This window comes from Elgaria multicarinata, chromosome 2 (assembly GCF_023053635.1).
Source record: "Elgaria multicarinata webbii isolate HBS135686 ecotype San Diego chromosome 2, rElgMul1.1.pri, whole genome shotgun sequence".
Classification (NCBI taxonomy): domain Eukaryota; kingdom Metazoa; phylum Chordata; class Lepidosauria; order Squamata; family Anguidae; genus Elgaria; species Elgaria multicarinata.
In genome coordinates this window covers 82,488,701-82,560,789 of record NC_086172.1, presented here as the reverse complement: position 1 = coordinate 82,560,789, position 72,089 = coordinate 82,488,701, and the positions used below count along the sequence as shown (strand labels likewise).

Genomic DNA, 72,089 nt, shown 5'->3' with positions numbered 1-72,089 from the left:
CGTTACCAGGCTTAAGGAGCATCTCCTCATTCTCCCCCTCACCTGCAAAGGCCCTCCCGTGGCCAGGCAAGCCAAATGTGGAGTAGGCTATCAGTCTCTACAGTGCTTAATAAATAAATGTCCTTTATGACTGAGTACTCAATACATGTTCATGTTTAAAAATAAATAAATCCTTGGGTGCACACCCTAATGAAATGTGCTGCCCATGCCTATGGATATGCTAAGTTGTTTTAGCACCTGAGGATAACAATTTAAATCACATTGACCTTCCAAATGACATTTCAAACCGTGGCTTGCTTAGCAAACTCCAGATACTAGGTGCTCCCCACATAACAGATTACCATTTCGAACTGCCATGTGTTATCAGTGGAGGCTGCTGGCTACAACCATAGAATCATAGAATAGCAGAGTTGGAAGGGGCCTACAAGGCCATCGAGTCCAACCCCCTGCTCAATGCAAGAATCCACCCTAAAGCATCCCTGACAGATGCTTGTCCAGCTGCCTCTTGAAGGCCTTTAGTGTGGGAGAGCCCACAACCTCCCTAGGTAACTGATGGTGCTATATAAATAAATAAATAAATAAATAAATAAATAATAATAATAATAATAATTGTCACACTGCTCTAACAGTCAAGAAGTTTTTCCTGATGTCCAGCTGGAATCGGGCTTCCTTTAACTTGAGCCTGTTATTCTGTGTCCTGCACTCTGGGAGGATCGAGAAGAGATCCTGGCCCTCCTCTGTGTGACAACCTTTTAAGTATTTGAAGAGTTCTATCATGTCTCCCCTCAATCTTCTCTTCTCCAGGCTAAACATGCCCAGTTCTTTCAGCTTTGTTTCCAGACCCCTGATCATCCTGGTTGCCCTCCTCTGAACACGCTCCAGCTTGTCTGCGTCCTTCTTGAATTGTGGAGCCCAGAACTGGACGCAATACTCTAGATGAGGCCTAACCAGGGCTGAATAGAGAGGAACCAGTACCTCACGTGATTTGGAAGCTATACTTCTATTAATGCAGCCCAAAATAGCATTTGCCTTTCTTGCAGCCATATCGCACTGTTGGCTCATATTCAGCTTGCGATCTACAACAATTTCAAGATCCTTCTCGTTTGTAGTATTGCTGAGCCAAGTATCCCCCATTTTGTAACTGTGCCTGGAATAAATCACTGGAATAAAGTATAAGTGAGACATTCAATGTATCTGAAATTAAGTTCACTCATTCCTACTTCTGTAGCTTTTGCTGTACGTTGAAGCTTTTGCTATACTGTGTGCTCAGCTACACCAAGAAGGGTATTCCACTATGAAAGCGGTATATAAAAGTCAGGAGCCACACTATTACTTTATAGAGGTATTCAACTGCACTGCACGAGCTACACTACTGCTTTATAGTGGTACTGAAGAGCACTGACAACTGTTGGGGCCCATGACACATCTACACCAAGCAGGATATAACACTATGAAAGTGTTATGAAAGTGGTATATGGTATGTGTCATGGGCCCCAACAGTTGTCAGTACACTTCAATACTGCTATAAAGCAGTAGTGTGGCGCCTGGATTTTCTATACCGCTTTTTCAGAGCGGAATATCCTGCTTGGTGTAGATGACCCCTATGTGTGATACAGTCTCCCCTTCCCTCAAATATCTTTTCTGACTGCAAATCCTTCACTGGATGATCATAGTCTAACCTTTCCTAACATTTAACACTGTTTCCCCATCACCTTACTGCATACTGCTACCACTGAACAAATGAAGCAGTTGACAATTATACAACAACCAGAGCATAAACTATTAGCCTTGTTACAAGGTAGCTTCTGTGAGCAGTACTGACTCCTTTTTGAAGTCACCCATAACCCCACCTATAGACTGTGAGCATTCACAGAAGGCCTAGCTCAAGTAACCATTTCCTGATAGACGTCTTCAAATGCCTTCCCCAGAGACAAAGGTAGGGGTAAAACTAAGCAGAATATGAATGCTGGATGGCAAGAGTTTTACCTGGTCATACACATGCTAATGTTGCCCTGTTGCTGAACTCCAAGCTGCATCAAGTACAGTCATCATCCGCAAATCACCCTCTTTTGTTCCCATAGCAAGTAGACCTTTAAACAAGATCATACCAAGACACCCTAAAGGGGGAGGGGAAAGAGAGGCTAGCTGCTTCTTTTTGAGCGCTGCCATGCTTTGCCTCACTGCTTTTCTTTCCTCTTCACCTAAGACCGAGAGTTGCAATGCTCCACAGTTCTGCTCTACAAGAAAGGGCTGCAGCCCAAGGAGAGGTATTATTATTAGATTCCCTCTACTCTTTCCCCTGCTGTCTCTGTGTATGCTCTTAAGTCTCAAAAGGTCTATTTTTCAATCTTGAAACTGCTTCTAAGCCTTTACATGCTCAGCTAATTTCCCCAAAACTAGCTTGTGCCTTTGTATTTGTTTCAACCTCAATAAATGTGCCACTGTGGCGTTATCCCCTTCAGTGCTGTAAGTTTCTTGAGTTAGAATTGCCTTACTTCGCCACAGACGCTCTATGGCCAATGTCTCGGCATGTCTTTCAGATATCTCAGCTTGGTAGCTTCATCGTCGTTTGAAACTTAATATGGCAAAGACTGAATTGCTTGTTTTTCCTCCTAAACCTTCTCATCTCTCATTCTCTCTTACTGTCAATGATGTTACGCTTACTCCAGTCAAGGAAGCTCGTAGTCTTAGCTTTATATTTGATTCCTCGCTCTCCTTTATTCCTCTTATTGAGGCAGTAGCTAAATCCTGTCGATTTTTCCTGTATAATATTGCCAGGATTAGATCATTTTTGACTGTCTCTTCTGCCAAGACTCTTGTTCATGCATTGGTTATTTCTCGGTTGGACTACTGCAACCTTCTTCTCACTGGCCTTCCTTCTTCTCACATCAGTCCATTGGTTTCTGTTCACCACTCTGCTGCTAAGATCATCTTCTTGGCTCGCTGCTCTGACCATGTTACTCCATGTCTGAAATCTCTTCATTGGCTTCCAATTCATTTCAGAATCCAATATAAACTTCTCCTGTTGACCTACAAAGCTTTTCACTGTCTAGTTCCTTCCTATATCTTCTCTCTCATTTCGCACTATTGCCCCGCTCTTGCTCTTCGCTCCTCTGATGCCATGTTTCTCACCTGCCCAAGGGTCTCCACTTCCCTTGCTCGGCTTCGTCCATTTTCTTCTGCTGCCCCTTATGCCTGGAACGCTCTTCCAGAGCATTTGAGAACTACAAGTACAATGGCAGCTTTTAAAGCTCAGCTAAAAACTTTTCTTTTTCCTAAAGCTTTTAAAACTTGATCTGTTCTGACTTTTATACTGCCTGTTTGGTGCATTCTCTTCCTCTCCTTATTGTTTTATTATGATTTTATTAGAATGTAAGCCTATGCGGCATGGTCTTGCTATTTATTGTTTTACTCTGTACAGCACCATGTACATTGATGGTGCTATATAAATAATAATAATAATAATAATAATAATAATAATAATAATAATAATAATAACAATGTCAAAAGATTCCTTAGAAGTGGGTGTAAGTCTCATTAGAATGTGTGCAAGTTTGTACACGGGTCTAATGAGAGCACATCACGTAACTGATCTGGTGGAGAATGTGGGCAGACACGTGTCTGTTCATACACACATTATTATTATTATTTATTTGTTTATTTATTTATTTATATAGCACCATCAATGTACAGCATAGCGGTTCACTGTATGAATGCTTTCTTGTTTTCTGTTTCCAGTGCTGGGTAACACCAATGTGTTTGAAGTAATATTGCATGCAAAATGTTTTGCTTAGCCTAAATGTTTGCTAGAACTGTGATTTTAGAAACTGCTTTTTAGAACTGCAAAAATTAGAATTGCTAGAATTGTTTTGCAAGGCCTTGGTGTCTTGAAGGGGCTCTCCTTGTGCCTTACAAGGGACTACCCAATGTGTGTAATTTTTGTCTACTCTCTGGTGGCTGCACTTTGAGACTATTTAGAATCATAGAATAGCAGAGTTGGAAGGGGCCTACAAGGCCATCTAGTCCAACCCCCTGCTCAATGCAGGAATCCAACCTAAAGCATCCCTGACAGATGGTTGTCCAGCTGCCTCTTGAATGCCTCTCTTAATAGATTAGAGAGAAAACTAGGTTAATTTTTAAATTTAATTCAGGTTTGAGGTAGACTCTTCTTGCCGTTGGAGGCACTATTTTTGAAGTTTTTCTGGTATGAACAGGTTGCTTATCAGGAAGCAACAGCTGGTTTGCAAACACAATGTTTTCTTTACTAGACTTTGCTAACCAGCTGTTGCTTCCTGTTCATACCAGAAAAACTTCAAAAATAGAGCCTCCAACGGCAAGAAGAGTCTACCTCAAACCTGAATTAAATTTAAAAATTAACCTAGTTTTCTCTCTAATCTATTAAATAGTCTCAAAGTGCAGCCACCAGAGAGTAGACAAAAATTACACGCATTGGGTAGACCCTTGTAAGGCACAAGGAGAGCCCCTTCAAGACACCAAGACAGAGCATAGCATTTGCCTAACTAAAGCTGAGAGTGTCCTTAGCTTGCAGTCCAAAGAATGGAAAGTAAAGCCCCCTGAATATAAGCCTTTTTCAATTGCAATTACTCAGTCAAGCTTTGCACAAAGAGCACCAGTAACTTTCAGAGTAATTGCTTTAGTTTTCTTTATTCTAGCCAGCCATGCAAGTATGTTTAAAGAATTGGTTATTCTTTAACCATGCATTGGTTATTTCTCAGCAAATAACCATACATTGGTTATTTCTCGGTTGGACTACTGCAACCTTCTTCTCACTGGCCTTCCTTCTTCTCACATCAGTCCATTGGTTTCTGTTCACCACTCTGCTGCTAAGATCATCTTCTTGGCTCACCGCTCTGACCATGTTACTCCACTTCTGAAATCTCTTCATTGGCTTCCAATTCACTTCAGAATCCAATATAAACTTCTCCTGTGAACCTACAAAGCTTTTCACTGTCTAGCTCCTTCCTATCTTTCCTCTCTCATTTCACACTATTGCCACACTTGTGCTCTTCCCTCCTCTGATGCCATGTTTCTCACCTGCCCAAGGGTCTTTCCTTCCTTTGCTCGGCTTCGTCCATTTTCTTCTGCTGCCCCTTACGCCTGGAACGCTCTTCCAGAACATTTGAGAACTACAAGTTCAATGGCAGCTTTTAAAGCTCAGCTAAAAACGTTTCTTTTTTCTAAAGCTTTTAAAACTTGATTTTGTTCTGACTTTTATACTGCCTGTTTGGTGCATTCTCTTCCCCTCCTTATTGTTTTATTATGATTTTATTAGAATGTAAGCCTATGCGGCAGGGTCTTGCTATTTATTGTTTTACTCTGTACAGCACCATGTACATTGATGGTGCTATATAAATAAATAATAATAATAATAACAATGTCAAAAGATTCCTTAGAAGTGGGTGTAAGTCTCATTAGAATGTGTGCAAGTTTGTACACGGGTCTAATGAGAGCACATCACGTAACAGATCTGGTGGAGAATGTGGGCAGACACGTGCCTGTTCATACACACATTATTATTATTATTTATTTGTTTATTTATTTATTTATATAGCACCATCAATGTACAGCATAGCGGTTCACTGTATGAATGCTTTCTTGTTTTCTGTTTCCAGTGCTGGGTAACACCAATGTGTTTGAAGTAATATTGCATGCAAAATGTTTTGCTTAGCCTAAATGTTTGCTAGAACTGTGATTTTAGAAACTGCTTTTTAGAACTGCAAAAATTAGAATTGCTAGAATTGTTTTGCAAGGCCTTGGTGTCTTGAAGGGGCTCTCCTTGTGCCTTACAAGGGACTACCCAATGTGTGTAATTTTTGTCTACTCTCTGGTGGCTGCACTTTGAGACTATTTAGAATCATAGAATAGCAGAGTTGGAAGGGGCCTACAAGGCCATCTAGTCCAACCCCCTGCTCAATGCAGGAATCCAACCTAAAGCATCCCTGACAGATGGTTGTCCAGCTGCCTCTTGAATGCCTCTCTTAATAGATTAGAGAGAAAACTAGGTTAATTTTTAAATTTAATTCAGGTTTGAGGTAGACTCTTCTTGCCGTTGGAGGCTCTATTTTTGAAGTTTTTCTGGTATGAACAGGTTGCTTATCAGGAAGCAACAGCTGGTTTGCAAACACAATGTTTTCTTTACTAGACTTTGCTAACCAGCTGTTGCTTCCTGATAAGCAACCTGTTCATACCAGAAAAACTTCAAAAATAGAGCCTCCAACGGCAAGAAGAGTCTACCTCAAACCTGAATTAAATTTAAAAATTAACCTAGTTTTCTCTCTAATCTATTAAATAGTCTCAAAGTGCAGCCACCAGAGAGTAGACAAAAATTACACGCATTGGGTAGACCCTTGTAAGGCACAAGGAGAGCCCCTTCAAGACACCAAGACAGAGCATAGCATTTGCCTAACTAAAGCTGAGAGTGTCCTTAGCTTGCAGTCCAAAGAATGGAAAGTAAAGCCCCCTGAATATAAGCCTTTTTCAATTGCAATTACTCAGTCAAGCTTTGCACAAAGAGCACCAGTAACTTTCAGAGTAATTGCTTTAGTTTTCTTTATTCTAGCCAGCTATGCAAGTATGTTTAAAGAATTGGTTATTCTTTAACCATGCATTGGTTATTCTCGGTTGGACTACTGCAACCTTCTCCTCACTGGCCTTCCTTCTTCTCACATCAGTCCATTGGTTTCTGTTCACCACTCTGCTGCTCTGACCATGTTACTCCACTTCTGAAATCTCTTCATTGGCTTCCAATTCACTTCAGAATCCAATATAAACTTCTCCTGTTGACCTACAAAGCTTTTCACTGTCTAGCTCCTTCCTATCTTTCCTCTCTCATCTCACACTATTGCCCCACTCGTGCTCTTCGCTCCTCTGATGCCATGTCTCTCACCTGCCCAAGGGTCTCTCCTTCCCTTGCTCGGCTTTGTCCATTTTCTTCGGCTGCCCCTGACGCCTGGAACGCTCTTCCAGAACATTTGAGAACTACAAGTTCAATGGCAGCTTTTAAAGCTCAGCTAAAAACGTTTCTTTTTCCTAAAGCTTTTAAAACTTGATTTTGTTCTGACTTTTATACTGCCTGTTTGGTGCATTCTCTTCCCCTCCTTATTGTTTTATTATGACTTTATTAGAATGTAAGCCTATGCGGCAGGGTCTTGCTATTTATTGTTTTACTCTGTACAGCACCATGTACATTGATGGTGCTATATAAATAAATAAATAAATAATAATAATAATAACAAGAAATGCTGCCACCCCCAAAGCCCCCTGATTGAAAGTTTCACTCAGCTTTAACTAGCCCTTGGCAGCCTAGCCAACAGCATGTGCAGAGTAAAAACTTAGCCTCTAAATCTTAAGGAGAAAAAAAAAAAGATGCACAGATTCATGTACATAGTTATTGTTTTGTTAATTGCTCTTCATCCAGCGATCCACGCCTCTTTGTAGTTAATTTCCTATGCAGGTTTTTGCCAACACCATCATAACCCTAAAGAGATGCAAGAAGTCTTCTCAGAAAAGTAATAATGAAAGATGGAACCCAGATGAACTGCAGTACAGAAGACCAGAGTCCAGATGACACCAGTTGCAGTAGTCTTCCAGCATCCAAAGACTACAAGAGCCCCAAAACAAGCAGCTACTCAATAATTCCATATAGACTATTTGCTCGTCAGTGAGAAGACCCACAATAGACTGTATGCAGCATTCCAGATAACTTAGGCCCTTGCTAGACAAGGCCTTAGCGCGCTGCGAGGCCCGGTTTCCCTGCTGTGCGTGCAGATGATGCACAGGGGAATCCGGGCCCAGGCCGCGCCGAGACCTGGTTAAAGGCGCCATAAGCAAAGTCGCTTATGGCGCGCCCTTTCTGCAGTCCCTGCCTGAGGCCGAGACTGCGGAAGGTCTAGCAGCATCCACGGCTTTTTGTGGCTACTCGCTTGCTCGCGAGTAGCCGGGAAAAGCCGCGGAGGGAACAGCGTGCCGGGAGGGGATCCGGGGGGGGGGGAGGCCAGACCGGCAGGAGAGGGGGACAGGGAGGGCGGCGGAGATGGACAGGCGGCACAAACACACACACGGGAGGATGACTGGGAGGGTGGTGCGGACATCGGGGCTGGGGAGGGAGGGTGGGGAAAGAGTGGGCAGGGGGGCTGGGGGGGAATCAGGAGCAGGATAGGGGTTTAATTTTAAAAAAAAACCCTTACCTGCTTCGGAGTCTTTGGGGCGCACGTTGCCCCTTTAAAACAAAACAAAAAATGGCAGACGCTGCAGGGATAGCGTCTTCCCTGCGGCTTCCGCTTCTGCAGCCAGGGCGACGCACGTTGCAAGAAAACTTGCTTTTGAAGAAGCTCTAGAAATTTCAGTCCCATCATTTATTCTCAGCTGAATAAAAATAGAACTTTGAGTGTAATTGTTTTACTCCTGTATAAAGAAAGATGTGCTCTCTTTCAATTGTTGTTTTCCTAAAACATTTATAGTGTTACTATTGTGAAGTTTACCCCATGCTTCCCTCCTTAATAGCAAGTTTCTTTGTCTATCCTTGTACATTCAACTCTTCTTCCATTCCCTCTACCAGCTAATCACCATACATAGGCAGTCACACATAAGCAATAAGCAAGAATGAAAGAATCATATAAATGTGTTCCCCCACCTCAGAAAGAATATGTTTAAGTGCCAGTTTTAATACTGTCAGTAGTATTGTGTATTGCCAGATCATCACTTTTGTGTTTTCAGCATGAACATGTTTTTGCAATACTGTATCCTGTTTTAAGGATAAATTCTAATTGGCTATAAAGTCTAATTAGAAAGAGTAGTTACTATGATTCTAGACCAGTGAAATAAGTCTCCAGTTCCAACCTGTATAATTGTTGTGATGACGCCACCAATAAGATTGGTTTGTCATCAATGGGGGGAGTTGTTACAAGGTAGCTTCTGTGAGCAGTACTGACTTTTTTGTACACGGGTCTAATGAGAACGCATCACGTAACAGCCTGCAAATGTTAGCCATGGAACAAAATGGATTAAAGCTTGTCTTAGCTTGTTTCAACTTCAACCAGACATAACAGTCAAAAACAACCAAGAAAAACACACCGACATTGAAATTGCAATACCTAATGACAAAAATGTTGCAGAAAAGAAAAATATACATCACTGGATATGGAAGTTAAAGAACTATGGCACCAGGAAAAACTTACAATTATTTGTTACTCACATCAGTCACCAGCATGACATCGTCTACCGAAATACATGCATGCCAACATCCAGAAAGTAGTTATACTTAAAATATGTTCAATAGTCTGGACATTTCTGAATCAGTAAAAGACAACATGACTTGGCAAAGCCCATCATGTTCATCTAGAAAAACCACAAGAAAGAAAAGAGAAAGATAATGATAATGATGATAATAGCAACCCTGTTAATTTTTTAGAAGTTTCTTTAAGAAGGATGAACAATTGTCAGCCACTGTTACAAAACATACGTCATGCCAATTATAGTAAACAAATTGGAAAGGAAGGTCTATGGGTCTAAAATGCATTATTTAATAGGAACTTCACTTCCAAATCATCCCAACTCACAGAAAACTCCCACTGCCAGCACACGTGTGCATGCACACACACACTCAGCATCACTCAATCAAAAAACATGCATGCACTCAAAGACCTCATGCACCCACACATTCTCACACACAAACAGACACAAACTTCAGTCTTGCCTCCTGTTGCTGTTGCTGTTGCTGCTGCTGCTGCTGCTACTGCTTCTGCACTGCGGGGGGGGGGGCTGGAGGCTGCGTTGCTAGAAGTTCCTGCACGCAGCCCCCAACCAGTCACCCCACTCTCACTACCCACCCCTTGCAGTGTCCATCTTGAATCTCACCCAAACTCACGCGAGATCTCGGCTGTTGGCTGGGTCTCGCAGAGTTCCCAGCCAGCTGCCGAGATCTCGCGTGATTTCGGGTGAGATTCAAGATGGCCACCGCCACCACTCACTAAATCACCACTCATTTAGGCCTGGTAAGTTTATTAAGGCCCCGGCTTCCATTGGGGCCGGACAAAAGGGGGAGGGAAGGTATTTCCAGCCGGACGCAGATCCCCTCCCCCATTTTCCGGGCGTGTCCGGCCGAAACCGGACGTTTGGTCACCCTGAGCAGAGGCATCCCTTGTTCTTTTGTGTTCAAAAGCCATAAAGTGTCGTGTGGCACCTTGAAGACTCACAAACTATGTTCAACTTGTGTGTGACTGACAACTTGCTCCACAACTGCAGAAACCTCCCCCTCTTAACAACTTCTCCCCTTCTCTGTCAATGATCCTATTTTGTGTTTCTAATTATCTTTATGTTAACACTTTGGGATTGCAGGCCCTATTGCAGCCAATGGGATTTCTGAGTAGACATGTATAACGTTGCATTTTTCAGCTTGCTTAAGTTATATCACCAACAGCAATAAAATACTAATGGCCCAGTAAACACCTTCATTTAAGGCTGCAACCCTATATTAATTTATCTGGGAGTAAACTTGATTGAGATCAATGGGACTTATTTCTGAGGTTCCTTTGGGCAGTTTTCTTTGGGTCCCTGATCGGGATTTCTGTTCTCTGCACACCGGGGTAGTGTAAATTCAGGAGATATTTGGATAAAAGGAGGCAAAGATCCTTGCCTAGCATTGTGATAATGGGCATCTGTTCAGATACATTGAATGTCTCACTTGTTCTTTATTTCAGTGATTTTAACATTAAGATGTTATGTAGAACAGGTTTGTCTTAATTGTGTGCTGTGAAATCAGACATGTGACCAAGGCCATGTTTGGGTGGGCATGCCCCCTTGGGGTCTGGACATGTTGGTGGGCATGCCCCCTTGGGGCACCACATTGTCCTCCTTTTTGGTTTCCAAAATATGGTCACCCTAATTAAAGTGAATTCAGCCAGGGGCCCATGGCAAGCGAAACATGATGGGAAGTCAGTGATTTGCTTATTCACCATCAGTGAGGGAGCCTGTCATAGTACTGCATGTTTGCTTTCTGAGGCAGGTGCTACCACAGGCTACCAAATTCCCACAGGCTGCCAAATTAACAGGCTGCAGTGCTGCCTGGTTAGGCCTGCCAGAAAGCTGGCCTCCCACACATCCCTGTCCAGGCCCACGTTCTACCATTTCAATTGCAGCCACTCAACTGAGCTCAATGGAATCCCACCCCACCCATCCCCAACCCCAGGTGTTAATTTACTGACCTCCCCTGCCTGGCCCTTGCCCGCTTGTGTTGCTTGCAGGAACTGGAGAGAAAGTTGCTGTTGCCACTCTCAGAAAGGAGTTACTTTAGTATGGAGGAGCCTGGTTGTATTGCTGCCTGCTACTATCTCTTTGCCTTAGGCAGAGGCACCCCCATGACACTGGTTAAATTTGAAGCCATCTCCCATCCCATATTTAATTTACTATCTGTCCTGTCCTGAGCCTTGCTCGTTTGGCAGGAAATTGAAAGGAGAGATAGCCATCACAATGAGTGGCTCATCTTCATGACATCCCATAAATCATTTTTTCCAGTAATTCAACCAGCATAAAAGAAAAGATCTAGTACACATAGTCCCTAATATAAACATTACCCAATCACAGCCTGTACACATGTGTGGATGTATCTAATGTAGCTATTGGTTAATAACTGCAAAACAAATTACGCCAGATTTCACACATCTTGTCTTAGGACCATGAAAAACTACTATTCCAAATGTAGGAACTACTAGAGCTGTGCACGGACCTCCCGATCCTCTTCGCGGCCCGATCCGCAACTTCCGAATCAGGCCAATCCGCCCCGACACGATCTGCCTGCGGCCCGGTCCGCTTCGTTATGGAGTTCCGGATCCAAATTGGAGCTCCATTTACCCCCCACCTATAGACTTACTTGGCTGCGCCACCATCGCCACACAAACTGCGGTGGCAGGGCCAGGTAAGCCCCCCCTCACACACACTACTTACCTGGTCCATCGTGGCCCGTCACCGGCTTCACTTCAGCCCATGGCTCAACCCGGAACTTCTGGGTTGAGCTGCGGGCTGAAGTGAAGCCGGCGATGGGCCGCGACGGACTAGGTAAGATCCCCACACACCCTCCTGCCCCCTTACCTGGCTCTGCCACCATTGCTGCATGGGTGGCGGCAGGACCAGGTAAACCCCTTCTTGTGCAGCCTTCCCTTCCCATTCCTTTTCTTCCTTTTTGGTATAATTAATTAAACAACATCAATTCCGATTTTGCCCAATTTATTCTTAACCCCGTAACTTCTTCAAATTCTTTCAACTGCTGTTTAATGCTTTCCATTTTACCTATAGGATCTCTAATGGTCATCAATGTGTCATCTGCAAACATATTCAACTTTATTTTATTACTGCTACCTATCCCCTCTATCTCCCCATCTTGTCTTATTGCATTTGCCAATAATTCCATCACCAATACAAACAGGACTGGCGAGAGTGGGCATCCTTGTCTTGTCCCTCTGGCTAATCGTATCTTATCCGTTATTCCATCATTTACTACCACTACAGCTGTGTTTTTGGAATATAACTGCTCTATTATTGCTCTAAATTTAATACCAAATCCCATTTTATTTAACACCAACTTTAAAGTTTGCCAACTCATACAATCAAAAGCCTTGAAAATATCTAACGCTAAAATACCCGCCTTATTCTTTGACTTTTTTATCCCCTGTATTACATTCAAAACTCTACCTATTAATGTGTGCATCTGTCTACCTGCTATGAAACCACATTGGTCTTCCCCTACATATTTAGCTATAAATTTATTTAACCTTTTAGCCAAAATAGTTGAGAAAATTTTAGCATCTTGATTTATTAACGAAATTGGTCTATATGAATCAGGGAGAGTCAAGTCCTTATCCGGTTTCGGAATTAAAATTATTATAGAATGCTCCCATGACTCTGGAATCTTCTCCCCTTCCATTATTGCATTATATAATTTCAACAACTTTGGCACTATTAATGTTTTAAATTTTTTATAAAACTCTGGTCCTAGACCATCTACCCCCGGTGATTTCCCTGCTTTAAGCTGGTCTATAACCTCCTCTATTTCACTTTGCAGTATCTTATTGTCCATTATTTCCTTTTGCTCTTTTTCTAATCCTTTCTTCAAAAATTTACCCACATACTCTTCCATCTTCTTCGTTTGGGTATCTCTCTCCTTATATAAATCTTCAAAAAATTCCTGATTTTTTTTTATTTTATCCTTCATCATGTGGCAATAATTACCCTGCTTATTTTTTACTAGCCCTATCCCATTTTTAGCTTTTTCCTTTTGTGTGAGCTTGGCAAGCATCTTCGAATTCCTGTTACTATTTTGGAAGTATTCCCTTTTCATATAAATTAAATTCCTCTGGACCTCTTCTAAATTAATATTTTCTAATTCCCTTTTTTTTTTGCCTGTAATTCTATTAATTTATATTTTTTCTTAGTTTGCCAATATTCTTTTCCCAACTTTATTATCTCTTTCTCTAAAATAACCTGCCTTGCCTCCAGTTCTCTTTTGTTGAGTAATGTTTCACCCCCTCTCATTTTTTCTATTGCCCCAAACACAAAGGATTCTGGCTCATGTTTTTTATCCACAAAATGTTTTACCAATGGTGCCCGTTTTTTGATGTCTTAAATTGTATAAATGTTCACCTACTGTATCCTAACCTTCAGTGGTCTTGATGTCTTTCCTTCATAAATCTTATTGCAGGGACAGTTGATAATATAAATGACCCCTGCAGTGTTGCAGCTCATAAAATCTACAGATGGGATGAGTGAATGAGGGCACCTTTTTGGTCAATTTACTAGGGGTGTGCACGGACCCCCCACTCCGCTTCACTTTAAGATCCACCATTTTCTGATCGGCCCGCTCCGCCCCGCCCCCACTCCGCCTGTGCCCACTCTGCTCCGCTCGGAGCTCCGGATCCGGATCGGAGCTCCGGTCCCCCCCCCCATAGGGGGGGTTACCGGACCCTGCCGCCATCGCCGCCCATGCGGCGACGGCGGCAGAGCCCGGTAAGGAGGAGGGGGGCCTTACCTGCGTCTGTCCGTGGTCCGTCGCCGTCTTCAATTGAGCCCGTGGTTCCACCAGAAAGTCTGGGCCGCAAGTGTGGCCCAGACTTCCTGCTGGAACCACGGGCTCAATTGAAGACGCTGACGGACCGCGGATGGAGGCAGGTAAGGGAGAGGAGGGCGGGGGGGTTACCGGGCCCTGCCGCCATCGCCGCCCATGCGGCGACGGCGGCAGAGCCCGGTAAGGGACCAAGGGGGAGGGGGCCTTACCTGCCTCCGTCCGCGGTCCGTCGCCGTCTTCAATCTGATGAACTGCCCACTATTTTACAGAAAGGCTAACATTCTTATAGGGCCAGTTTCCTTAGAAACAAGGCAGAACTTCACTGTGCAATACACCAATCATAAAACAATAACAGGTAAGTCTCACAACTAATTAGAAGCAAGAATTTCACGCATGTGCAGAGTGCAATATTTTCAAGAACGGAAAAAACAACAACCCATAAATGAGAAACTTGACCATCTGTTCCTTTTGCGGTTAGCTGTTTCTAAAATAGGCCACCACACTCTTCAACTATCCTAGTTGTAGGCTCACAACCTTGTGACTAGTATTTCAACACTTTTCAGTTAGTTAGAGCAAGTGGGTGCGTTCTTAATATATTTTTTCAGTTACTGATAAAGCACAGATGCTTTGATTAAGAGAACGGGCTCAAAGCAATTAAATTAGCACAGGGTGGGCACAGATGAATCCCACATACCTTGGATTCCTCAACAATGCCCGTCCATCATCATCTGAAATGAAGCTCCAAGTTTGAATATGGAGATCTGCCTGCTCAGAATTCCTGTGCAATATTCAACCAGGCTACAACATTGCATCAGGCAGGCCTTTTCCTTCCATCATTTCTTAATGAGTTGCACACTTTTATTTTAAGGAGGTTCAGTTTCTGTTTTTGTTTCTTCATCTTGCACAACCCAACAGTTGTCTCTGCTATTGTCTTCTTCTACAGAAAAACTCCCTTCTTATCTGACAAATCACCCGGCTGCTTTAACGACTGCTGGGCCTCGTTCATATGAAGGGGGTGGGGAGAGAGAGAATTTTATTTGTTAAGCTATAAGCCATTGCACATCTGGCTCTCAGTTTCCTGGATACCAATGCAAATATAGAATAATACATTGTAACATAATTATCCTTGTCTATTAACAAAAAATGGGCAAATTCAGTTGGTTTCACAAAATGTTTCTTGTGACCAAACTGAGTCTGAGACCGATTTCCCCCCCCCCAAAGTGTCAATATATAGGGGTAACATAATGAACTGTGTTCTCTATAGCCATTTTACAAACCACATAGAGATACTATTTCAATGGTAATTTCTTAAATTGTGTGGCATACTGACTAAAGTGTTGGACTGGGAGTCGGAAGATCCGGGTTCTAGTCCCCACTCGGCCTTGGAAATCCACTGGGTGACTTTGGGCCAGTTACAGACTCTCAGCCCAACCTACCTCACAGGGTTGTTGTTGTGAGGATAAAGTGGAGAGGAGGAGGATTATGTACGCTGCCTTGGGTCCCTTGGAGGAAAAAAGATGGGATATAAATGCAATAATAAACAATAATTTAAAAAATGACCATACAGAAAGGCAGAAAGCATAACATTAACCCTTAGTTCTGTAAAGGCAATTCTTTGTGTTGCTAAGGTAATTGTCCCCAAATAATTAGCTTTCTGCTGGTCTCTCTTAATACATGGATACTGTCTAGAAAATCTCAATGAATGAATAGTTAGCAAATCAGTCAAAGAAGCTTTTCTATACATAAGGAGCATTAACTGCAGTTTAGACATTGACTGAATTGAAATCAGCTCTCTGTAGAGACTCTAGGGCATGCACATGAAGTAACAACTCACTTTTATGAGGTTAATAGCAAGGCATAGACTATAGAAACCAAAGGAGAAGATGGCAAAGTTGACATTCTATTATGAAAATTTAAGAGCCAAGCTTGTATTCTTGCCTGGGCGGTACGCTAACCGACTTCTGCACGAACATATGCAACAGGCGCATCCTGATTCATATGCCTACCAGCCTGGGATGGTCTTTACATGGTGGTGGTAGGTATTTGTTTTTTAAAAAAGACACTACTTATCTACTACTTCCATCATGTAACCATGTAGGGATGTGCTCCGCTTCTAATCGGACTGGAGAAGCAGTAGCGGAGCGGGGGGCTTCACCTGCCCTTAAGGCGGAGGCGAAGAGGATTGGGGGGCCGGCGGAGCGTGGCGAAGAGGATCGAGGTGAAGGTGGATCCTTCGCCTCGATCCGGAGCTCCGCCGGAAAGATAAGTGGGGTTTACCGGGCCCTGCCGCTGTCGCTGTCGCCCATGCGGCGACAGCAGCAGGGCCCGGTAACGCCACCCGCCCTCCTCTCCCTTACCTGTCTCCATCCGCGGTCTGTCAGCGTCTTCAATTGAGCCCGTGGTTCCACCAGGAAGTCTGGGTTCCACCAGGATGCGCCTGTTGCATATGTTCGTGCAGAAGTCGGTGGAATAACGGATAAGATACGATTAGCCAGAGGGACAAGACAAGGATGCCCACTCTCGCCAGTCCTGTTTGTATTGGTGATGGAATTATTGGCAAATGCAATAAGACAAGATGGGGAGATAGAGGGGATAGGTAGCAGTAATAAAATAAAGTTGAATATGCTTGCAGATGACACATTGATGACTATTAGAGATCCTATAGGTAAAATGGAAAGCATTAAACAGCAGTTGAAAGAATTTGAAGAAGTTACGGGGTTAAGAATAAATTGGGCAAAATCGGAATTGATGTTGTTTAATTATACCAAAAAGGAAGAAAAGGAATGGGAAGGGAAGGCTTCAGTTCTGAAAAGTAAAGAAAAAATTAAATATTTGGGTATTAAGGTTACTAAAAATTTAGAAGATTTGGAAAGTGAGAATTTAAATGGATTGAAAAAAGAGATAGTAGAAAAGTTAAAGAACTATAAGAAACTGAATCTTTCTTGGTTTGGAAGAATAGCTTTAATAAAGATGAAAATTTTACCTAAGATTAATTTTTTTTTTAGGATGCTACCAATAATAATTTCAGATTTAGAGTTAAAAAGTTGGCAGAATCTTATAAATAATTACTGTAATGCTGAGAAGAAATCAAGGATTAATAAAAGTAAATAGTATTTAACCCAAAAGAAGGGTGGATTGGGTCTCCCAAACCTTGAGTACTATTATATAGCAAACAGGTTAAGACATATTGTCGAAGCAATTTTAGGGGTAGGGGACTTAGAATGGATGGAGGAAAATACATTAAGTAATATTGAGTTAAAATTGCAGAATGTATTTTTTAAGGAAAAAGGGAAGGGTAAATGGCTTAATGATTTAGATAATCACTTTTTGAAGTTCCATTGGGAACTTTGGAATAAATATAAAAAGGAGATGCTTTCAAGTAATTCCTCCTTAACACCGGTGATAATGCGAAAGAATTTTCCTGAAAATTTAAAGAATAGACTAAGTAAAGTTTTAAAAGAAAAAAATAAAATGAAGTTAAAAGAATGGTTAAGGGGGATGAATACAAGAGAGAGGTTGGAAGAAGTTTTAAAAGATTTGAAATTAACGTGGTTAAACTATGGGCAATTGGAACAATGGACGAAAAATTGGGTAAGAGAAAATGGAGAGTGTGGAGAGAGGACGAAATTTGAGGAATTAATCGAGAAAAAAGAGATGGACAAGGGACAAAATATAGGGACAAAAGGGTTAATGAGTCAACTATATAATATATTAGCTGAGAAAGGAGTGTTGGATAGTGTCGGGAAAGTGGTTTGGGAGACCGATTTGAAGATACAAATAGGACAGCAGAGATGGGAAGGACTATGGAGACAGAGAGTGTTGAGAAATATGTCAGTAAGAATAAAGGAGAATTAAACTTGTATGGAGGTGGTACTTAACTCCGGTCAGATTAAATAAGATTAATAAGCAGCTTTCAGCAGATTGTTGGAGGGGTTGTGGTGAAAAAGGAACGTATTTACATATGTGGTGGGATTGTAAACATGTGCAACAATTGTGGAAGATGGTGTTCTTTGAGATTGAGCAGATTGTGGGATTTAAAGTAGAGGTTACACCAAGGATTGCATTACTCTCACTGCATTAAATGTAATAAAGAAGCGAAAGAACTGATAACTAACCTGCTGACGGCTGCGAGGTTGATTGTAGCTAGGAACTGGAAGATTCAAGGAGATTATTGTATTGAAGAATGGTATAAAGAAGTGTGGGACATTGCTATAAATGATAAATTGACATGTAATATTAAAATGAAAAGAGGCATAGTAAAAACGAACGATTTTGAGGGTATATGGAAAAAGTTCCTAGAGTTTGTGTTCTTTAAAGGAAGTGGGAAACCACCAACAGATGAAACTATGAGTTTTTGGAAACAGGAATGAGATCCCGTGGTGGGGGGAGCACTGTTATGTTTAGTATAAATATGTTTAATAGGTTAAATTTGAATATACGATATTAAGGCAATTTTATGTTTATGTGTTAAGTGATTTTATTTGTTGTTTTTGTGTTTGTTGTATATTGTTTAATAATAAAAATTTAAAAAAGTTAAAAAAACAAAAAAACAAAAAAAAGAGAGAACTGTTCTGGATTCTTTTCTTTAAAAGCCTGGAACCCAGGGAACATAACAATTCTTTGAATTTGACTTCATATAAACAATAACAGAATCTAAAATAAGTTTCCAGCATTAGAAGCAGTAGATCAGTCCTTAAAAAAAAAACCCACCAAAAATTCATATGAAAATATAGTGAAAATAATATAAAACAACATTTCAAATGATAATGACGTGTGGCTATAACTAAGCGTTGACAGGATCGACCAGAGATAAGACAATTAAGGCTGCTGGCCATTTTTGGATTAACTTAAATTGCTCCCAACTGACCTTGGCTACCGAGGAGGAGGAGAGTTTTGAGATACCACAGAGCTCGGTAGAACTGTTTTCTTTCCCATTTAGGTTTCATTGTTTTAATATTCTGCTAAGGTTTGCGAAATCACAGCTAAGTGCACTTTTCCTCTAGTTAGTTCATTCATCGTGGTTTCAGGTGAAGGAGTAAATGTTTAGTTATAGTGTTTGATGTAAGCAAAGGATTTTAAAAAGGTTGTTCATTATCTGATATGAGTGTTGTTTAGGATTTAATCTTAAGCTTTTAAATATATTTTTAAGGTTTTGCTTGTCTAATTTGTAGTCATACTTGGTTTTTATAAAGCTCCTGAAGAAGGATGTACTTCCAAAACGAATAGAGCAGATCGAAGAAATCATTAAAGAATAAAGAAAATTATTGTTTCATAGCACCAGAGCTTGGCTCTCTTTTTTTCCCTTTGGTTCCGTGGTGCTCTTTTCCCTCTTTTTTGTACTTGCTTAACCCTCAACAATCCAGTGGGCCAGGTTTGGACATCATGAGTAGCAACCCAGAAATGGGGCAGTGAATGGGCAGAAGGCAACTCACTTGTGCATAGCCCCAACAATCCATGGGTTAAACAACTCGGGTTATCATTACGTGTCTTTTCGATGCCAGACGACTATTGTCATGTGGAAACAGAGTCTGCGACTGAACTTCCCAGCTCACAGCTAACTGCTATTACACTTGACTCATCAGAAAATATGAGGGCTGTACAAGGAAAAACACATTTTGGGGTTGCATTCATTTTCATTCTTTAAAGTTTCATTCATTTTTGTTTTCCTATTGATTTCAATGAGAGAACCAATTTCCTGTTGCCTGTCAATTTGGTGTTTTCCATCCAAATTGTATATAATTTGCAAGCATTCTTCTACCCCCAACCACAGGGATCACAGTTGCCAAGATCAGTATATTATAAGGATCACTATTATAAGATATTAAAAAGGGTCATATCCTATAAGCTTCCCATTGTTTTCAATGGGAGTCCAAGCCAGTATTCTCTTGCCCATATAGCTTTTGTTTCTTACATCCTATTGGCACAAATATTTCAAGCTTTCTGCTATTCCCAGGGTTTCCAATCTGTCAGTTTCACTGTTCTTCCTCCTTCCCTGTGACAAACTTGTTTCCCTGTTTAAAACTTGATGTTGTGCAGACTTCTACTGTTACTTTCTACTGTTAGTTTTACCCTACCCTGTGCCTGCTTACCCTACCCTGTACCTGTTTGCATTCTCTTCCCCTCCTTATTGTTTTACTATGATTTTATTAGATTGTAAGCCTATGCGGCAGGGTCTTGCTATTTACTGTTTTACTCTGTACAGCACCATGTACACTGATGGTGCTATATAAATAAATAAATAAATAAATAAATAAATAAATAAATAATAATAATGACACCAAGCAGGACACTTTGAAAACGGTCTATGGCATGTGCCCTGGGCCCCAGCAGTTGTCACTACTGTAATAAACCGTTTTAAAGCAGTAGTGTAGACACCGCCACAGTCTGGGACAGTTTAGCTTTGAAACAAAAGAAGGTAAGGGGAGACCATTTACTTATGCATCGCTTAAATAAACTTGATGTTTATTTAACCAGGTGAAGAAAGGCTCCAAACGTAGCTGGCCTCAGGGCTTCTTTTAAAAAACAAAGGGACTGTAAGACATAGAGGGAAATGATAAGCAGACAGGAGCAAACCGGATAATGCAAGAGAAGCAAAACGTATATTAAAGTGTGATAAAATTAACATCCCTTATGCTTTGAGAGTGGAGGAAAGTTGTGGGGATTACCCAAGCTCCATGCTAATACATTTACAGATTATGGACGTCTTCTAGTTCTTGCTTGTTATTGCCCAATCAGTTGACCTCCATCGAGGGACACAAATGCATGGTCCCTGATTCTGGTGGAGGCTGGCGGCTCCGATTTCGGTGGGGCTGTGCATCCATTCTGGATTTCAGTCAGGACCAGCCAGAGCTGTAAAAGAGCTATCCAAGGTGCTGAAGCCTAGCCCAAAATGGGTTCAGTGCCTTGGATAGCTCCCTTAGAGTTCTGGATGGTTCTGACTGAAACCCAGAATGGATTTCCAGTCCCACCGAAATCAGGGGGCTGACAAAAGTGTAGAGTAGTCGCACCGCCCGCGAGCAGGAGCAATCAACCCTCCGCCCTTCCTCGGAAAGCAGCACAGCGTGGAACCTGCCCCCTGGGAGGGAGGGAGGGAGGGCGGAGGGCATCCCTCTAGTCAGCTGTCTCAGCCAAGGGAGGGCCGAGAAGGCGTTGCCCGTTGGGACTTTGGTGTGAAAAGGACAGGGGCAACTCGGTCGCTCGCTCAGTCTGCAAGGGAGATGCCTTGGCCGCGTGGAACCGCGGAAAGAAGGAGGGGGGCTGATCCTGGTGGTGCTGAGTCCTCCTCCTCCCCCCCACTGCGATGGCTCACCTGGGAAGAGATCGGGCTCCGCACTGGCCATGGAGACCCACAGCGGGAGCGATGGCTGGTGATCGACAGGAAGGTCTACGACATTAGCCGCTTCCACAAGAGGCACCCGGGCGGCTCCCGTGTTATCTGCAGCTACGCGGGCCAAGACGCCACGGTGAGAAGGGGGCTGGCAGGCGGTGGAGTGTGAGCTCAGCTGTTAGTCCCTTATCTGCAACGGGGAAGGCGCCCTCTTGCAAGTCAGCACTGAAAGAGGCGTTTCCGTGTTTCTTCGTAGAGTTTGAAATGTCTGAGAGGGAGATCCGCTGTCTATGAAGGTAGATTGGTCCAGGGATGCTTGCAACAAATTTCTTTCTTTCAGTCACAGTCAAGACATCAGACAGTTGTTTTTCCTTTCTTCCAAATCAGCCCACTTCATCTGTTGGTGATGCTCCATATCACTATGAATACACAATTCAAAACTGTGATTTGTTCATACATACCAGATTTTATTACAATTTTTTTTTGGGGGGGGGGGGAGATAGACCTTTTGAATTTAAATTTGTCATGTCTATTTAAAAATAAAAATAAAAAACTCATATAACAGAAAGTCTGGATCAGACATAGACACATATTCCAATAATTTTAAATACATGAATAAATCTTTTGCAGGTGATATTTAACTATTCCAGGATTTACTAAAAGCAACCCATTATTTTACAAATAGTTTGGTTTTCTGTTCGTTTTCTTTCATTTGTACATAGCAGCTATGTTTAGTCACACTGGCAGAGTCAAACAATCCTTGTTACATTTTTTTCAGATTTGTGGGGTTATATCAGTTTTTGCTTATAATATTCATGCTACAGTCACCATGTAAGAGTTTAATTATTCATTTGATATTTACTTAAGCAATTACTTATATCCCACACTTTTCATCCTGAATGAGACCTTCAGGATAGTTCCCTGTCCTTTACCTTTTACACAACGGTCTGAAGCGCAGCCGTTCTCATGGAATGGAGATAAATCTCAGTTGTGTAACAGTTAATTTGTCATCTGATTCCTGTCCAGTAAGTAATTGCAGGAGATAAGAATATGTTCAAGCCCCATGGTGTCGATGCTTAATATATTAAAACTGCAGAAACTTCTGAAGCTTAGGGGACATTGGATAATGGGGAGTCGATGAAAGTGAGAGCTGAAGCAATTGTGAGAAATCAAAGGCAGTGGAAGCTGGTGTCTCTGCTATCAGCGGGGTGGGGAATCCACTCCTAGAACCAATCAGAACACTAAAGGAGCTACCCAAGGTCTGAATCAATCACCCCACTGACAAAAAGGAGGAACCTGGGAACTACAGACCTGTCAGTCTGACATCCATCCCTGGGAAAATTCTGGAGCAGATTATAAAGAAGTCAATTTGTAAACACCTTGAAATCAATGCGGTGATCACTAGAAGCCAACATGGATTTGTCAGGAACAAGTCCTGTCAGACTAATTTGATCTCATTTTTTGATAAGGTAACCTCCCTTGTGGACCGTGGGAACGCTGTGGACATCATGACTTCAGCAAAGCTTTTGACAAAGTACCACATGACATTCTGATTAACAAACTAGCTAAAAGTGGTCTAGATGGAACAACTATTAGGTGGATTCACAGTTGGCTACAGAATCGGACTCAAAGAGTACTTATCAATGGAACCTTCTCAAACTGGGGAGAGGCAACGAGTGGGGTGCCGCAGGGCTCAGTCCTGGGCCCAGTGCTCTTCAACATTTTTATTAATGATTTGGACGAGGAGGTGCAGGGAACGCTGATCAAATTTGCAGATGACACAAAATTGGGTGGGATAGCTAATACCCTGGAAGACAGAAACAAACTTCAAAGTGATCTTGATAGGCTGGAGTGCTGGGCTGAAAACAACAGAATGAAATTTAATAGGGATAAATGCCAAGTTCTACATTTAGGAAATAGAAACCAAAGGCACAGTTACAAGATGGGGGATACTTGGCTCAGCAATACTACAAACGAGAAGGATCTTGGAATTATTGTAGATCACAAGCTGAATATGAGCCAACAGTGCGATATGGCTGCAAGAAAGGCAAATGCTATTTTGGGCTGCATTAATAGAAGTATAGCTTCCAAATCACGTGAGGTACTGGTTCCTCTCTATTCAGCCCTGGTTAGGCCTCATCTAGAGTATTGCGTCCAGTTCTGGGCTCCACAATTCAAGAAGGACGCAGACAAGCTGGAGCGTGTTCAGAGGAGGGCAACCAGGATGATCAGGGGTCTGGAAACAAAGCTGAAAGAACTGGGCATGTTTAGCCTGGAGAAGAGAAGATTGAGGGGAGACATGATAGAACTCTTCAAATACTTAAAAGGTTGTCACACAGAGGAGGGCCAGGATCTCTTCTCGATCCTCCCAGAGTGCAGGACACAGAATAACAGGCTCAAGTTAAAGGAAGCCCGATTCCAGCTGGACATCAGGAAAAACTTCTTGACTGTTAGAGCAGTGTGACAATTATTATTATTATTATTATTTATTTATTTATTTATTTATTTATTTATATAGCACCATCAGTTACCTAGGGAGGTTGTGGGCTCTCCCACACTAAAGGCCTTCAAGAGGCAGCTGGACAAGCATCTGTCAGGGATGCTTTAGGGTGGATTCTTGCATTGAGCAGGGGGTTGGACTCGATGGCCTTGTAGGCCCCTTCCAACTCTGCTATTCTATGATTCTATGGTTGTAGCCAGCAGCCTCCACTGATAACACATGGCAGTTCGAAATGGTAATCTGTTATGTGGGGAGCACCTAGTATCTGGAGTTTGCTAAGCAAGCCACGGTTTGAAATGTCATTTGGAAGGTCAATGTGATTTAAATTGTTATCCTCAGGTGCTAAAACAACTTAGCATATCCATAGGCATGGGCAGCACATTTCATTAGGGTGTGCACCCAAGGATTTATTTATTTTTAAACATGAACATGTATTGAGTACTCAGTCATAAAGGACATTTATTTATTAAGCACTGTAGAGACTGATAGCCTACTCCACATTTGGCTTGCCTGGCCACGGGAGGGCCTTTGCAGGTGAGGGGGAGAATGAGGAGATGCTCCTTAAGCCTGGTAACGCTTTGTAGTGACACTGGCTGGAGGAAGAGCTTATGAGGCGATATTAGCCTTTGTGTCCCCTCCTCCTGGCCTCTTTGAAGCATGGCTCCTAGCAAAGAGGTTCCCAGCAGAGTGTTTCCTTTCCACTCCTGCTGCCCAGAGCAACAGCGCTGTCAGGGACAGTGGCAGCGGAGCAGCTAGAGGGCCGTTCCTGCCGCATGGCTGACGTTTTGACATGGTGTGCACCTGGTATCATTTACATGCATCTCCGTTGGTGCGAGGTTGGTTGGTGCAGCTGCTCCAGCAGAGGCCTAGTGGCCAAGGGAGCGCAGCTCCTGGCAGAGAGCTTGCAGCAGGGCGATTCCTTTTCACTCCTGCTGCCGGGAGCAATGGTGCTCTCTCATAGGCAGCAGTTTTTTAGCATGGTGGTGGTGAAGCTGGAGGGCACCTGTAGGACCGTTCCTGCTGCCCCTGGATCCCCCTATGGATCCCTACTCAATGACCCCCTCCATTCAGCACTTATTGCTTGAGGCATTAGGGTGTCCCTGGGCACATCTGGCACACCCCTTGTGCATGCCTATATCTTTCCATTTGTATTTCCTTATTGGGCCGAGCATGGTGCATGCACATGCCAGCTATACAATGTGGTTCAGAGCTGCACGCATGTTCTGGGATCTGGGAGTCTGGCTCCTACTATGAGTCTGGGCTAAAACTGGAAAGGGTTGTCCAGAGAGAACTGGTTTGCTTACTTCCTTTAAACCATGTAGCTTGGTGGTGACCCATGGCCACAGTTGACTTTCCTCTCTAAGCCAGTTCAAACAAAACAAGGCTTTGATTAGGGTGACCACATGAAAAGCATGACTGGGCTCCTGTACCTTTAACAGTTGCACAGAAAAGGGCATTTCAGCAGGTGTTATTTGTATGCATGCAGCACCTGGTGAAATTCCCTCTTCATCTTTTACATGTTTTAATAGATGGTTAAATTATATTTTTAACTTTTGTGTGTTTCTATTTATATGTTTTAACTGTGTATATGTTTTAATTTTGTAAAGCCACCTTGAGTTCCAGTATTGGGGGGAAAGCTGGGATACAAAATAAATATAACAATAATTTATTTATTTATTTATTTATTACATTTTTATACCGCCCAATAGCTGAAGCTCTCTGGACTATAAGAATATAGTCCAATACACCTGGAGGGTACCAGGTTGGGAACAGCTGGTTTAATGTAAAGCACTAATTAATAATAATCTTCCTTCTTTGAAAGCACACCAATTAGTTCAGTCAAGTAAGCTGAGAGTCAGTCAAAGTACCTAGGACTAGCAGGTACGTGGAAAAGATCAGCCCTTAATGTTATTCATATTCATTCACTCTAAGCCAACATTTGGTTATGGCCTGAGAAAACAGTTCCATTCTCCGCTTCAGCTTGCTAAGACCCAGAATGTTTAGTTTCATTTCTGATCCTAAATGGATTTACTTGGAAGTTAGTCCTATTGACTTCAATAGCTGAAGCTAAGCACTTCTGGTATTGGGTGGAAGATCTCTTGAGACATACAAGTTATATTGAAGGAAGGCAAGATATAAATGTAATAATCTCTTCCATTTCTCTAACAGATGATAATAATAATAATAATAATAATAATAATAATAATAATAATAATAATTTCTGCTATTACATTATTTTTTGCTTTAGGATCCTTTCAGAGCATTTCATGTTGACAAAACTTTGGTAAGGAAGCACATGAAATCACTTCTGATTGGGGAACTGGCACCTGATCAACCCAGCTTTGAACCCACCAAAAATGTAAGTTTGTCTTAAAATCCACAAATCAAAGCAGGCTTGTATAGTAGCACAGGGCAAAAGATAAACTTAGATTTTCATTTAATTATAGCATTGCAGAATCTCCCATCCATGGACTTCCATTAATGTCACAATAACCTACATCAAAACTTCAGCAGTCCTACACAGGAGGGGTTGGGAAGGTGTTATTCTTCTGGTAAAAGCTGTCATCTGAATTTTCAACTTTATTTCAGAATTTTAAAAATCATGTCAAAAAAGGCCCTGCCCACAGCTATGAAGACTAGCGGGAGGAAGCAATTCCTTCCTTCTCCCGCAACACACACACACACACACACACACTCACACACACACACACACAATCTTCTCTGGAGGAGTGGAAGACATTTAGAACAGATTCAGGGGGCATGGGGTCTAAAGGGGAGAAGAAGATAGGGAAGTCCCATGGCAAGAGTGGACTTACTTTGCCCCATGCTTGTATACTGCTTTTCAACCATCATGATCCTCGAAGTGGTTGACAATGATATCATCAGATTTATCCTCACAATAACAGATCCAATAATACCTGATGCTGCTAATAATATTGTGTGGTTTCTGGCTGTGTTCCCCTGAAAGATGACGGCAACAAAGTGGGGGCGGGGGGAGGCAGCAGATGATATTTTAAGACCTCTATCCAGTTCATCATGGGTTCTTGCTGCTACTATGGCTGCTGTAAGACAACCATGTTGTATCATTAGAGCAAACAGAGCTGCAATGACGGATCTTTTCACAGAAATTGCTAGTAGAAGATTTCCGGGACCTGCGGTCCACTGTGGAAAAACTGGGACTCTTCAAGCCAAACCAATTCTTCTTCCTTCTGATGCTTCTGCACATCCTACTGATGGAGGCTGCTGGCTGGTTTGTCTTGTGGTACTTTGGGACATCTGTAACGACTTTCCTTATTGCCACAACGCTGCTTACCATTGTTCAGGTAGTTTTTCATCGATCTTCTGTCTATGCACAGATTTCATTAGGCACAGTTACATATCCCTATTGCTGTATCCTATTGATAGTCTTCCTGTAGCAAACTATCTTTCAGCCAGAATAACAGAACAGACTTTCTGCACCATGAACATAACAATTTGGCCCACAGATTCAGCTTCCATGGGCCACAAGGAAGCAACTGTGCTTCCTGAAGGAACCATGGATTGCTGAAAAGCCACAAATACCCTATTTCTTCGATTCTAAGACGCACTTTTCCCCCCATATAAACATCTCTAAAAATGGGTGCATCTTAGAATCGCAGGCGTGTCTTAGGGTGTTTTTTTTTTCTGTTGGTGGTACTGAAATTAGTGTGCGTCTTACAATCAATGGTGTCTTACAATCGAAGAAATACAGTAGCTAGGGACAACTCAACAGCAAAATGACAAATCTTGCAGTAGGAACATTAGATAAGCGGACCAGAAGTCTCTCTTTTGTATAGCTGGTTGCTCCCCAGAAAATGTAGAAAAGAAGGGTTTTGGGTCCCATGTCTCATTTACCTCCCATCCTTTTTTAAAAAATAACTGCTAGGCAATGGAACAGAAGTAATGCATTAAGTAACATCCATGTAATTTCACCTGTAATATCTCCCAGAATGTCAGATAAATTCATAGGGAATAGATCTATCATTGCCCAAAAAAAGCTATCTTCAGTGGTAGTATGTTTTTGATTACCTGAGATGCTGAGGGGAAACAATTCACCCTGACAATTCTTATATTCATACAACCATTGGGTGTACTGAAAATATCTAAACTTAAAAGTCCTGCTGTCCTAACAAAGATGGGCGGGAAAGATCCTGGCTGCATTTTGATGCAGCTGAACCATAAGACAAAGGCCTTCTTTTCTGAGTTACCATTTCTTCTTCTTTTTTAGTCCCAGGCATTTTGGCTACAGCATGACTTGGGGCACCTTTCAGTCTTCAGCAATCCAAAATGGAACCACGTTCTTCATGAGTTTGTGATGTGCCATCTCAAGGTAAGTGTATTATTATTAGTGTGTTCTATAAAACAGGAGTGAACAAAAGTGGATCTCCAGTTGTTTGGGACTTCAACTTCCAGTATTCCTGATCATTGGCGATACTGGCAGCAATGTCTCAGAGTTGAAGTCCCACCATCTGGAGTTCTACCTTTTGCCCAGCCCTGTTCAATGGCACTGGCCGGAATGGAGTTTGGAATATGGTAGTATGCTTGAAAAGGGCTGAGCAAATTTCAAATATGCAAGTTCATTTCTAGCAGCAAATGGCAAATGTGATATGGGCTCTGTGTTTCTTTAAGAAAATGAGAAGCTGCTTTATACTAGGCCAAACTATTTGTCCATCTAGCCCAGTGCTAGCTAGATGCCAGAGATTGAACCTAAGGTGTTCAGCATGCAAAGTATGCACTCTACCACTAAGCTATGGTCCCTCCCCAAGTTGAAGAGTGTTGTAGCCTAAATTCTCTGCTCTCTTCTTTCTCTCCAGGGTCTTTCAGCCAACTGGTGGTCTTTTCACCATGCTCAACATCATGCCAAACCCAACTGTTTCCGGAAGGACCCAGACCTTGTAATGCATCCCATCATGTTTTCTTTAGGGAAACCTCTCTCTTTAGAGGTGAGAAGCAATGGCAGCTCCAAAACTGCTTGAATCAGATGGGTTTTTTGAACACATACCAATCAAGGTTCAGAACAGGGTTCAGAACAGAAACTGCTTTGGTTGGACAGAAGGCATGTGATTCTTCTCGACTGCTCAGTTGCGTTTGCTACAATCGATCACCAAGTCCTTCTGGAGGACCTGAGACAGTTGGGAGTACTGCTTGGCAGTGGTTCTGTTGCTATATCAAATGGGTCAGTATCAGAGGATAGTGCCAGGTGACCTCTGTCCTGCCTCACAGTAGGACAGTATCTTGTGGCATACTGCAAGATTCTTTCTTGTCCACAGAGTACTTTCAGATAAGCAAGCAACCAGAAGGAGGAACTTGCAGAGCAGTTTGGAGAGTGGTGCCTTCTCCCCTACCAACCTGCCCGGTCACTGAGGTCATCCGAGGGCATGCTCCTAGTGGTTCCACATAGACCCATCCTTCGATTGTAGTCCACCAGGGGAAGAGCCTTCAGTGTGGTGGCCCCCTTCCTATGGAATTCACTGCCTCTAGAGGTCAGGCAGGCACCAACTTTGTATTCCTTTTGGCGCCTCCTGAAAACGTCATTGTTCCAGGAAGCCTTTCATAATGAGCAGCCACGGTTCACTTTGCTTCTTTTAAAATCTATTTTAAAGTGTTTTATTCTGTTTTTATTTTAGTTTATCTTGTACACCGCTCTGGAATTTTGAATGGGGAGCGGTATATAACTATTGTAAATAAATAATCAAACAAACAAACCCCTGGAGCAGTAGCACAACATCTGAATGAATTCCTGAACATGGGTATGGCCAGGATGGGGGCTAGCAGGTCAAAGTTTAATCCAGATAAGACAGAGTTTATGACAGGGAGCTATTTAGGGCTGTAGGGCTGTCCCTGGGTTAGGGACCATGAACCTTTTTCAGCTGAGGGCTGAATTACATTTTGGAGAGTTCTCCAGAGATCGGCAGGACTGGATTTGGCCCCCGAGCCTGAGGTTCTGTACCCCTGATCTAAAATAGTTCATATATAGGGTAAAGATCAACATAAGTCCTATTTAGAGAAAACCCACTGAAATGAAAGGAATTTAAGTTAGACATAACTAACTTAAGCCCCATTCATTTCAGTACGTCTACTTTAAGTAGGATTTATGTTGGATTTTACCCATTGTCTGGTGAATTTGCACAACTATGCATACTGGCCAGGCAATGTCCAACATTCTCTATGAAGCTGTTGATTTGTGCACATTCTCCAGGCCTCCTTTGTTCAATCAGTAGCTGGGGGAAAGGAGTGGGGCTAGGGGAAAGAGGGCGTGTCTATCTGGGAAACTCTGGAGGGTAGATGGGGACCCCAGGAGGGACAGCTTTGGCTGCCAAGCCTGAGGTTAAGCATCTGTGACTGTTTGCCTCAGACAAAATATTGCCCATGCTCCTTCACAGTGGAAAACTCTTATACTGACTATTGCAACATGCTGTCTGTGAAACTGCCTTTGAACAGGGTTTGGAAACTTCGGTTAATCTGGCCATAGGGATAAATATATTTTAGTTAAATCTAAACTGGACTACTGCAATGAGCTCTCCATGTAGATGCCTCCAGAATCCTCCATTGATACAAAATGTGTTAGAAAGGATGTAGGTGTAATGATAGAGTTTGTACTTTATTGATACTCCCTTAGTATTAAGGAGTTGGTAATTTGAGGTCTTGCCCTTAAGTCACATGTCCTTCGTGGTCCCAGAGGCCTGTAGGTTGTAGTAGCTGTTGCTAGCTATGGATAGGGTGACCATATGAAAAGGAGGACAGGGCTCCTGTATCTTTAACAGTTGTATTGAAAAGGGAATTTCATCAGGTGTCGTTTATATATATGGAGAACCTGGAGAAATTTCCTCTTCATCACAACAGTTAAAGCTGCAGGTGCCCTGCCCTCTTTTAAATCTGGTCACAGTATAACTGCAGTATAACTGTTGTGATGAAGAGGAAATTTCACCAGGTTCTTCATATATACAAACGACACCTGCTGAAATTCCCTTTTCTATGCAACTGTTAAAGATACAGGAGCCCTCTCCTCCTTTTCATATGGTCACCCTAGTTAAAGTGCAGGAGCTATACTAGAGTGACCAGATTTAAAAGAGGGTGGGGCACCTGCAGCTTTTAAGTGTTGTGATGAAGAGGAAATTTCACCAGGTTCCCCATATATACAAATGACACCTGCTGAAATTCCCTTTTCAATACAACTGTTAAAGATACAGGAGCCTTGTCCTCCTTTTCATATGGTCACTCTAGCTATGGATCAGTTTTGTATAGTTAACCTTGATTAACAATGCACTCCTAAGCGGATGGGGGAGCAAAATGGGGGATCATTCACCACTCCAAAAGCCCTGCCAGCTCATGCCAGCCAAGGAGGGGAAGGTGGGGGGCTGACTTTTCCAGGTTTGTTAGATCTTTTTCATTTCCTACCGGGGGTGGGGGGATTACCTATACTGGTTCTAGGCTGATGTCAGCTGAGGTCCATAATCCTGGGTCCTTGTGGGAAAAATGAAACATGGTAGCTCTTGATCCAGCAGATCCAAAACAACCATGTCCTTCACTCATCCCGAGAATCACATGTTTGGGGGGCTACCACTGTCGGAATACACTGCTGGTGGTAGTTCTACAGCTACAGAGTTTTCCACTGGTGTTACTGGTATCTGCAAGACAGCCGCCCACCACCACCACCACCCTGGGAGTGCCGACTCTAGGTTTTGGAGGGCCCTTGGGTGGGATATATTCCCTCCATGAGCCTACCCTCTTAACACTCCTCCCCCTTTTTCTCATCATTGCTACCACTTGCTTTCCAGTAAGCCAGTATGCAGTGGCATCTACTGCTCTTCAGTCTCACCACCACCATCAGTCCAGGCCAGAGCGAGGAGCAAGTGAACAAGCATGTTGCAATGGTGAAGAGGAGGAGCATGTCTGGGGACACTTGTTCATGATCCCCTGCTGGGGCGTGGGCCCGTGCCAACCATGTCTACCCTTGACACCGGCCCTTCAAGCTGCTGAAGTTCCTCTCAGCCAGCAGAGAAATGCCCACCCTATCCTAACCCCCTCAAGCCAGCTGATCTGGATTTAGCCTCAACAGAGCTGAGGGTTTAGAATTGCTCTACCTTTCTCACATCTTTATATTTTGACATAATGTTCCAAAACTAGTTCCCTTCCCATTTCTCGTGTGTGTGTTTAAAGAAAGCAAAACAGCAGCAGTCTGTGTACAGGTTTTCCTGATTCCCCATCCCCCTTATCCAAAGTATTTATTTCATGGGGAGACCAGCTGAAGGGTATTTATAGAATTATGTTTCTAAGAAAGCACAATTACTTAGTAATGGATTAGTTATATACTTTTCATGACTTTCCATGAAAGTCCCCTTTTTCTTTTACAGCTAGGGATGCAAAAGAAGAAGCACATGCCATACAATTATCAGCACATGTATTTTTCCATCTGTGAGTATTTTGGCTTTTCTCACATATCCCTTTGGGCATCACTACTTTAAGAAAGAAAGAAAGAAAAATGCACCCTTACCAGGTCTTGGAACTTTTCACATTCACAACAGGCTCTTTCAGACAGCGAGCAACAAAGGCCACATGATTTTGAATTGAAAAGGGAATGCTATTGCAGCCTATTCATATCAATCTAGTGGTGGAATTAATTCCATCATAAATTAGATTATCTCTGTATTTTTAAAATTACTGGGGAAAACTGCCAGAGAGGTCCTGGCTGTTGACAGTGTCATATAATTGACCCACAAACTTCTGTGAGTAGGCAATCATGAGCATGCTATAAATTGCTCATTTAGAGAAAGCCTTTGACCTATTTCCATCAGCAACTGCCATTTCTACTGCTTGAAATCATTTATTTATTTATTACATTTATATACCACCCCATAGCTGAAGCTCTCTGGGCGGTTTACAAAAGTTAAAAACAGTGCACATTAAAAAAAAATACAAAATTTAAAACCATCAAAAAATTTAAAAACAACGGTATAAAACAGTATCATTTTAAACAACAAAATTTCTGGGGTCCATTAAAAACAAACAAACTTAGCATATGTTGTTAAATGCTGTTAAATGCCTGGGAAAAGAGAAAGGTCTTGACCTGGTGCTGAAAAGATATCAATGTTGGTGCCAGGCGAGCCTCATCGGGGAGATCATTCCATAATTGGGGAGCCACCACTGAAAAGGCCCTCTCATCTCCTCCATCTTGTTTAACAGCTGTTCATAAGTGACCCCCATACTTCAAAATCTTCTCTGCTGCTGTCTTATCTCATTCTGACTTAACATAGGTGTTGTTCCTCAATCAGGGATTTAAAGGCCCGCTTCCCCAGCATGTTAATAGCCAATCAAACACGTGAGGCTGGAGAATACACTTAATCAATCCATTTACTTCTGATACTGCAGTATGGGGGCACTCTCCGTTTCCACAAGATGGAGGCGCCCAGAACAAACGAATCTCACAGTATATATAGGCCCTGACTACAAGAGGGTGTTAGTCTCTTTCTAACCCTTCTATTGGTCAGTTCTGGATTAGCAAGTTAAGTTCCATTCAATTTTCAAGTTAAGGTGCACAATCTCAATGAGTCATAGGTTACATTCGATGCTCTATTGGTCGAAAGTTTTCCACTTTGTCTGCTAGCACATGATGTCCACCATTAAGGAATGCAAATCTGGCATGTAGCCACCTGTAGCCACCCTTTGGCAGGGAAGCCAACTTTTAACCCTTGACACATTACATTCATTAGAGAGAAGAAACCTCTCCCTGGGGCCATCATAGGTACTTCCACACCAACTTTATGTCTGAACATGACAAAGCGTTGTATTATTAGACTCCGACTAGGCAATCCATTGCGCGCCAGCTGTTTTGGGCTAGAACTTCCATCAGCCTAAGCCAGCATAGCTCAAACCAGGGGGCTATTGAAATTAGGCTGAAGGCCACGTGAAAGGATAAAGGCCCTGGGGCCAAATGTTGCCCATGCTGTTCTAGTACTTGACATAGACCAGTGTGACATCACACACTGAAATTACACTTGTACTGGCACAAGTATTTTCGGACAGCAGTGTAAGAGGTCAACTTGCTTGTAAGAAGAAGATAACAGAACATTCTCAGTTGCTTATTGTTTTCCAAGTAATTACCTTGGTGTTAATTGATGTGCTCTTCTTGTCTCCTTCTACAGTGTTTCCCCCAATTACAGTACCTACATTTCAGGCTTACTCATTGTATTACATGTTCAAACGCAAACTGTGGAGGGTGAGTATGCCTTGAATTACCACAGCCCTTTCCAGACTTTAAGATGCTGGGGTTGTCCTTCCCCACAATGAAGTGTTTTCTAGGGTTAGAATTTCACCCATCCAAGATGATATGAAAAATGATAGCACATTTTCAGGAGCGTGTGCCTTCTGTCATAGTGGCACAAGCCAGCTTGTGACAGAGATGGTGAGAATAACAAGAGATGGAATCCCATGGGATTTTGTATAGTAGTGGAATTTATGCTGATTAACAAACTAGCTAAAAGTGGGCTAGACGGAACAACTATTAGGTGGATTCACAGTTGGCTACAGAATCGGACTCAAAGAGTGCTTATCAACGGAACCTTCTCAAACTGGGGGGAGGTAACGATTGGGGTACTGCAGGGCTCAGTCCTGGGCCCAGTGCTCTTCAACATTTTTATTAATGATTTGGACAAGGAGGTGCAGGGAATGCTTATTAAATTTGCAGATGACACAAAATTGGGTGGGATAGCTAATATCCAGCTGGACATCAGGAAAAACTTCCTGACTGTTAGAGCAGTACGACAATGGAACCAGTTACCTAGGGAGGTTGTGGGCTCTCCCACACTAGAGGCATTCAAGAGGCAGCTGGACAACCATCTGTCAGGGATGCTGTAGGGTGGATTCCTGCACTGAGCAGGGGGTTGGACTCGATGGCCTTTTAGGCCCCTTCCAACTCTACTATTCTATGATTCTATGAAACAGTGCAAGACGGAATAGAAGAAGCAGTATATCCTCCATCAAGGCCTCATACTACAGGGTATATGTACTGATGGTGCCTGCACAATTTATGACCTTCCAAGCTGAACACAACCACCAGGCTTTTTTGCACTCTGCCATCATATTTATTTATTTATTTATTATGCAGTTCAGGCACAAACAGGAGTTTGATCACACTACTGGTTGGTTACCATACATGGCTGGAGGGTTGCATTCACTTTGGTGGATCACACCTCCTGAAGACTAATCTAGGTGAGAGCCACTGTGGAGTACTGGACTGGGAATTGGAAAACTCAATTTCTAGTCACCACCAGGAAGCTCTTTGGGAGACTATGGAACAGTCACTGACTCTCAGCCTAAACCTACCTCACAAGGTTGTTGTGAGGATAAAATGGAGAGGAACAGGATCATGTACACTTCTTTGCATTCCTTACCAAAAGGGGAAAAGCACGGTATAAATGTAAGAAACAAACCAATGGGTGATGCCCTTGGAGTAGAATTTTGTCCATGTCACCAGCTGGGCAGGTGAAATTCACAAGGCTCTATGGCTTTAATGTTAGAGGAGATGTGTGCTATGGCATGTCAGAAAGGGGAAGTGTGCATTCGCTAAAACATCTTTTAAAGAAAAAGGGGAAAGGTCTGTAATGGAGGGTACAGTACTACAGGGCGTAGCTTTGCTGGTCTTTGCTATTTATTTATTAGTTCACTTTTGTCTAAAGTGCTAGATCAGCCTATAGGCTAGGAACCTAGGTCCCCTAGTCCCAATAGCCATCTACCCCAGCCAGCATCTGGAGGGCACCATGTTGGGGAAAAGCTGTGCTGGGTAAGCACTTTGGCCACTTTCCAGATTCTGCAGGGAAGTGCTCAGCCTCAAAAGATATTAAAACCTTAAGGAAAAAAAGACTAAAACGCTTTAATGGGACACCAAAAATATTGCCATGGGAGTGGAGCTATTGTTAGTGATGCCTTTAGTGACTTGTCACCAGAAGTCACATACCTCTACCCAGTCCTGTGACACTCAACCATCATCCAGGTAACACTGATCTCAGTGGATGTGCGAGCTGAACAGAAAGGGGCAGATAGGGAGTTACATTTTCCCATGCAATAAAATATTTTGGCTTAATGTTGAGAGAAGTATATAATTTGTCAGCAATGTAAATGCTCCTTTGAGGAAAGATATGTGAAGCAGATCCCCCGCAACGACACAAATTTGTGTTTTAAAGTGATGAGCAGGAAAAAGCCCTGAAAGCCACTTTAGATTACTCAGTTTTCTGGGAGCGGATCTACACTGCGTACTGAAGGTGCTTGCGTGCACCTGCAGTGCGCCCCCCAAGTGATTGTGTAGATCCTGGAAGGAAGAGGCGGAGGAAGAGGCTGCTGGGGAATCCGGCCGCGTCCTTGCCGCCGCCGCCGCCCACCTCCCCGCCGGCCTCCTGCTGCTGGCGAAGGAGCCACTCGGCGGAAGAAGGCAGGGCGGAGAGCGGAAGAAGCTCTCCGACCCGGGTGGCTCTTTCGCCGGCAGCAGGAGGCCGGTGGGGAGGTGGGCAGCGGTGGCGGCAAGGACGCGGCCGGATTCCCCAGCCACCTCCTCCTCCGCCTCTTCCTGCGTCTCTTCCTTCCAGGATCTACACAATCGCTTTGGGGGCGCACTGCAGGTGCACGCAAGCGCCTTCAGTACGCAGTGTAGATCCGCTCTGGGTGTATTTTCAGGTCCATATTGACAGATGAATTAATATTTTTATTTATATGATGACAACAATAAACTAATTTTAAAAAGCCCCGCCCCCCGCAAAGCCCAAAGAACTTCGTACCATAAACATATCCATATACAGTAGTCATTAGCTGTAAGGAAAAGGTGATGGGGAAAAGACAAGACAAGGAGAGGGAGAAAAAGAATTAACATTAACATTTCAAATACGTATGTTAACATAAGTAGTCCATAGAGCTAAAAAAGCATCCATACGACTTTGATGGTTATAGGAAATACATCCACATGTAGCAAGAGCTGTAAAACCTTCAGTCCATCAAGTGATAGCTCGTGGGTATTTTTTTTCCTTCTAAGCTTGAAGTATAAGCAACTGTAACGGCTCTCCGTATCCACTTTTGCTGTCCATCTGTTAATCCCCACATCACAGGGGATCACAGCATGTAATTTAGAAGTACATGTATGTCCGCTAGTATTACAGATTTTTTGAGAACACAATTTTTACAAGCAATGACCTCCAACCAAAAAGAAGCTACTATGGACACGCCCACGTCATATGCCTCAATAAGGCATTGTCCTCATTACATCTCCAACATCTGGCAGAGCTAGCCAGCTTCCTCTTAAACAAGCTGCTGTGGTGTCCTTTATACATGAAACATTGATTTTTGTTCAATCAATCTCAATTTGAATCTCAACTTTCCATGGATTAAACTGTATAGAGCAGCCTTCCTCAACCTGGGGCGCTCCAGATGTGTTGGACTGCATCTCCCAGAATGCCCCAGCCAGCTGGCTGGGGCATTCTGGGAGTTGTAGTCCAACACATCTGGAGCACCCCAGGTTGAGGAAGGCTGGTATAGAGCATTCCACTTATTCCTAACTTGCCTATGGCCAAAAGGCCTTTTTTCACAAGCACATATCACTGGCAATTTTATGATGCCCAAGGGAGTGTTTTTACACACAGTTCCTCACAGGTTCACTAACTATATGAACTTCTAGACCAACCTTCCCCAACATGATGTCTTCCAGATGTGTTGGACTACAACTCCCATAATCCTTGGCCAGCATTGCCCCTTTCTGAGCTGGCTGCTCATGGTGGGAGTTGCAATCCAACATGTCTGAAGGGTGCCAGATTGGGAAAGGCTGCTCTGGATCGAGAACTGATCTGAGGAAATGGTCATCATGCACAACGTGGCTTGATAGTTTCCATGACCCACTTTGAAAACAAAATGGGTTTGCTCAGGTGGCATGAACAGGGCATCTGTGTAGTTAAGGAGCTGCACAAAACCTCTTAGGCTTTGGGTCTGAACCCTAAGCTGGGCTTGTGGGAACAAATCTTCCACTCGGAAATGGGTAGGTAGAAGTTATGGCCCAGTGGAAGCTGGAAACTCCAAGCCATGGGGCAGTGAATCCATTCTTGGTTTCGTTCAGAACTCTAAAAGGGCTAACCAAGATGTGAATCCTATCCCCAAAATAGGATAGCTCCCTTAGAGTACTGACTGGTTCTGACTGAAACCCAGAGTGGAACCACCGCCCCACGACTCAGAGCGACCAACCTCCACTGTTATCAGCCACAATGTTGTGCCAACACTGGTCTTACTGGGAATACAGATGATGCTTCCTGCAGTGCAGATGGACCAATGCAGAGGCTGGGTGGTTTTCAAAAGTACAGCATGCCCAGTCTACCCTGTACATGATAAGATGTGTGAGCATTGTGTTCACCCTCTTTGGAAATATGTGTTTACTTGGCTCAAGAGATGGTGATAATATAACTGATCCATTCCTGTATTTCTCTTTCGTAGGAAGTAATATGGACCGTGATGCATTTTGTCCGATTTTTTATTGCCTCCGTGCCAGTATTGGGAGTGAAGGGCACCTTGGGATTCCTCTTGCTACTCAAGTACTGTTCATTACTCAAGTATTGTTCATTGGATTTCCCTGCTCTTTTTGCCTGGTCTCTTCACTTATCACCTGGTCACAAATTATTCCTTTCCTATCTCCTGAAATTACTTTTAGGACACCCTCCTCATTTGCTCTCCTATTGAGGGCTGATACATCCCTATTCATCCTTTGATGATTGTAGCACCAAGTGACGACTTCCATGTCTGAATAAGCCATCATAGATCCAACACCACAGGCAGAAGAGATCAGAGGGACAGACCCTGTCCCTCTGTGTGTGACCCTGCCCTCAGTAACTATTTCTTCTTTGAAATCATACCTTCTTGCTTTCTCTTCCTTGTCTTTATCTTTGTATTGAACCTGAGTAGACTCTTCACAATTTTTTTTAATGAAGGCAATGGGTTGGATCCAGGCTAATTTAAGGGAGCAATTATATGGTCCCTGGGAGACAGTCTAAGGGTCCATAGGCTTTGTCAGATTTCTCTCTCTAAGAGGCTGGAAAGAGAGAGGTCTACCCTTTCAGAGGGAGATCTGACCTAGTAAGCTTCCTCCTTGAGGCTACAGCCTGTACTACTCTGAGGTTGGAACTCCTGTATAGTTCATTTCTCTCCCATGAGCACCAATGAGAAGGAAACTGTTCAACAAAGAACATAATAACATGGGAAGCTGCCTTATGCCGAGTCAGACCATGGGTCCATCTAGCCGTGTATTGTCGACACTGACTGGCATCAATGGCTTTCTGGGATTTTAGGCAGGATTCTTTCCTTGCCCTACCTGAAGAAGATGGGGATTGAACCTGAGACCTTCTTCAGGGCAAGCATGTGCTCTGTCACACTGAGCTATGTCCCCCTGCTAGTATAACCAAGAGATAGCACACCCCACACCTCCCCACCAATGGAAAGAGGAAGGGGCTCCCCTTAGCCCCAGTCAGAAAAGTCAGAACCAAGAAAGAAAGCGGGGAGAGAAACAAAATTTAGGAGTCATCTCTCCCTTCCACCCAGGGCTTTGCATTTGTTGGAGCTTCCGGTATCAGCGCTCCCAACTCTGATCATTAGGATTATTCTTAGGTTAGTCACACTTCAGTCCCATTGATTTAAATTCTGTTAGCCACCAGTAACTTGTCCCATTCATTTGAATGGGACTAAAGTTGACTAACTTAGTCTGGGTCCAACCTCATGTGTGTCCTTGCTCAGCTGGACAGCTACCGGTTTGACAAGAAGGCATTAATACGGTGGGCCTGACTGCCCCTTGAAACCTAGCAAATAAAGAGTGGGTCAGAGAATTGACACTTGTGAGAGAATTGACACTTCAGCTTGTGAGAGGGGTGGCTTTTTCAGCCCTGACTTTTTGTCCTTTCTGTCTCTCAGCATTCTGGAGGGTATCATATTTACATGGATATCGCAAATGAACCATATTCCTATGCACATTGATTATGATAGTAACATGGACTGGGTCTCTACCCAGGTAAGAAATAATTGTTTTCATTTTCATTCTCCCACCTCCAAAATGATGGGCATAGGGGATTACATTTCTTGCCAGAGGCTGTGTGTGTGTTGTATGTCCACGTATGTGTGAGCTGGTTCACACATATATAATTAACTGATTCACATCAAACTGCAATATACCTGTGTGAAAGTTGTGTTAACTTATAGGTTTTTTTTATTTGAAATCTATTGGGTTATGATTGTTTCTCTGTTTTTTATAATCCATCCTTTGAAAGTAAGCAAATATCTGATAAAGAGCTTCTAAGGAGAAACTTGCCTGAACACATGTAGTTTGATACGGCTTTATTGTCCTTGATTTTTTCTAGATTTATTTATTTTATTTGTTTGTTACATTTCTATTAGATGCTATAAAAAAAACAACCCTCCAATCCACATCAGATGGGCAGAGCAGTAATCTTTTGATCTCATTTCAGGACAGTAGCATTCACAACATGAACCTGGCCAAGGCAGAAATTAATTATCTTGTTTCCCAGCATTCCTTTTCCACCAAACGATCAAGCCATCCTTTTTTCTTTCTCCCCCCCCACCTTTTTTTTTTTTTTTTAAGGAAGAGAGGCCTGTCATTCCCAACATTCTTGGTGATCTGGTGCAGTCTGAAATAAGAAGGCTAAGAGTTTGGAATCAAAGCTGAAAAGAAACTTTACACAAATTGAAAAGATTAAGCATCTTTTCTGAATCCAGTTTGGGCTTCCTGAATTTTGAATTCACCATAATGCTACTTTTCAAATTTGACTTTGATAGATTGGTTTTCCATCTTTTTTTTTCTCCTTTTTTTTTGGGGGGGGGGGACCGTTTAGGCCAGGAATGGGATCCTGTGGCCCAAGACGTTGTTGTACACAGGCAGCATGGACAATAGTCAGGGATGATAAGAGCTGTAGTCCAACAACAGTGTCCAATGGAGACTGCCCGTGAGCAGCAAGCCCCATCAGTTCCCTTCTGCTTCAGAGGCACCCACTGCTTGTGGAATAGAGATTAAGCACTTCCAGAGGCATTCAGAATGAGGAATTCTAGAACGGCCAGCAGAACTTGCATAGGGGACTTGTGCCAACCTCCCCTTTTCCAGGAACTAGCATTTCCACTCATTTCGGGACTTGCCCCTGGAAACATTAAATTTCGTTACACCCGTGGTGGGTGCTGCTTGCAGAAGGGAATTGGCAGGGCTGGCTGCTCATGGAATGGAAGCAGTAGAGGCCCCCACTGGTGGACACTGCCCATGCAGGACCGGAAGTCCCCCTGGTTTAGGCAATACTGTTAAAACCTTCTGAAATTGGAACACAACTCACGCACCTCATGGCACAATCTGTCTAGAAGAGAATTGAAAGCCTGGCTTCCCTGGCTGGTAATTCCAACATTATTATTATTAAACCAGCTGACAAGGGTAGAGCCATAGTACTTCTGAACAAAGGAGTTTATTGCCAAGAAGTACAACATCAATTAGGTGATTGTAATAATTATCCTACTGCTAATATCCAACTCATTATCCAGAGGCATTAGCGTTAAGCTACATAGATACAAGTACTGATACATTTCTCAAGAAATAACTTCCCAAAATAAAGTGTTTTATATTCTTCCTAAAAGCCTTAAAGAAGGTTTTCTACCTCCAGGCAGTGCTGGAGAGAGAGAAATAAAAGAGGTGAATCTAAATTAGAATTCTGAATTAGAAAAATTTGCTTGAGAATTTCCTCCCGCAATTCATTCCAACTGTCTTGGTTTGATGGAGCATCCATGCACCCACCACCCTCATATTTCTCTCTTCTTTTTTCATCAGATTCAGGCAACATGCAATGTGAACCAATCTTTTTTCAATGACTGGGTGACAGGGCACCTGAATTTCCAAATTGAGCACCAGTGAGTACAAATGTAAACGCACCATTGAGAAATTGCCCTATATGGGATGGGTAGCTGCTCCAGTAGGCCCACAGGCCCTGCGAGAAGAAAGGGGGCCTAATATCACCACCTTGCCTTTTCTTTCCCACCCCCCTCTCTCTTAGCCTTTTCCCGACAATGCCTCGACACAATTTCTGGAAGGTGGCCCCTTTGGTTAAATCCCTGTGTGCCAAGCATGGCATTGACTATCAAAGCAAGCCCCTGCTCAATGGCTTTGCGGACATTTTGCAGTAAGTATCCAATCGCAAGTTATATCAAGGTAGGAAGATGTGTTGAGAAATGGGGATGGGGAAAGCATCTGGGACTGGGGGATGCACACGGATCTAAAAGTCAACAGAAGACTAAATAGAATTCACCATTCACCCATTTATGCCATGAAGGGTAAAAGAGAGAGGGAATCGGTGAGATGACACTCCCTGATGGACACACATTTGTGGGCATGCAAATTGCATCTGATCAGAACTAAGCAACTGTGGGTAAAGACCTCAGAAGGGGCCTTGTGCAATCATATAAGGAAACATGATGATTCATGTTGACAAGGTAAAGAAAGGGGGTTTAAATGCAGGCTGTTTTAGGAAATGTTCAAGTCTAGTCTCAGAACATAACATTCTCCTGGGTTGAGCATTAGTGTACAGATCTCTGTTGATTAAGTCTAACTCTTGGTAGTATTCAACCTATGGCTACCTCTCTGATTCATGGTAAGTTTACAAATTCACACAAATGGATATTCCATTTATTTGAGAGTTGTTTTTTTATTTATGGTTATCTATTCTGCATTCAGTCTGTAATTCTAAACCCACTCAATGGAACTCATTTCTGAGTAGACATATATAAGAAGAAGACTTGCTTCTAAGTAGACATGTATAAGACATACACATTGTAAGTTAACAGCCCCCTAAACAGTCCCTATGAAATCACAAGTCACAAAACATGTCACACATTTCCCCAGGATTTTTTTTTTTCATATGCTGTCTCTAGCACATCGATGCTGATGCTGATGATGACAACGACGACAGAAAAAGGAAAAGGGATAGAAGTCACAATCTTGTTAGCTCAGATTAAGGATCTACCTTGATCTCTTGCACCTGTGTCATTACTATTATGACTTGTTCTTTGAAAGAATGGCCCTATCTAAAGCAGGAAATGTGATAGAGGACGGCCCTGCATCCGTACTTCTTATGGTACAACGCAAACATGGGGATGTATCCAATGTCAGTCCTACACTACTTATAGTAGACCCACTGAAATTAATGAGACATAAGTTAGAGTAACTTTGGATACAAACCACTGATAAGTAAAATTGGTAGCAATTGGGTCGTGCTTCCAATGAACAAGAGTTTTGCAGATTTGTAGAGATACCCCGGGAGTTGTTGCCTTGCCAGAATAATGTTTGTTCTCGACCAACATCGCTATGAAGACTTTGGGTTTATTTTGCACGTGGCTGGTGAGCTGTGTTTGGCTTGATGAGTCCCAAATGTTGACTGCTGCGTTAAAAGGAAGCACTGAGGAAGACTGGAGAATGCCAAAACACTTGCTATTGTAGCTGTGTTTACATAGGTCTCTTGCAATCTGCCTGTTGTATCTGGACACAATGTAAAGAGCACCATCTAGTGTTACACTGGGAAATGCAGTATTACTTGTTGGCTGGCAGGTTCGTAACATTTGTGCAGTTATTCACAAAAACAAACTTCCCGATCACACATCTTAGCACACTACTGATAGAAACTAGCAATTGTATGCAATTTTGAACAGCTTGTTAACGTTGGCAAAAGCACTTGGAATAACTGAAAGATTCCGAATGTTTGGGATTTACTTGACAGCAACACAATTAAAGTCAATGGGCCTGCTTCAAAGGAGGCAAGTTGTGGATTGTGGCCACTCCACAACTGTTTGGAAAGCAAGTGAAGAAAAAGAATGAGAGAACCACATAAATCAATGAGTTCCATCACCTCCTATACACCCACTGTCCAGTCTCTGCTTGAAGACCTGCAATGAGGGTGAGCCCACTACCCTTCCAGGCAAATGGCTCCATTAGGATGACCACATGAAAAGGGGGTCAGGGCTCCTGTATCTTTAACAGTTGTATTGAAAAGGGAATTTCAGCAGGTGTCATTTGTATGCATGCAGTACCTGGTGAAATTCCTTCTTCATCACAACAGTTAAAGTTGCAGGATCCATGCCCTCTTTTGTATCTAATCAGGAGGGCAGGCCATATGGTCCATTGTTGAACTGCTCTTATGTTTTGTCCAAGGACAATATGTAAAGATGTATCAAAAAGCCCAGTTTCCTTCACTGAAACCATTGCTACTCAGCCTGCTACAACTTGCCACAAGGGGACATTAATTCAAACATTTGCACCCACACCTCAGTGCCATTGGCTGTTTCACCTGAAAGCTCTGACACTATATATATATATATTCATACAAAGCTTCCTATACTGAATCTGACCATTGGCCAGACCATTGGTCCATAAACAATGCTGGGCAACATCCCTCAACATTGGTTATACTGTCTAGGATAGATGGGAATTGTAAGCCAAAAGATCTGAAGGGTCACAAGTTGCCCACCTTGTTCTTTTCCCATACAGAGTGGGATTTCAACTGGTAGCAGCCTTCCAAGTTCTCTGAGATCCTTCTTTAATTGGAAGTGCCAGTGACAACTGGAGACCTGTCTAGCATGTGCGCCTTCGCTGGGCAGGGCTTCTCTCTCTTAAAATCACTGAAACATGACTTATCATCAGAGAGAGGTAGAGCCTGCCTTTCCCCACCAAATTTGGTTGCGCTGACAACATGGCATCATTAACTATGGCACTGTTGGTCAACAAAACAGTAATGCTATCAGAAAACAGTAATGCTATCAGAAAACAACAAGGTATGGAATACCTGGGAGGAGAAGCAGTACGTAGAAGAAATTGACATTGACAAGCTGTCTGCTGCTCTCTGTTCGAAATTAACTGCTTGAAATCTCCCCTTTTCTTGAATCAAATGTACGTACTTTCTATGACTTCTGTCTCACAGCAATGAACCAGGCTCTTTATTTTCCTCTTCTTTGTAGTTCCTTGAAGGATGCAGGCAAGATCTGGCTCAAAGCATATAATGGATAAGAAGCATGCTCTCCTCACATGCATCACCATATAAAGCACACTAGCTGCACCCATTGCATTTTTTTCAAATGTTTGTGTAACTTAAGACTTTGTAACATTAAGAAAATTAGAAAGAATTAAATATCAGTTGAGGGAATTTGAGGAAATTACAGGGTTAAAAATAAATTGGTCTAAATCAGAGATGATGTTGTTTAATTATACTAAGAAGGAAGAAAAGGATTGGGAACATAAGGGAATAGAAATGAAAGTTAAGGAGGAGATTAAATATTTGGGAATTAAAATTACAAAAAATCTAGAGAATCTTGAAAGGGAAAATTTAACGAGGTTAAAGAAGGAGGTATTAGAGAAATTGGAGAAATATAAAAGATTAAATTTATCTTGGTTTGGAAGAATAGCTTTAATAAAAATGAAGATATTAGCTAAAATTAATTTTGTGTTTAGGATGTTACCAATAAAAATATCAGAAACTGAGATAAAAAGTTGGCAAAATATTATTAATAAATATTGTAACGGAGAAAAGAGAGCAAGAGTGAATAAAAATAATTGGTATCTAAGCCAAAAAAAGGGTGGATTGGGTCTCCCAAATATAAAATTATACTACGTAGCAAATAGATTAAGACATATCGTAGAAGCAATTATAGGAGTAGGAGATTTATATTGGATGGAGGAAAAAACTATAAGTAACGTAGAGATGAACTTGGACAATGTCTTTTTTAAAGATGGAGGGAGAAAGTGGGTTGGAAGTATAGATAATCCACTCCTGAGGACTCAATGGGAAATTTGGAGTAAATTTAAAGGGAAGCTGCTTCCGAGCAACTCTCCCTTAGCACCGATAATAATGTTAAAGAATTTCCCAGAGGATCTGAAGGGTAGATTATGTAAAATATTAAAAGAGAAAAGTAAAATGAAATTAAAGGATTGGTTAAGAGATATAAAAACAAGAGAAGATATGGAAAAATTGTTAAAGGAGAAAAAATTATCTTGGTTAGAATATGGGCAATTAGAGCAATGGAATAAAAAGTGGATTAAAGATAATAAAGTTTGTAGAAAGATGACGAAGTTTGAAGAGTTAATAGTAAATAAGGAAAAAGGGAAAGGAGGTAGTATAGTTTTAAAAGGGTTAATGAGTGAAATATATAAATTACTGTTAGAGAAGGAGTTTAGAGAGAACCCAGAGAAAATGGTATGGGAATCAGATTTGAAGGTACAAATAGGGCGACAGAGCTGGGAGGGACTATGGAAACAAAGAGTGTTGAGAAGTTTATCAGTGAGAATAAAGGAGAACTATTTTAAAATTTTATGGAGGTGGTACCTAACCCCGATTAGATTGAATAAGATAAATGATCAGCATTCAGCAAATTGTTGGAGAGGTTGTGGGGAAAAAGGAACGTATTTACATATGTGGTGGCAATGCAAATATGTACAAAGATTATGGAAGATGGTGTTTTCAGAAATTGAAGAAATAGTGGGAATGAAAATAGAACAAACACCAAAGATTGCACTGCGGTCACTATTTGAAGATATAAAGTGTGGAAAAGAAACTATAGAGCTGATATCGAGTTTGCTGGTTGCAGCGCGATTGATGGTAGCTAGGAACTGGAAGATTCAAGGGGAATATTCTATTGAAGAATGGTATAAAGAAGTATGGGATATAGCCATTAATGATAAATTGACATGTAATATTAAGTGGAGAAAAGGCGTAACTAAAATAAATGAGTTTGAGGGAATCTGGAAACAGTTCCTAATATTTGTGTTTACTAAGGGAAGTGGGAAACCGCCAGCAGAAGGAACGATTAGATTTTGGACTCAGGAATGATCCCGAGGTGGGGGGTGCACTTTTATGTTAAGAATGATGTTGTTGTAGTATGATAAGGTATAGGTATTATTATTATTATTATTATTATTATTATTATTATTATTATTTATTTATTTATTTATTTATTTATATAGCACCATCAATGTACATGGTGCTGTACAGAGTAAAACAGTAAATAGCAAGACTCTGCCGCATAGGCTTACAATCTAATAAAATCATAGTAAAACAATAAGGAGGGGAAGAGAATGCAAACAGGCACAGGGTAGGGTAAAACTAACAGTATAAAGTCTGCACAACATCAAGTTTTAAAAGCTTTAGGAAAAAGAAAAGTTTTTAGTTGAGCTTTAAAAGCTGCGATTGAAGTTGTAGTTCTCAAATGTTCTGGAAGAGCGTTCCAGGCGTAAGGGGCAGCAGAAGAAAATGGACGGAGCCGAGCAAGGGAAGTAGAGGCCCTTGGGCAGGCGAGAAACATGGCATCAGAGGAGCGAAGAGCACGAGCGGGGCAATAGTGTGAGATGAGAGAGGAGAGATAGGAAGGAGCTAGACCGTGAAAAGCTTTGAAGGTTAACAGGAGAAGTTTATATTGGATTCTGAAGTGAATTGGAAGCCAATGAAGAGATTTCAGAAGTGGAGTAACATGGTCAGAGCGGCGAGCCAAGAAGATGATCTTTGCGGCAGAGTGGTGAACAGAAACCAACGGACTGATGTGAGAAGAAGGAAGGCCAGAGAGAAGAAGGTTGCAGTAGTCCAACCGTGAAATAACCAGTGCATGAACAAGCGTCTTGGCGGAAGGGACAGTTATTCAACATATATGTAACATATATGTTATTCAACATATATGTACTCAACATTTATTCAATATGTATGTAGCAGTTGTTTGATGTTTTTCTTTTTGTTATTATTATTATTATTGTAATGTTTTATGTATGTTTATATAGTGTAGAAAACAAATAAAAATTATATATAAAAAAAAGACTTTGTAACATGGTTAATCAGCTGTTTTACCCAATTTTGAGTTTACACATTTTTTTTAATTAAATTTGTATAAACACTGTTAGAGATAAACTGGTACAGTACGTAAGGAAGTTTTTCAGTTTTGAAAGCTTTTTCAAAATAAAAAATAACCTGAAATCACTATGACCTACAGTTTTGGCGTTAATAGGAAAATGTACTTTAACTAGACACATGTATGGATGAAATTAGCCCAAAATGTGATTTTCAGTATTTTTCATTGAATCTGTGTGGTAAAGGCTTTCTTTAAAAAAAAAAAAAGCAAACTGGCTGAGTTGAATTCAAGGTATTGATTTCTAAAGAAATTGTTTCATATTTCAATATATATCACATGGTAATATGTCCATGAGTTTCAAGCCTGCAATACCCTAGTTGGTCAGTAGGTGGCAAATGTCTCATAGTTTTTCAGTCCATACAGTTTGAGGCTGGAGGAACTGAAAGCTCCATCACACCTACACTTTTGCCCTCCTGGTATTATCCTCCTTCGTTTCCATAGTGAGTGTGCACTTACATCTGTGTGCTTTTAGGGTTCATGCATCTTTACACCTCTCCTCCCCTGCAAATCTGTGAATTAGCTATTGCATCTGCCAGCGGATCTCCTTTGTACCTCCCCCTACATTTTATTGAGTGGTGGTGGTTGGAGAACTCCCCGCACCCCCTGCACTGACTGTGATGGACATGGGGCTACTAGGGTGTTGCTCTGCTTTTTCCTCGGCAGTAGCTTCTCTTGTTGCTGAACAGATTTGGGAAAAACAAGGACTTCTCCCCCCTTAAGTAACACTCCCCCTTCTTTTTTTATCCCTACTTTGTACTGTTTTATATAATGGTGTATCTTCTTGTTTTATATTGGTCTGTTGACTGTAAATAAAGAAATACAAGTAGTTTCGTGGAAATCCCCTGTGAGTCATTAAGCGCCCTCCTACACATCTTTACTCAGAAGTAAGTCCCGGTTAGGCGCACTGAACACTGCCTGGGATCTGGCTGGTAGAAAGAAAGGAAAGGGGGTGAGTGCGTGTGTACATACGTAGAGAGAGAGAGAGAATCCCACATCGGTAAAGTGCCAACCAGGATGGAAAGAGACATGGAGCTCTCACTTCCCTGCCACTTGACTAAAGGTTGCCTCTCTGCCTCCCCTTGATGCAAAACAGAGCCCCACCACCACCTGGAATAAGAAAAGAAGCCGCCGCTGCAACCCTCCCAGGATTGGTATCCTCAGCCAACCGTGGAGACACCTGGTGTCCAAGCCTTGTGGAAAGGGCACCAGGCAAACCCAGTTCCCCTTGCCCCCTTCCTCTCCCTGCCTCGCATGGTGCATCTCTCATACACACTCCAGCTGTCAAACGCTCACACATACGCATGAGCCCTCTGTGGCTCTCTAGAACTAGAATATGTGTTTACTCAGAAGTAAGACTCTCTCTGTTCAATGGGGTTTACTCAAAGCTAAGCCTCCATATGAAGTTAGCAGTTGAAATCAATGGGATTTGCTTTTGAGTAAGGGAACCAGCAGATATGTAGTTTATGAAATTGAAGATGCATAGCTTTGCATGATCAAAGCAATGGAAAATCGATCCTATGATCCTTCTCACTGTTGCAAAACAGAGGAAAAGAATTTAAGGGGGAATTTAAAAATCATAAAAAAATCAAGGGATGACTCAATCTGATTCAAATTTGGTATGCTGAAAGCCCTCCTTAAGACCTATCACTGTGCTGATTTGGATCTCCTTATCTTTAAAACCTATGCAGATGTAAGCATTTGTTTAATTTCCATTTAAAAAAAACCTTAAAATCAAGGAATGATCCAATCGGATTTAAATTGGGCATGCTGAAAGCCCTATTTGGATCTCTTTATCTTTAAAAATGAGGGCACTGCTGGCAAGGAGGGTGCATTTTCCACATTTCTTTTAAGGTGGAAATGCCTACTCAGGAGTAGGAACATAGAGTTCAATGGAACCTCTTCTTGCTCCAGAGGGACTGCTTATAACTCACATACAAATTTAATCCATAGATTAATTGATTAATCAACATGGGGCCTTGCTAGACCAGGCGTTAGCGCGGTGTGAGGCCCGGTTTCCCTCCTGTGCATCCAGATGACGCACAGGGGAATCCAGGGTCAGGCCGCGCTGAAGCCTGCCTTAAGCTGGCATAAGCGAAGTCGCTTATGGCCCAGCTTTTCCACAGCTCTGGCCTCAGGCCGTGGCTGCGGAACGTCTAGCAGGGTACGTGGCTTTTTGTGGCTACTCGCTTACTCGCGAATAGCTGGGAAAAGCCACAGACTGGGCACAGCGCTCATACGAGCGCTATGCCTATCAGGCCGGGGGGGGATCCCGGAGGGGAGAGAGGGGCAGGGGGAAGGCTGGACCCGCCAGGAGAGGGGGAAAAGCCAGACATCGGCAATGGCAAGGGGGAGGAAAGACAGGGATCAGGCCTGGCACAGGGGGGGGAACGACGGGGATCAGGCCTGGCACGGGGGGGGGGAAGATGGGGATCGGGCCTGGCACGGGGGGGAAGATGGGGATCGAGCCTGGCACAGGGGGGAAAGATGGGGATCAGGCCTGGCACGGGGGGGAAAGATGGGGATTGGGCCTGGCATGGGGGGGAAGACGGGGATCAGGCCTGGCACGGGGAGGAGACGGGGATTGGGCCTGGCACGGGGGGAAAGACGGGGATCAGGCCTGGCACGGGGGGGAAAGACGGGGATTGAGCCTGGCATGGGGGGGGAAGACGGGGATCAGGCCTGGCACGGGGGGGGGGAAGACGGGGATCAGGCCTGGCACGGGGGGGAAGACAGGAATTGGGCCTGGCACGGGGGGGGAAGACGGGGATCAGGCCTGGCACGGGGGGGAAGACGGGGATCGGGCCTGGCATGGGGGGAGGATGGGGATCGGGTCTGGCACGGGGGGAGATCGGGGATCAGGCCTGGCACGGGGAGGAAGATCGGGGACGGGATCGGGGATGGCGGATGGGGGGAGAACGAGCTAGCAGGCAGGGGGGGCAGGGAGAGCGGGGGGGCTTTATTTTTTAAAAAAAACTTCTTACCTTCTCCGGCGGGGATCTGGCGCACATGGCTCCTTTAAAAATAAAAAAAATGGCCGATGCTACGGGGCTTCCCGTTGCCCCGTCGCGTCGTGCATGTAGAAGCCGGCGACGGCGTGCGCTACCTCTAGCGTGCCGTCACCCCTCCTCCCTGCCGGCTTATCTGGCATGTCTAGCAAGGCCCTAAAACTCCCTTTTATTGAAAAGGAGAGAGGGAAAGGGGAGGGGAGAGAAGCTACACAGCCCACTGGAGAAAAGGCACGCCCCTCTCTTTCGTCAGCAATATCTCCCTTTGAAAACATGCCCACAGAGCATCAGATTGAAAATGATGGATGAAAATACATGTTGAAGTTTCAGCAGTGTGCTTTCGCATTACCAGGCTAGTCACCAGTACACCTAGGGGTGACCAAATTACACCAGTTTTAAAATCTCTTCACTGGCTGCCAATTAGTTTCTTGGTGAAGTATAAAGTGTTGGCTATCACCTTTAAATCCCTACATGGTTTGGGTCCAGGCTACCTGCGGGATCGCCTTCTCCCGTACAATCCGCCCCACACACTCAGGTCCTCTGGGAAGAATTTACTCCAGCCAACGAAAACAAAGCTGACAACTATTACCCAGAGGACCTTTTCTTCTGCCACTCCCAGTTTGTGGAATGGCTTGTCGGGAGAGATTTTTCAACTTAACCGTCTTCCGGAATTTAAGAAAGCCATAAAAACTGATCTCTTCTGCCAGGCCTACCCAGTTGAATTTTAAGATGCCTTTTTGCTAATGTGCTGCTTTTAATAATGTATTAGTTTAAAATGTTTTCATCACTAATATGCATTCTGTGGTGTTTGCATTTGTGTTGTGCCCGCCTTGATCCAGAGGGAGAGGCGGGTAACAAATAAATAACTATTATTATTATTATTATTATTATTATTATTATTATTACCAGAAGAACCAGACTTTCTGCGTGCCAAAATACGTTGCTAAGAAGTGGGGAAGAACCGCAATCACAGCAGGACATGGTTAGCGTCATCTGAGTCCTTTGCATGAAATTCACTGCGACAGCAGGCTATAACACTGGTGTGATGGAGCTTTGAGTTATATGCCTGCCCCATTCCCTTTGTTCAGGGACTGGAGTAGACAGAGCCCTCCTTTGGGGTTATAGAACTGTACCATGGCAGGGCCTGTACCTAGGGGTGCCAGCAGGCATGGCTTCACTTGGATAGGGTGGGCACAATGTGTCCAACTCTAACAACTGCATAGGTAGTTTGAAGTCTTTATGATATGAATCTAAGGGAAATTCCCATTTCCCCCCCTCTCCTCTAATTTTTTGTTAAAACAATAAAACTAAGGGCTATTCAAACACTTGCAAAGCCATGTCCATTTGCTAGTATATAATAAAAGAGTTCATCAATATGAGAATTTGAATTTTAAATGGCAAGGAGATTTTGGCAGGCTCCACATGCATATTTGAGCCGGTTGTAAGGTGATGTACAAAAGAAGATGGGCTTCTGCACATTTAATAGTTGTGTAGAAATGGAAACATCAGCAGTGTATCCAATTCTAGCAAAAGTGGATCCATTTAAAAAATGACTCTTTGGTTCCGAAGAACCAATGTCACATTTCTGAAAGCTGTTTTTTTTAAAAAAGAACTTTTAAAAGAAACTCTTTTTTTTTTAATGAACTTCTGAAATGAGGTCTATTTTTGGATTGACTGATAAAATGCTTCCTTCAAAAAAAAATGCAAGTCTTGCTCAAGTGAGGAAAATAAAAGGGAGCTAGATGGACCCTTGGTCTGATCCAGCATGGCATTTCTTTTGTTCTTATGTTAATCCAGCATTAGCAATTTACTTCTTAAAAAATAAGGCATCAGTTCTATACAAGGAGCACAAGAGAGCAGCAAAGAACCCCATGATTACTGTATTTTCATTTTGTGTATGCTGTACACCTGCTGGCCAGGGTATTCTAACAGCTGTCATCCAACACATCTGGTGAGCACCAGGCTGAGGAACGCAGATATATATTGTGCATATGTGTGTGCGTTTTTTCAGTCTATAAACCTATGTCTGACTTTACTGGATCATAGACAGAGCTTGACATTTTCCAGGGGGGTACTTGGTGTTTGTTCGATACAAAACAGCAAAGAGGCATCTTGGTGACTAACAAACATTCTTGCAACATTTTGCTTGGTCCTATTGCCCAACTGGGCATTTAAGAGAACCGGGGATCTCATGGACCAGAACAGCTAACTTTAGGCTTGTTGGCTGGTTGGTTTTAATATAAATTTATTTGTTTATTTATTACATTTTTACATTGCCCAATAGCCAAGGCTCTCAATTAAAACTATAAAATACAACCGATCAAAACATATAAAAGTTTGAAAATACCACATGAAATTAAAATAACACAGCAACAGTTACAGCCTAGGGAAAGCCATGTGAAAAGATGTGTTTTCAGGAGGCATTTAAAGGATGTTACATTTACCGCCTCTAAATGTGTTAGTCATTAATGTGCCAGTAGATTCTTCATTGTTTTAACATTAGTTCAATGTTCCCCAAACTATTTGAATTTAGTTCCTACCTCACTTCACTTCCCAGGACTCCCTGACAACCACCCATTCAGATTCTGCCATGCTGAGGTTTTTGAGCGCAGGACTGTATGATAAAGGGACGTCTGCCTGTGTGGGGTGGGTGGGGTGTGAAACACAGATGATTTCTAAAAGCTCCTGCCCAGCTGTTTAACAATGCCCGATGTCTGACCTCTGACCTTTCTATTCCAATTGATCAGATTGATCTCATGTCAAAATATGCTTATAGCCATCACACTACCTTTCATTGTCATTTCATCTGAACTGCCACACACACACAAACACATACACACACACACACATACCCCTAACAACACTGACAATATAGAATGTAGAAAACCCTGTTTAAAAATATAATTTTTTTAAAGAATTTAAGTCAAAATTACTGAAATATTAAAATATTGAATAACCACATGCTTAATCAGATTTTGCGAGGTGCCAACCTACAACAGCTGCAAGCAAGCAAATTGAAAAACAAATCACAAGTTGAAGTAGAAATCCTACACAAAAAACAAAACGTGGACTACTGCAAAATTGCCGGTTGGCAAAAAGGCTGCGATCTAGTTCTTAAAGCCAAGCAGGTGCAGAAGGAGAGGTACAGTGATACAAGGCTAAGGCTCGTCGCCAAAGGCTATTCCCAAAAATATGATGAAGACTATGGCCATAGCTAGATGGGGCGAAATCCTGGGGTGATCCCCGGGATCGTCCCTGTGCATTCACATGATGCACAGGGGATCCTGGGATCAGGGAAGGATGAACCCTCCCTTGTCCCAGGATCTCGCCCTACCCTTTAGGCCCGGTTTTTCCGCTGAGCCCAAGACCGTAGAACGTGTGGCCGGGCGCTGCGGTTTGTCCCGGATCCTCATGGTTCCTCGTGAGGAGCCAGGAACTGCGCACGGGATGCAGAGCTCCTCGGGAGCATGGCGCCCATTGAGGGTGGGGTGGGGAGCAGGGAAAGTAATTATTTAAAAAAAAAAAAAAAAACCTTACCTTTTGCGCACGAGCATTCATGTGCATCTTCCCCTTTAAGAAAAATTTTTAAATAGCGGGTGTGACGCCTCCCCCTCTGAGGTCATTGCACGTCGCATGTAAATAGAGGGGGGATCTCACGATAAAACCATCACGAGATCTTCACCCCTCCATCATGGATTAACAGGTAGGTCTAGCTAAGGCCTACGATGAGACTTTTGCACAGTTCTGAAACATGCTACAAAGAAGCATCTGTCAGGGATGCTTTAGGGTGGATTTCTGCATTGAGCAGGGGGTTGGACTCGAAGGCCTTGTAGGCCCCTTCCAACTCTGCTATTCTATGATTCTATGAAGAGCCTAGCATTCACATAGAATACCTTGACATCAAGGCTGCATTTTGCATGGAAAATTAGCAAGCTGTAGCACAAACATTGAGTGCTATTTCAGAAGCCTTTCAAGGGATGTTTCATTTACTGTCTCTAAGGTAAAAAAAAACCCCACAACAAACAAGCAAGGAGGAATAGCGGTCCTCCACACACCAAAGTTTAAGAACCACCAATGAGGAAATACAGCAATAACAGAGTAACCGCAGTTCAGCACATTTCTCTTTTTCGCTTAGCTCGCAGCTACATGTAATGTGGATCATTCCAGGTTCAATGACTGGTTCACCGGGCACCTGAACTTCCAAACAAGCAAAATTTTATTGGGCAGAGTGTCTTCTGGCAAACTTACATTGTGCAGAGTGTCTGTCGGCAAACACAGGTTTGAAAGGCATGTAGACAACTGGTGGTGGTGGTGTTTGTGTGTGTGCTGTGGAAGGGAGATTCACTGATTTCAGGGGCGGGATCTACACTACTGCTTTAAAGCGCTTTAAAGTGCTTTATAACAGTTTTGACAACTGTTGAGGCCCAGGACACACTCCATATACCATTTTTCAAATCTGTTATAAAGAGCTTTAAAGCGTTGGGGTAGTGATAATGACATACAAAATAATCAAGTGGTCATAGATGGGTGGTTTTCAGGTGCACAAAAGTAAGACTTGTCTCATTCCTGCTTAACAAAGAAAGGTGGTGGACTTTACAAGCATCATGGAAAAGCCACTTCAAATCTCAGGGCTGTATAGCCAGTCAACAGGCACTACAGTATGGCTTTGAGTAGATTAGGCACAGAGGCAGGTTGGGCATCCACAATTTCAGGAGGTCCCATATCAGTGTATAGCTGGATGGTGGAGACAACTTGGGACCAGGATACCAGACACAGCGTCTTCTCCCCTATTAACCTGCCTGGTCACCGAGGTCATCCAAGGGCATGCTCCTGGTAGTTCCACATGAACCTACTGTCTGATTGGAATCTACCAGAGGAAGAGCCTTCATTGTAGTCACCTAACGCTGTCGAATGAGCTACAAGTATGTTTCAGTGACGAACAGTTTACCTAGAAGCCATCTGAGCTGTGTGTTGTAGATAAGAAAAACACAATTGCACTGACATTTGGTTAAGGAAAATTGAGTTTCCAGTGTATATTGGCATTGTTAAACAAATACCGGGGGGGGGGGGGACAAGTATATAACAAAATTCTAATTAGATCAAACAAAAAATCACCCTCAATAACTTCAAGAAAAAAACAGATCTCCTTCTACCACTCCCCTTCTAAATCATAAAGAGTTTCTCGATTTCAGGGATTCTGCCCAAGGCTGTGCACAGCCCTATTATTTTTCCACTCACAACTGGCGCCTGTATACCACACATTCTAATGTTGATAGCATTGTTAAGCATTATGGGAGGTGAACATTTATCCTTCCAACGTAATAATACCAGTCTTTTAGTTGTCGCAAGGGCTCAGAAAATCCATTTGCACTTACCATGCAACTTTCAAGAAACCAGTAGGTAGTTTAAGAAGACATACACATCGTTCCATGTTAAAGACTATTTCAATACAAAATTTATCCTTATTATGACCTCCTCCCAAAAGTAGACAACTATTGGGCATTGCCAAAACATATGAATAAAAGAAGCATTAGGTGTGTTACATCAACAATTATGCAAATTAGACAAAACCTTATTAAACAGGCATTTTGGAGCCCAATAAACCTGAAACAAGATTTTTTGCTAAATAAGACGTAGCCTAAGATCCATAGAAGCTTCAGGTACAGTCTCTAAGGCAACAATCCATTGATAAGGCAAAATAGGATGCTCCAATTCTCTATTCCATCCCTGTCTTAGAGCCTGGATATCGTATTTATTTACTGATATTAAGTATTTTTATACATATGGATCGTGGGTCGATATGCCTGTTCAGCTGCTATAAGTGTTTCCAACAGTAATGGAGGCTCTGAAGCTGAAAAAATGGCCAGACCAAACCTAGATTCCAGTAAGTGTTGCAATTGAAAGTATTGCCATTCAGCCATCTATATATATATAAAATGCTTAGGTATGTTTCTGTATAGGCTTCAGCTGATACAGGTTGCTAAGCAACAGTAACAACATGTAACATCAGCTGATACAGGTTGCTAAGCTCTTCGCCCGACTCCTCCGGGCTTTCCAAGGTAATCTACCCCCCTTTTTGCCTCTTTGCTCCCCCCACAAAGGGGGCACTGCCATGGTCCGGAGCATGAGCAAGGCATGGCCGGGGCCCTTGGTGGCCAGGTGGGAGGCCGCTCGCCTGCTGCAAGCCAAGGCCCTGGCCTATTCTCATGCGAGCTGGGCGGGTGGCCCAAGGCTGACAGGAACCCTGGGGAAAGGGTCCGGATCATGAGCAAGGCACAGCCAGGGCCCTTGGAGGCCAGGTGGGAGGCCGCTCGCCTGCTGCGAGCCCAGGCCCTGACCTAATCTCATGCGAGCTGGGCGGGCAGCCCAAGGCTGACAGGAACCCCAGGGAGAGGGGGACACCTGCTCCCCCTCCCCCCAACCTCCTTGCCCCCCAGATCTGCCAGACGGCACTGTATCGACAGCCTCCAAGCAGCCCGCACCTCCGCGATGATATTTAATTAATAAACTTTAAGATATGCTACAACAACATATGTTACGCCGGGTACAGCTAGTAGTAGATAATTTATATTTAGTATGTAAATCAGAAAATGAAAGAAATGCATCATCTAGAGCCAGTAATTGATCCAAAGTAAAATTATTATTATTATTATTATTATTATTATTATTATTATTATTATTATTAATTTGTATCCTGCCTTTTGCCCAATACTGGGCCTCAAGGCAGCCTTACAAAATTTAAAAACATATACCATCATCATCTTTATTTGCAGTCAATTGACCAGAAAGAGAAAAATACAAATCATTTCAACAGGGAATCAATACATTGAATTGATTACAGAAAACATACCATTAAAACATATATGGAAATAATACATAGGGATCAAATGTGGAAGGGAGCAGAATCAAATGAAGGATACATAAATTAACGTTAGGTCTTGAGCTGAATATATTCAAACAATTATACAATCATGCGGGATCTGGTAAGGATGGCCAGGTTCAAAAACTTGGGGACCTGTATGGTAATTGTTTTATTTTGGCCCTGGAGGAGACTAATCATCAGGGTCTCTGGGGATCGGCCGGGCAGAGCCTGTGTGATAGGACGTATCAACTCCTTTCTAATGTCATCATAAAAATTGCAAAAGAGCAGGACATGAGTAATGTTCTCTACTTCAGTTTTATTGCAAGGGCAGCATCTTTGACATAAAGGGATTTTTTTTATATCTACCTTCCATCAACTTGGAAGGGAGGGCATTAAATCTAGCCAGGGTAAATGCCCTCCTATACTTGGGGACAGTCAGCCAACGTAAGTATGGAGGGCCACCTTTATCAAGGTGACTAGTTAAGCCCAGTGAGTAGGGAGAGCATGAGCCACAGGCAGCTCCCTGTAGTTCCTGGCAATCTATATCCATTAGTCACTGTCTAACAGTCAATTTAGCCTTTACTAGATCCATTGATAGCAAATGGGAAGGCGAGAGCCCTATAGTGCAGATTTTTGCTTCAATCATTTTTGCCCAGTGAGATTTACCAGTATCTAGCAGGGTCAATGACACTAAAGAGTTAGAGGTGGTAGCTAAATGACAGCTCATAATATAATCTAGGTAATCGGGGATCGTTGTTCTCTCGATATGAACGGTAACCCCCCTGGATTTCTCTTCTTAGATGGACACATTCTCTGTCAAACCACTTTTTAGACTGGTCTCTTGTACCATTTAGTTTGATGGCATTTCTATAAAGTATAGGGTACAGCGTTTGAGACAGCTCCTCATAAGCAAGCATACCACTTTCAGGGGATGTAGCTTCAATAATATGATTAAAGATGTTTAGAGTAGATGGAGCGGAGGTAATGGTCTTAAACTGGTGTTCAGAGTCTTTTGACCATCTTATTCTTTTAATAGTTGGCACAGAGTTCATATTAGAAAGAAAAGGATATTGCACTGTTGTCTTTATATTCCCTGGCAAGGTAAGTTAGAGCTCCAAGGGCAAATGATCGCTATCGAGTCGCTCAGCTATTTTAAGATTGCAACCCAATAATTTATTTATTTATTTATTTATTTTATTTATTTATTTAAGGATTTTTATGCCGCCATTCAGCCAAAAAAGGCTCTCACGGCGGCTTACAAAAGTATTTCTTGACAGTCCCTGCCCACAGGCTTACAATCTAAAAGACATGACACAAAAGGAAAAGGGATTGGGAGGGAGGAGGAGGGGGAAAAGGAAAGTTCCTTTTGGATTAATTCCAGTTCCTTATGGATTAAAAAATAGTCAATCACACTGGATCCTTTGGAGGAAACGTAGGTAAACTCTCCTTGTCCATCAACAATACCATGGCCATTTAAAATTAATAAAATTAAAATTACTACAATTTGCAGCAAATTGTGGTGAGCATAGCCCAGCAGGGTTAATATAGGAATCCTTTGAAATTCGAGAGTTAACTCTTAGGTTTGTTTTGAGTGCAATCAAACTATTACCGCAGGTAGCTGGAACTACCAGGTAGCTGCCTGTCCTAGCATTTAAGTCACCTGCGATAATTGGATATGCATTCGGATATTTTGTTGTCCAGCCGGAATAGAGACAATCAAATTTAAGCCATGTTGCCAAAATTTCTTCTTTGCGCGCTAGTGGGATAATATAAATGTTTATCAATAATATAGATATCCTACAAGCCTTCAGTTCCAGAGTCAGGGCCTGTATAAATGAATCTCTGCAGGGGAGATTAGTGATCTTAAAATCAAGAGCGGTAGAAATCAATATGCAAAGTCCCTGGCTGGCTCCGCCTTTTGCGCTAATGGGGTATGCAGGGAGGCAGATGGAAGTATATCCATTTAAATAAATGTCATCCCAGCACCAAGTTTCCTGGAGCAGAATGATATCGGCATCAGCTAGATAGTTGAGGAAATCCTCTTTCCTGCATTTAGTATTCCATCCAGCAATGTTCCAAGAGGTGATTTTTAGGGGGTTCAGGGCTTCCTTTTTCTTGAGTCAATCGAGCTCAGTTATTATGTCCAAATGATCTTTCATATTTTCCTGGATTCAACCATTAGAAGATTTAGGCTGTAGGCTCGTTTGGGCCCTACATGGGCGCTGATCGTTGTTAAACTTTGGAGTTGCGCTTATCAATGACTCTGGGTGTTGTGTATAAAGTTGATTAGATTTAAAGGATGCTTGAAGTTTGCTTCTATATACAGTATCAGCGCCTTTGTTAGAGTCTGCCGTTTGGTCCAATTTGGTCGAGCTAGTTATCAGTTCCTTTGTAGATGGTTGGCCAGATTTTGAAACCAGGATTTTAGGACTCAATACTGGACCTCCTTTTACTGGTTGGTAGTGCCATTCTCCATCTAAAGGCTGCTCTGTCGACTGTAATTCAATAACCTCATTTGGGGCTGTGTTTACATGGTAAAGGGGTTCAAAGAGCGTTGGAGGGTTTAACGCTGGGATTTTATTGTTCAATTGTGATTTAAGCAGGAGTAGCTCTTTCAGTGAAGAAAGTCTTAGTAAAATTTTAAGTTGTTCCTGGGTTGGCATAGCATCATAACTGTTAATTAAATTGATTTCATCTATCGATAGGTCCTCATAAAAATTAGGGGCACTACCATATTTATTGTTCACATTATACTCAGATATTTTATGGGTTTCTTTGTTCTTACTGTGTTTGAATGGTGATCAATTCTTTATGTCTTGCTCCTCAGTTGATGTCAAATCAATCAAGTCCATTAGTGAGGGCTCCTTACTAAGAGGTCTGTTTTAAGATGATGGTCCGATAGGGTACGCTGGAGACATGTTCTTAAAGTATCTATGTATCTGTGTGCCATATCTATTAAATGCCTCCTTAGCTCAAAAGATTTTGGAAGCTATATTGGAGGAGGCAAATGTAACAATAGCACGAGCGTTGTTGTAATTGTAGAAAACATATTCTACTTTTTGGATAGAAGCAGCATGCAATTGCAGGTGGGTGATGGGGGACAGGACATGTACAGCATGTTCTTTCCGCTCCGATGATGTCAAGACTCCTTTTATCTTCGGATAGTTTGAAATGACTATACTTTGACTTTGTAATTGGAGCTGCCAGCTGTTTAGTGTACAAAGTATTGGCATTTGGGCAGAGTTCGAAACTGGCAAGGACCATATTTATTGCCAGATAACTGTAATATAAGCATCATTCAGCAACAAAGAGAACCTGATTCAAATACATAAAGATGATAAAGCTTTGGAGCTAAAAGGCTAGAAACGTTTCATACCATTAATTGAAAATCCATCCAGAATTTCCCAGTGTTCGTATTTGTAATTGCTTTTATAATCTCTTTCAGTCTCAGTGGATCCATAACATATCGCCTTTGTAAAGAATCTAAGTATGGGAGCTTAGCCTGAGCAAAAATAGCATTCCTATTCTGTCTCCCATTATGTCTCCTCTATGCATTCTCCCTACCCTTGTTATGCAACTGCATGTAAAACCTTAAAAATTGTGAACTTAAAAGCTATGGAAAAAATACTGTATGTATCGTGTTAGTCTCATCTTTTATAAGAGAAATGTCACTTGAATGTTTTGATGTTTAAGACAATATGCCAAAACATTTACCGGGATGTTACCCATTTTCCCAATACACCTGTCTTAAACAGGTTAAGGCAAATTTTGCCTGCTGCAAAGGAATATTGTTCAGCTCAGATTTAGCGTTCTGCAACTCCTGATACAGTTGTGCTGTTGAGGAAATGGTGAACTGGATTATAAAAGATTTCAACTACTTATTTAAAAAGACTTGATGAGTTTTTCTAAGTTTTTTTTCTTATAAGAAGCATAGGTAATAATTTATAAAAGCTTTGTTGGCTTCCCATTCAATGGCACAAGAACTCTCATTGATATTAAAATACTTGAATAATTCAGCAGAAATCTGAGATTTAAATATATCATTAAAAACCAGAGAGAGATTAAGATGCCAGAGACTGGGAAGCCTAGGCAAATCTGAGAACTGCAACCACAAACATATTGACGCATGATCTGAAACTACCAATGTATCAGTCTTAGGCCTTTGCTAGACCTACCGTTAAATCTGTGATGTAGGAGGGGAGAGCCCAGGATGCAACTATCGCAGGCTGTTGCAGTAGTCCAGACATCACACGCAACGAGCTCAAGAAGAGAGCCGTCGCGTCTGCCATTTAAAAAATTTTCTTAAAGGGGCGATGCGCACGAATGCTCGTGCACTCAGGTAAGTTTTTTTTAAAAAAAAACCTTGATTTTCCCTCTCCCCCCCCCCCCGCTGTGCCCCATGCGCAGCTTCTCCCAGCTATGCGCGAGTAATTGCGTGGAGCCGGGGAAAGCCGCGGAACGGGCCACACGCTCGCGGTCTCGGGCTTAGCTCAAGACTGTGGGAAAAACAGGGACCAAAGGGCAGGCTAATATCCCAGTGCCAGGCAGGGTTGAACCCTGCCTGAGCCCGGGATCCCCTGTGAGTCATCTGGACACACAGGGACGATCCTGGGTATCACCTCGAGATATAGCCTGGTCTAGCAAAGGCCTTAGAAGCCTTTATTTGCTGCATCAAAGAAGTAGGGACCAAAAAATAATCTTCTGCCATCTGTTTTAGATCCCGTCATGAGCTCACTAACTTGCACAGCACCAAAGAATGCCAAGGTGAAGATTGCAAAACGCTCTTCTAACATCCTTCTAGCCCAAAAAGAGGAATGGGTCGGGGGGGGGGGGCTTACTGAAGAAAGAAATGTTGATGGACATGCTTTTGGGTGTGACACCCTGTTCTCTGAGACATGCCAGATACTGTAGGACCATCATGTGCCTGGATTTCCTTTGCTAATGGTGAAGGAACTAAATATGATAGCTGCTGATGTGTAGGAGTGAATTAAATGCAATTGAATTAAATGCTGCCTGCATTATTGCTCCTCCCAAGTGCCCACAGCTCTTTTGGGAAATGTCCGGGGTGATTCTTGCTTCTGGCAACAATAACCGGAATCTCTCTTCTTGAAAGCAAGACAGGGCATCCGCGGTCTTATTAGCTCCACCTGGAATGTTGGATGCTTAGCAAGCCAGGACAAGTTTGCTGACTAAATACATGACTCTGACTGTGCAAGACATCTGGCTGTCAATAACTTTGACTACAGCCAAATCTGTCTTTCCAAATGTACACCGCCACGAAGATGGGCAACAATTCAAGGCATGTGAGATCGCACATGCTGCCTTTGTCATGACAGTGAGCAGGCCAACTATTTATTGCCCCTGGAAGAACCACCCCCCAACCCAGGCTCCTGAAAGCATCTGATTGGATTTCAGAATCCAATCCAGTCGAGAGAGCTGATCTTACCAAATCAATACCCCATTGTATTCAGTCAAGAAGATTATCTATACCCTCAGATCCTCCCTCATGCTTTTTGTAATTCTAAGATGCTGATGGAGTGGTGGGATTTTGGCTCTCTCCCTTGCCGGGCATGCACAGAAGGCTCTGCTGGTGAAACCACCTTGCATGCAAAATTGATCTACCCCAAGAGCATAGGTGTGTGCATGGGATGTGCCCGGTGCACCCAGGCACACTTTAATATCTTCTGGGGGCAGCCTCCACTTCCCCTCCATGCTCCCCTGATCAGCGATGGCATGCGCTGCGCGTTGCTTTCCAAAAAATAAAGCAGGCGCAGCAGCAGCAGCAGCCCGCCTCCTCCAGCTTCCAATCCACATCCGCTTCTCACCCCCACCCCGCTGCTCTCGTGATCAGTGACACTTTCTAAAACATAAAGCAGGTGCAGCGGCAGCACACCTCCAGCTCCCATCCTCAGCTTCCCCCTATTTCAAAAAATAAAGCAGGCACAGTGCCAGTGCGCTTCCTCCAGCTCCCATCCTCCACTTCTCCCCCCCCACCCCATTCCCATAATTGGCGACAGTTTCCAAAAAATAAAGCAGGGGCACAGCAACAGCGCACCTCCAGCTCCCTGTCCCATCCCTGTCGGCCCACTGCCCGCTGGCTGACTTTCCTTAGTGGGCTGACGGAGACATGGGCACTGCAGTGGGATGTCTGGCTTGAGGACCTGGAGGAGTCCAGCCAGCAGACCGGCAGGGATGGGGGAGCTGGAGGCTGTGCTGCTGCACCTGCTTTATTTTTTGGAAAGCGCAGCGCAAAGCTGGCACCGCACTCATGAGTCACCAAACATGATCGTAGGAGTGGGGGGGGGAAGCAGAGCCCCCCCTAAGAAATCAGGGAGGGTTTTTTCCTCTGGAAATTAGCCTCCCCCCCAGCCCCTCTCTGACCCTTCCTGTGATCCTCTCCTTCACACATGTCCAAGAAAGGTGCAGCCAGCCACTCGAAGCGGGCGCCATGCCTTGTCTCGCTGACCCTGCCTCTGAATGAAAACAGTGAGCGAAACGCCTCTTGTCCCAAGGTAGGAGGAAATAAATTATCACAACAGAAAGAAGGAGCTTTCTCGCTTTATTCATTACAAGGGCAGTGGACCAAGTTGGGGAAGGCTGCTTTATACAGTAATTGTGCAGGCAGGCACTCATCCATCTCTCTATATCAACTGCTGACACTCTTTTCCATAACGAGCATGCATATATTTTGCTACCTACGCGAACTGGAGCCAAGATCGTTAGTTTGTTTGATGAATGAAAATAAAGTTCTTTATGACTGAATATTCAATAAATTTTTACATATACAAAATAAATAAATGAAATTCCCTGGGGGCACACCCTAATGGAATGTGCTTTACACGCCTATGCCCAAGAGGCCCTGCATTTCCCTCAGTGTGCATTTGTGGTTTATTTGTGGCGCCAACCCCTCCAATAAGAAGTCATCCAGATAGTGGATGACCTGAGGGTGAATTACTCAACTTTAACTGCCCACGCCAAGTAGATGCTGAAGGTTTCAAAAGCTGCAAAGGCTACTGAGCACAGCTCATTGGCATGGCTTTATCCATGTACCAGTGGCTATCAAACTGAAACCCAGCAGACTAAAACCATGAGGGTGGACTGGAAGCAAACTGTATATTGCACTTTAAGCCCCAAACAGAGGCAGGACTTGCAAGAACCCAGCAAAAACAAATGCTAAACATCACACAACTGCACGAAAACTGAATAACAACCAAGACAGTGGGGTAAAAGGACGGGTATATTTTGTGAGCAATATATATATATATATATATATATATATATATATATATATATATTACAAGATTGAGACATATAACATCTTATAATACATATATACATGACAGAGTGAATTACAACAACAAGGGTGACCATATGGAAAGGAGGACTGGGCTCCTGTGCTTTTAACAGCTGCATAGAAAAAGGAGTTTCAGCAGGTGTCATTTGTATATGTGGAGAACCTGGTGAAATTCTCTCTTCATCACAACAGTTAAAGCTGCAGGAGCTATACTAGAGTGACCAGATTTAAAAGAGGGCAGGGCACCTGCAGCTTTAACTGTGGTGATGAAGAGGGAATTTCACCAGGTTCTCCATATACACAATGACACCTGCTGAAATTCCCTTTTCTATGCAACTGTTAAAGATACAGGAGTCCTGTCCTCCTTTTCATATGGTCACCCTACACCAACAGGTTCATGTATTTGGCAATGAATTGCTGAGCGAGATAAGACTTAACAGGATTCCAGATTTTACAACTGTTTCGCTGCAGCTTCCTCATAACTTCACTAAAATTACTGCCAAACATACCATGATACAAATGAAAATAAATCCTCAAACTGAGGTTACACACACAGGATTTGAAGACAAAATATTGCACTTTGCCATTAATGCACCCCTCCCACAGGATTTCATTGTGGTTACCATTCTCAATGATCATCCACGGCCACCCACACAAGGCAAAATAACATTCATCAAAATATTAAATTTACACGCAGACATGCACACACCCAAGGCAAAAAATAACATAACATTAAAAAATACAACACCTCACTCATGTGGGTGACTCACCCAAGGCAAAATAATAATAATAAAAATCCTCCACATACGCACCAAGGCAAAACCCCACCAACCAAACTCCCATACACACTTAATCAACGCGAAAAATAAAATACAAATCCACACACACCAATATACTCACCATGAGGTACTGGTTCCTCTCTATTCGGCCCTGGTTAGGCCTCATCTAGAGTATTGCGTCCAGTTCTGGGCTCCACAATTCAAGAAGGATGCAGACAAGCTGGAGCGTGTTCAGAAGAGGGCAACCAGGATGATCAGGGGTCTGGAAACAAAGCCCTATGAAGAGAGACTGAAAGAACTGGGCATGTTTAGCCTGGAGAAGAGAAGATTGAGGGGAGACATGATAGCACTCTTCAAATACTTAAAAGGTTGTCACACAGAGGAGGGCCAGGATCTCTTCTCGATCCTCCCAGAGTGCAGGACATGGAATAACGGGCTCAAGTTAAAGGAAGCCAGATTCCGGCTGGACATCAGAAAAAACTTCCTGACTGTTAGAGCAGTGCGACGGTGGAATCAGCTACCTAGGGAGGTTGTGGGCTCTCCCACACTAGAGGCCTTCAAGAGGCAGCTGGGCAACCATCTGTCAGGGATGCTTTAGGGTGGATTCCTGCATTGAGCAGGGGGTTGGACTCAATGGCCTTGTAGGCCCCTTCCAACTCTGCTATTCTATGAGTCTATGATTCTATAATAATAGTTTTAAAACACACCCATGGCAATCCCCTCCTTACACACACTCACCAAATTAATTTACCAAAATTAGTACCCAAAGAATGTTTGTTTGTTTGTTTGTTTACTGCATTTCTATACCACCTAACAGTAGAAGCTCTCTGGGCAATTCACAAAAATTAGAAAATCAGTGACAACTTATTTCATCAATGCAGCAAGAGATGAAATCCAATCCACCCCCAAACCCCACTAGACTTAGGCCTTTACTAGACAGAGGTTTCAGCCCGGGGGAGTTGAGGGGGAAGATTGGAGGCAAGGGGGGAAGGGGCCTGGTGGGTGGGCAGGCAACAGAGCTGGCGGGGATGGGGGGAAACGAAGCCAGCGGGAGGGGGGAAGATCGGAGCTCGGGAGACGTGGGGGGGAGATCAGAGGCAGGGGGAAGGGGGCGGGCGGGCGGGCAGGCAATGGAGCTGGCAGGGATGGGGGAGATCGGAGCCTGGGGGAGGTGAGGGGGAAGATCAGAGGCAGGGGGGAAAGGGGGCGGGCGGGGCGGGCGACAGAGCTGGTGGGGATAGGGGGAACAAAGCCAGTGGGAGAGAGGGGGAGTTCGGAGCCCGGGGAAGGTGGGGGGGGGAGATTGGAGCACAGAGGAGGGGGGGAAGATCGGAGGCAGGGGGCTGGCAAGCAGGCGACGGAGCTGGTAGTGATGGGGGGAAACGAGATCGGAGCCCAGGGGAGGTGGGGGGGAGATCGGAGGTAGGGGGAAATGGGGTGGGAAGATCAGAGGCAGGGGGAGGTGGGGGGGAAGATCGGAGCCTGGGGGAGGTGGGGTGGGAAGATCGGAGCCCAGGGGAGGTGGGGCGGAAGATCGGAGGCAGGGGGAAATGGACTGGCGGGCGGGCAACAGAGCTGGCGGGGATGGGGGGGGAAACAAAGCTGGCAGGAGAGGGGGGGAGATAGGAGCCCGGGGGAGGTGTGGGGGGGGAAATCAGAGGCAGAGTGGAAGGGGGCTGGTGGGCGGGCGACGGAGCTGGTGGGGATGGGGGGAATGAAGCCAGTGGGAGAGAGAGGGGAGATCGGAGGCAGGGGGAGGTGGGAGGAAGATCGGAGCCCAGGGGAGGTGAGGGGGAAGATCAGAAGCAGGGGGGAAAGGGGGCGGGCGGGCGGGCGGGCGACAGAGCTGGTGGGGATAGGGGGAACAAAGCCAGTGGGAGAGAGGGGGAGTTCGGAGCCCGGGGAAGGTGGGGGGGGAGATTGGAGCCCAGAGGAGGGGGGGAAGATCGGAGGCAGGGGGCTGGCGGGCAGGCGACGGAGCTGGTAGTGATGGGGGGAAACGAGATCAGAGCCCAGGGGAGGTGGGGGGGGAGATCGGAGGCAGGGGGAGGTGGGGTGGGAAGATAAGAGGCAGGGGGAGGTGGGGGGGAAGATCGGAGCCTTGGGGAGGTGGGGTGGGAAGATCAGAGGCAGGGGGAGGTGGGGGGGAAGATCGGAGCCTGGGGGAGGTGGGGTGGGAAGATCGGAGGCAGGGGGAGGTGGGGGGAAGATCGGAGCCCAGGGGAGGTGGGGCGGAAGATCGGAGGCAGGGGAAAGGGGGCTGGCGGGCGGGCAACAGAGCTGGCGGGGATGGGGGGGAAACAAAGCTGGCAGGAGAGGGGGGGAGATAGGAGCCCGGGGGAGGTGGGGGGGAAATCAGAGGCAGAGGGGAAGGGGGCTGGTGAGAGGGCGACGGAGCTGGTGGGGATGGGGGGAATGAAGCCAGTGGGAGAGAGAGGGGAGATCGGAGCCTGGGGGAGGTGGGGGGAAGATCAGAGGCAGGGGGGAAGGGGGCGGGCGGGCGGGCGGGCGACGGAGCTTGTGGGGATGGGGGGAATGAAGCCAGTGGGAGAGAGAGGGGAGATCGGAGCCTGGGGGAGGTGGAGGGGGAAGATCGGAGGCGGGGGGAAGGGGGCTGGCAGGTGGGCGATGGAGCTGGTGGGGATGGGAGGGGAAACGAAGCAGGTGGGAGGGGTTGGAGATCGGAGCCCAGAGGAGGTGGGGGGAGATTGGAGGCAGGGGGAAGGGGGGCGGGCGAGCGGGCGATGAAGCTGGCCGGGATGGGGAGGAAACAAAGCCAGCGGGAGAGGGGGGTACTCATGGCCAGGGAGGGGGGAGCAGGGAGAAAGATTTTTTTTAAAGGGCCTTACCTAAGCGCACGAGAGTTCCTGTGTCTGGCCCCTTTAAAAAATAAAAAATGGCGGATGCAACGGGGCTTTGCTTTCCCCGTCGCATCCACGTCTAGCAAGGCTCGACAGCCTATGCTACTTGTAGCACGGGCTTGCCGCTCCCCTCACCCAGATTAGGCGGTAGGTCTAGCAAAGCCCTTAGATTGCAGCTAGAGACAGTTCATTTGGCCTTCAATTACTTTAATAACACCCCCCACAGACACGCACACACCAGATCAGCAATTCCCAGCTGCTCAGAGAGCCGAACTTCAGAGAAACACGTCAGTCCTTCTATTTAAAAAAGGGGGAGATTGATTCTATGTAGTGCACTAGGTTAAAGTTGAAGCCAAATTGTCTTACCTGGTGGTTGGAGGGGATGCACCCTCAGTGTAAAGCCCCTCTCTAGGTAACAGAAAAATAAAATACCATCAGAGGGACTGTGCTGGCCCGGGCAGAAAATTAAGCCACGGCTGAACAAGGTGACTGGAGCAATCCATGAGTGCTGCTACCAGCCACCACCTCCTCACTTCCTTCTTCACCTGCCATGGGCTGTGGTGCTCTTGCTGCCACCACTGCCACCGCCACCACTGCTTCTCCTCTGCCGCCACCACTGCGCCTGGCCTGGCCCACCAGTAGTGCTACTCCTCTGCCGGTGTGTGATACTTCCTTCTCGCCAGTGCTGCTGCTTCTCCTCCTCTGTCTCAATCTACTCCTCACTATTGGCCCTGCTCAGAGCTTCCTCTGCTGCTCCTGCTGATAGCTGGGGTCTTTCTGTTTGGCGCACGTGTGCCTGCCTTTCCCAGGAGACTCAAATCTTGTGAGACATACAAGAAATTGGGTCTTGCCGGAAGTCTCACAAGAGTTGAGACGTCACTTCTGGGTATTTTGACACTGTGTCCCAGGCTGTCTTCTGAGCCAGCTCAGGAGACAGTGAGGGACACAGCGTGACCCGATTTCTCTGGAGATTTACCGAATAGAGTAAATCTCTGCCCAGAGCCCCAGTTCTGGGCTCCAGATTGAACCGGGTTTTCCCGGGTGGGTTGGTCACCCTAGATAGGTGGAAGTGACTGCCCCCATATATACTAGGGGTGTGCACGGACCCCCCGCTCCGCTTCACTTGCAGATCCGCCATTTTCCGGATCGGGCCGCTCCACCCCGCCCCCGCTCCGCCCACTTCCGCTCCGCTCCACCCGGAGCTCCGGATCCGGAGCTCCGTTTCCCCCCCCCCATAGGCTTGCATTGAAAGCTAAAAAATTATACAACTTTTTTTCTGTTCAAGTTAGAAACCTCATGTTTGGCACCATGACACCTCATGGGGATATACACACGCACGCCAAGTTTCAAAGCAATCCCATCATCCCCTGATTTTTGGCGAATTTTTGAAAATCGGGCACCCCACACACAACATCCCTGCGAGGTGGGCAGGGGAGGAGGGAGGGAAGGCAGGCAGGCATGCAGCTGGCATTTCTGGGGGCATAAGGAAGTGAGCCAAGGATAAGCCAGTAATGCATATAAAATGGAATAAATCAATCAATAAACAAAGGAGGGGTGGAATTAAAAGCAGCAGTGTTGCTCAATAAACAGCAAGAAGAATTTTCTTAAAAAGGCTATATCTGTCTTTTACCAGCAATAGGGGGACGTGCCCGGGGGAGGGGGAAGTAGCTGCCAGTTCAAGACACTGACAGCCACCAACAGCTCTGAGAAGAAGTAAAACGCTCACTTCGACTCATAACAGGCATTGCTCCACCACTGAAAAGTGACCATTCACTTCAACTCATGATAGGCATTGCTCCACCGTTTTACTCTCTTTGGAAGGCTCTAATGGCCTTCCAGTGCAGGAGAGAGTGGGGGCACGTCCACGATGAGATGCCCTAGGGGAGCTCATCCCCTTGCACCACATCGATTCAGTTGTTCACCAAGGTTAGGGTGGGGAGCAGTGCTGTGTTTCTATCTCTTATTCTTGGCTTAGTATATGATTTCAGGTTGTGTTTGTGCATTTGGTGGGGCTACTGTGTTAAAAAACACGGGGAAAAGCCCGTTCAGATGAAGAAAGAGAAGTTTCCCAGAATCCCAAGTTACCTGTTTTGCCTATGCCCTCCTCCAACTTTGGGATCATCATGACCGGGAGCTGACTCTGCCCCTCAGCCCTTTGAAAAAGGTATTTTTCCCGCCGATTTTTTAAAAACTTCTAGCCCACGACCCGTACGATGCAGAAAGTTGAGAGTGGTCTCAAAATGACTCCCATCCACGACTCTCTGTGCACAAGAATTTTCAGAATGATAGCTTAAACCCCCCCCCCAGTTATCCCCGATTCTTTCCCTCAATGCAATCCTATGGGCGAAAAGCCGAAAACGCAGTTTGAGCCGCGCGGTTGACCCGATTTTCACAAAAATATAGCACGCGACCCGTACGATGCAGAAAGTTGAGAGTGGTCTCAAAATGACCCCCATCCACGACTCTCTGTGCACAAGAATTTTCAGAATGATAGCTTAACCCCCCCCCCAGTTATCCCCGATTCTTTCCCTCAATGCAATCCTATGGGCGAAAAGCCGAAAACGCAGTTTGAGCCGCGCGGTTGACCCAATTTTCACAAAAATATAGCACGCGAACCCAGACAACGCAGAGAGGTGAGAGTGGTCTCAAAATGACCCCCATCCACGACTCTCTGTGCACAAGAATTTTCAGAATGATAGCTTCAAAAACAACGTAGTTATGCGCGATTATTTGCCGCAATGCAATCCTATGGCGAAATGTTTTCAAGATGGCGACCGGAGCGCTCCGCCTGAACTAGGAGCTCCGAAAAATGGGCGCTTCTCTTCGCCTTGCTTCTAGGGGGTCCGCGGTCCGCTCCTACTCCGCCTCTGGGTAAGGCGGAGCAGGCCAATCCGCTACTGCTTCTACGCTCCTAATCGGAGCGGAGCACATCCCTAATATATACGCAATAGAATAACCTCTCTACTTCAGCCCTCTTCCGTGCTTTGCTGCCCATTCTTCCTTCGGTCTCACTTTTTCCTTCGTCTGCCTCAGATTTTACAAGGGTAAACACATTCACATAATTCCCAGCCAGGAAGTGTTCCCTCAATTTCCATGGAAGGTGGATACTTGTGGGGTCCACATTGTTCACATATGTGGAGGTGACTGGCTCTTCTTCTGAGCTGCTCCCTCCTGTTGCCCATACCTCCCTGGGAATTTTGACCTGCCTTGCATTCTTTGCCCTGCAGAGGCCTGGAGTATGACCCACCCACCCCCAGTGCCCAATAAAGAATATCTGGGGATGGGAATCCCTCCTCCAATGATGAAGATTCACTTAAGATACCCCCGCTGTCTGTTTCTCATGTGTTTCTTGGATACTCTCTCACCCTTCCAGGTCTTTCTGCAGTTCCTGGCTTCAGCTCTGCCTACTCTCTGGGAAGCAGACATTTCTTCCTC

At 43.9% G+C, this 72,089-nt stretch overlaps 1 protein-coding gene across 1 annotated transcript; it reads left to right on the top strand.

The window, feature by feature from the left end:
* The first annotated feature begins 21,351 nt into the window (after positions 1 to 21,351).
* On the top strand, positions 21,352 to 45,030 carry LOC134392583 (acyl-CoA (8-3)-desaturase-like). The gene is made up of 12 exons (XM_063117024.1): positions 21,352 to 21,537; positions 26,150 to 26,260; positions 27,027 to 27,224; positions 28,148 to 28,249; positions 28,734 to 28,862; positions 32,274 to 32,334; positions 34,062 to 34,135; positions 38,380 to 38,477; positions 39,844 to 39,940; positions 41,750 to 41,829; positions 41,973 to 42,098; positions 44,923 to 45,030. The coding sequence occupies exons 2-12, from the start codon at positions 26,198 to 26,200 to the stop codon at positions 44,969 to 44,971; spliced, it is 1,077 nt and encodes a 358-aa protein (XP_062973094.1). The 5' UTR covers positions 21,352 to 21,537; positions 26,150 to 26,197; the 3' UTR covers positions 44,972 to 45,030.
* Positions 45,031 to 72,089: the final 27,059 nt, after the last annotated feature.

What these genes read in the sequence shown, in the direction of transcription:
- LOC134392583 (XM_063117024.1), top strand. Translation starts at nt 26,198, where the DNA reads ATGAAATCACTTCTGATTGGGGAACTGGCACCTGATCAACCCAGCTTT. An exon ending in CGCTGCTTACCATTGTTCAG is followed by an intron (nt 27,225 to 28,147) that starts GTAGTTTTTCAT and finishes CTTCTTTTTTAG; the next exon opens with TCCCAGGCATTTTGGCTACA. An exon ending in TTGTGATGTGCCATCTCAAG is followed by an intron (nt 28,250 to 28,733) that starts GTAAGTGTATTA and finishes CTTTCTCTCCAG; the next exon opens with GGTCTTTCAGCCAACTGGTG.